This window comes from Bufo bufo, chromosome 6 (assembly GCF_905171765.1).
Source record: "Bufo bufo chromosome 6, aBufBuf1.1, whole genome shotgun sequence".
Classification (NCBI taxonomy): domain Eukaryota; kingdom Metazoa; phylum Chordata; class Amphibia; order Anura; family Bufonidae; genus Bufo; species Bufo bufo.
In genome coordinates, this window is record NC_053394.1 from 428,891,277 (window position 1) to 428,960,524 (window position 69,248).

The 69,248-nt window shown below is 43.4% G+C and overlaps 1 protein-coding gene across 1 annotated transcript; it reads right to left on the minus strand.

Annotated features, from left to right (window-relative positions):
- Positions 1-14,160: 14,160 nt before the first annotated feature.
- On the minus strand, positions 14,161-56,532 carry PIRT (phosphoinositide interacting regulator of transient receptor potential channels). The gene is made up of 2 exons (XM_040435877.1): positions 56,253-56,532; positions 14,161-16,401 (listed from the first exon to the last, which is right to left on the minus strand). Exons 1-2 carry the CDS (start codon positions 56,406-56,408, stop codon positions 15,949-15,951), a joined length of 609 nt encoding a protein of 202 aa, XP_040291811.1. The 5' UTR covers positions 56,409-56,532; the 3' UTR covers positions 14,161-15,948.
- Positions 56,533-69,248: the final 12,716 nt, after the last annotated feature.

Below are 69,248 nucleotides of genomic sequence, written 5' to 3' on the forward strand. Positions count from 1 at the left end.
TAATACTGCTCCTATGTACAAGAATATAACTAGTATAATACTGCCTCCTATGTACAAGAATATAACTAGTATAATACTGCTCCTATCTACAAGAATATAACTACTATAATACTGCTCCTATGTACAGGAATATAACTACTATAATACTGCTCCTATGTACAAGAATATAACTACTATAATACTACTATAAAACTGCTCCTATGTCCAAGAATATAACTACTATAATACTGCCTCCTATGTACAAGAATATAACTACTATAATACTGCTCCTATGTACAAGAATATAACTACTATGATACTGCTCCTATGTACAAGAATATAACTACTATAATACTGCCTCCTATGTACAAGAATATAACTACTATAATACTGCTCCTATGTACAAGAATATAACTACTATAATACTGCTCCTTTGTACAAGAATATAACTACTATAATACTGCGCCTATGTACAAGAATATAACTACTATAATACTGCTCCTATGTACAAGAATATAACTACTATAATACTGCTCCTATGTACAAGAATATAACTACTATAATATTGCTCCTATGTACAAGAATATAACTACTATAATACTGCCTCCTATGTACAAGAATATAACTACTATAATACTGCCTCCTATGTACAAGAATATAACTACTATAATACTGCTCCTATGTACAAGACTATAACTACTATAATACTGCTCCTATGTACAAGAATATAACTACTATAATACTGCCTCCTATGTACAAGACTATAACTACTATAATACTGCTCCTATGTACAAGAATATAACTACTATAATACTGCTCCTATGTACAAGAATATAACTACTATAATACTGCTCCTATGTACAAGAATATAACTACTATAATACTGCCTCCTATGTACAAGAATATAACTACTATAATACTGCCCCCTATGTACAAGAATGTAACTACTATAACACTGCTCCTATGTACAAGAATATAACTACTATAATACTGCTCCTTTGTACAAGAATATAACTACTATAATACTGCGCCTATGTACAAGAATATAACTACTATAATACTGCTCCTATGTACAAGAATATAACTACTATAATACTGCTCCTATGTACAAGAATATAACTACTATAATACTGCCTCCTATGTACAAGAATATAACTACTATAATACTGCTCCTATGTACAAGAATATAACTACTATACAACTGCTCCTATACAAGAATATAACTAGTATAATACTGCCTCCTATGTACAAGAATATAACTAGTATAATACTGCTCCTATCTACAAGAATATAACTACTATAATACTGCTCCTATGTACAGGAATATAACTACTATAATACTGCTCCTATGTACAAGAATATAACTACTATAATACTACTATAAAACTGCTCCTATGTCCAAGAATATAACTACTATAATACTGCCTCCTATGTACAAGAATATAACTACTATAATACTGCTCCTTTGTACAAGAATATAACTACTATGATACTGCTCCTATGTACAAGAATATAACTACTATAATACTGTCCCTATGTACAAGAATATAACTACTATAATACTGCTCCTATGTACAAGAATATAACTACTATAATACTGCCTCCTATGTACAAGAATATAACTACTATAATACTGCTCCTATGTACAAGAATATAACTACTATAATACTGCTCCTATGTACAAGAATATAACTACTATAATACTGCTCCTATGTACAAGAATATAACTACTATAATACTGCTCCTATGTAGAAGAATATAACTACTATAATACTGCCTCCTATGTACAAGAATATAACTACTATAATACTGCTCCTATGTACAAGAATATAACTACTATAATACTGCTCCTATGTACAAGAATATAACTACTATAATACTGCTCCTATGTACAAGAATATAACTACTATAATACTGCTCCTATGTACAGGAATATAACTACTATAATACTGCTCCTATGTACAAGAATATAACTACCATAATACTGCCTCCTATGTACAAGAATATAACTACTATAATACTGCCTCTATGTACAGGAATATAACTACTATAATACTGCTCCTATGTACAAGAATATAACTGCTATAATACTGCTCCTATGTACAACAATATAACTACTATAATACTGCTCCTATATACACGAATATAACTACTATAATACTGCTCCTATGTACAAGAATATAACTACTATAATACTGCTCCTATGTAAAAGAATATAGTTACTATAATACTGCTCCTATGTACAAGAATATAGTTACTATAATACTGCCTTCTATATACAAGAATTTAACTACTATAATATTGCCTCCTATGTACAACAATATAACTACTATAATACTGCTCCTATATACACGAATATAACTACTATAATACTGCTCCTATGTACAAGAATATAACTACTATAATACTGCTCCTATGTAAAAGAATATAGTTACTATAATACTGCTCCTATGTACAAGAATATAGTTACTATAATACTGCCTTCTATATACAAGAATTTAACTACTATAATACTGCCTCCTATGTACAAGAATTTAACTACTATAATATTGCCTTCTATGTACAAGAATATAGTTACTATAATACTGCCTTCTATATACAAGAATATAACTACTATAATATTGCCTCCTATGTAAAGATTATAACTATTATAATACTGCCTCCTATGTACAAGAATATAACTACTATAATACTGCCTCCTATGTACAAGAATATAACTACTGTAATACTGCCTCCTATGTACAAAAATATAACTACTATAATACTGCCACCTATGTACAAGAATATAACTACTATAATACTGCCCCTATGTACAAGAATATAACTACTATAATACTGCCTCCAGTGTACAAGAATATAACTACTATAATACTGCCCTCTATGTACAAGAATATAACTACTATAATACTGATCCTATGTACAAGAATATAACTACTATAATACTGCTCCTATGTACAAGAATATAACTACTATAACACTGCCTCCTATGTACAAGAATATAACTACTATAATACTGCTCCTATGTACAAGAATATAACTACTATAATACTGCTCCTATGTATAAGAATATAACTACTATAATACTGCTCCTATGTACAAGAATATAACTACTATAATACTGCTCCTATGTACAGGAATATGACTACTATAATACTGCTCCTATGTACAAGAATATAACTACTATAATACTGCCTCCTATGTACAAGAATATAACTACTATAATACTGCCCCCTATGTACAAGAATATAACTACTATAATACTGCCTCCTATGTACAAGAATATAACTACTATAATACTGCCTCCTATGTACAAGAATATAACTACTATAATACTGCCCCTATGTACAAGAATATAACTACTATAATACTGCTCCAATGTACAAGAATATAACTACTATAATACTGCCCCCTATGTACAAGAATATAACTACTATAATACTGCTCCTATGTACAAGAATATAACTACTATAATACTGCTCCTATGTACAAGAATGTAACTACTATAATACTGCTCCTATGTACAAGAATATAACTACTATAATACTGCTCCTATGTACAAGAATATAACTACTATAATACTGCTCCTATGTACAAGAATATAACTACTATAATACTGCCCTCTATATACAAGAATATAACTACTATAATACTGCTCCTATGTACAAGAATATAACTGCTATAATACTGCTCCTATGTACAAGAATATAACTACTATAATACTGCCTCCTATGTACAAGAATATAACTACTATAATACTGCTCCTATGTACAAGAATATAACTACTATAATACTGCCTCCTATGTACAAGAATATAACTACTATAATACTGCTCCTATGTACAAGAATATAACTACTATAATACTACCTCCTATGTACAGGAATATAACTACTATAATACTGCTCCTATGTACAGGAATATAACTACTATAATACTGCCTCCTATGTACAAGAATATAACTACTATAATACTGCTCCTATGTACAGGAATATAACTGCTATAATACTGCTCCTATGTACAAGAATATAACTAGTATAATACTGCCTCCTATGTACAAGAATATAACTAGTATAATACTGCTCCTATCTACAAGAATATAACTACTATAATACTGCTCCTATGTACAGGAATATAACTACTATAATACTGCTCCTATGTACAAGAATATAACTACTATAATACTACTATAAAACTGCTCCTATGTCCAAGAATATAACTACTATAATACTGCCTCCTATGTACAAGAATATAACTACTATAATACTGCTCCTTTGTACAAGAATATAACTACTATGATACTGCTCCTATGTACAAGAATATAACTACTATAATACTGCCTCCTATGTACAAGAATATAACTACTATAATACTGCTCCTATGTACAAGAATATAACTACTATAATACTGCTCCTTTGTACAAGAATATAACTACTATAATACTGCGCCTATGTACAAGAATATAACTACTATAATACTGCTCCTATGTACAAGAATATAACTACTATAATACTGCTCCTATGTACAAGAATATAACTACTATAATATTGCTCCTATGTACAAGAATATAACTACTATAATACTGCCTCCTATGTACAAGAATATAACTACTATAATACTGCCTCCTATGTACAAGAATATAACTACTATAATACTGCTCCTATGTACAAGACTATAACTACTATAATACTGCTCCTATGTACAAGAATATAACTACTATAATACTGCCTCCTATGTACAAGACTATAACTACTATAATACTGCTCCTATGTACAAGAATATAACTACTATAATACTGCTCCTATGTACAAGAATATAACTACTATAATACTGCTCCTATGTACAAGAATATAACTACTATAATACTGCCTCCTATGTACAAGAATATAACTACTATAATACTGCCCCCTATGTACAAGAATGTAACTACTATAACACTGCTCCTATGTACAAGAATATAACTACTATAATACTGCTCCTTTGTACAAGAATATAACTACTATAATACTGCGCCTATGTACAAGAATATAACTACTATAATACTGCTCCTATGTACAAGAATATAACTACTATAATACTGCTCCTATGTACAAGAATATAACTACTATAATACTGCCTCCTATGTACAAGAATATAACTACTATAATACTGCTCCTATGTACAAGAATATAACTACTATACAACTGCTCCTATACAAGAATATAACTAGTATAATACTGCCTCCTATGTACAAGAATATAACTAGTATAATACTGCTCCTATCTACAAGAATATAACTACTATAATACTGCTCCTATGTACAGGAATATAACTACTATAATACTGCTCCTATGTACAAGAATATAACTACTATAATACTACTATAAAACTGCTCCTATGTCCAAGAATATAACTACTATAATACTGCCTCCTATGTACAAGAATATAACTACTATAATACTGCTCCTTTGTACAAGAATATAACTACTATGATACTGCTCCTATGTACAAGAATATAACTACTATAATACTGCCTCCTATGTACAAGAATATAACTACTATAATACTGCTCCTATGTACAAGAATATAACTACTATAATACTGCTCCTTTGTACAAGAATATAACTACTATAATACTGCGCCTATGTACAAGAATATAACTACTATAATACTGCTCCTATGTACAAGAATATAACTACTATAATACTGCTCCTATGTACAAGAATATAACTACTATAATACTGCTCCTATGTACAAGAATATAACTACTATAATACTGCCTCCTATGTACAAGAATATAACTACTATAATACTGCCTCCTATGTACAAGAATATAACTACTATAATACTGCTCCTATGTACAAGACTATAACTACTATAATACTGCTCCTATGTACAAGAATATAACTACTATAATACTGCCTCCTATGTACAAGACTATAACTACTATAATACTGCTCCTATGTACAAGAATATAACTACTATAATACTGCTCCTATGTACAAGAATATAACTACTATAATACTGCTCCTATGTACAAGAATATAACTACTATAATACTGCCTCCTATGTACAAGAATATAACTACTATAATACTGCCCCCTATGTACAAGAATGTAACTACTATAACACTGCTCCTATGTACAAGAATATAACTACTATAATACTGCTCCTTTGTACAAGAATATAACTACTATAATACTGCGCCTATGTACAAGAATATAACTACTATAATACTGCTCCTATGTACAAGAATATAACTACTATAATACTGCTCCTATGTACAAGAATATAACTACTATAATACTGCCTCCTATGTACAAGAATATAACTACTATAATACTGCTCCTATGTACAAGAATATAACTACTATACAACTGCTCCTATACAAGAATATAACTACTATAATACTGCTCCTATGTACAAGAATATAATACTATAATACTGCTCCTATGTACAAGAATATAACTACTATAATACTGCTCCTATGTACAAGACTATAACTACTATAATACTGCTCCTATGTACAAGAATATAACTACTATAATACTGCCTCCTATGTACAAGACTATAACTACTATAATACTGCCTCCTATGTACAAGAATATAACTACTATAATACTGCTCCTATGTACAAGACTATAACTACTATAATACTGCTCCTATGTACAAGAATATAACTACTATAATACTGCCTCCTATGTACAAGACTATAACTACTATAATACTGCTCCTATGTACAAGAATATAACTACTATAATACTGCTCCTATGTACAAGAATATAACTACTATAATACTGCTCCTATGTACAAGAATATAACTACTATAATACTGCCTCCTATGTACAAGAATATAACTACTATAATACTGCCCCCTATGTACAAGAATGTAACTACTATAACACTGCTCCTATGTACAAGAATATAACTACTATAATACTGCTCCTTTGTACAAGAATATAACTACTATAATACTGCGCCTATGTACAAGAATATAACTACTATAATACTGCTCCTATGTACAAGAATATAACTACTATAATACTGCTCCTATGTACAAGAATATAACTACTATAATACTGCCTCCTATGTACAAGAATATAACTACTATAATACTGCTCCTATGTACAAGAATATAACTACTATACAACTGCTCCTATACAAGAATATAACTAGTATAATACTGCCTCCTATGTACAAGAATATAACTAGTATAATACTGCTCCTATCTACAAGAATATAACTACTATAATACTGCTCCTATGTACAGGAATATAACTACTATAATACTGCTCCTATGTACAAGAATATAACTACTATAATACTACTATAAAACTGCTCCTATGTCCAAGAATATAACTACTATAATACTGCCTCCTATGTACAAGAATATAACTACTATAATACTGCTCCTTTGTACAAGAATATAACTACTATGATACTGCTCCTATGTACAAGAATATAACTACTATAATACTGCCTCCTATGTACAAGAATATAACTACTATAATACTGCTCCTATGTACAAGAATATAACTACTATAATACTGCTCCTTTGTACAAGAATATAACTACTATAATACTGCGCCTATGTACAAGAATATAACTACTATAATACTGCTCCTATGTACAAGAATATAACTACTATAATACTGCTCCTATGTACAAGAATATAACTACTATAATACTGCTCCTATGTACAAGAATATAACTACTATAATACTGCCTCCTATGTACAAGAATATAACTACTATAATACTGCCTCCTATGTACAAGAATATAACTACTATAATACTGCTCCTATGTACAAGACTATAACTACTATAATACTGCTCCTATGTACAAGAATATAACTACTATAATACTGCCTCCTATGTACAAGACTATAACTACTATAATACTGCTCCTATGTACAAGAATATAACTACTATAATACTGCTCCTATGTACAAGAATATAACTACTATAATACTGCTCCTATGTACAAGAATATAACTACTATAATACTGCCTCCTATGTACAAGAATATAACTACTATAATACTGCCCCCTATGTACAAGAATGTAACTACTATAACACTGCTCCTATGTACAAGAATATAACTACTATAATACTGCTCCTTTGTACAAGAATATAACTACTATAATACTGCGCCTATGTACAAGAATATAACTACTATAATACTGCTCCTATGTACAAGAATATAACTACTATAATACTGCTCCTATGTACAAGAATATAACTACTATAATACTGCCTCCTATGTACAAGAATATAACTACTATAATACTGCTCCTATGTACAAGAATATAACTACTATACAACTGCTCCTATACAAGAATATAACTACTATAATACTGCTCCTATGTACAAGAATATAATACTATAATACTGCTCCTATGTACAAGAATATAACTACTATAATACTGCTCCTATGTACAAGACTATAACTACTATAATACTGCTCCTATGTACAAGAATATAACTACTATAATACTGCCTCCTATGTACAAGACTATAACTACTATAATACTGCCTCCTATGTACAAGAATATAACTACTATAATACTGCTCCTATGTACAAGAATATAACTACTATAATACTGCTCCTATGTACAAGAATATAACTACTATAATACTGCCTCCTATGTACAAGAATATAACTACTATAATACTGCTCCTATATACAAGAATATAACTACTATAATACTGCTCCTATGTACAAGAATATAACTACTATAATACTGCTCCTATGTACAAGAATATAACTACTATAATACTGCTCCTATGTACAAGAATATAACTACTATAATACTGCCCCTATGTACAAGAATATAACTACTATAATACTGCTCCTATGTACAGGAATATAACTACTATAATACTGCTCCTATGTACAAGAATACAACTACTATAATACTGCTCCTATATACAAGAATATAACTACTATAATACTGCCTCCTATGTACAAGAATATAACTACTATAATACTGCTCCTATGTACAAGAATATAACTACTATAATACTGCCTCCTATGTACAAGAATATAACTACTATAATACTGCTCCTATGTACAAGAATATAACTACTATAATACTGCCTCCTATGTACAAGACTATAACTACTATAATACTGCTCCTATGTACAAGAATATAACTACTATAATACTGCTCCTATGTACAAGAATATAACTACTATAATACTGCCTCCTATGTACAAGAATATAACTACTATAATACTGCTCCTATGTACAAGAATATAACTACTATAATACTACTTCTATGTACAAGAATATAACTACTATAATACTGCCTCCTATGTACAAGACTATAACTACTATAATACTGCCTCCTATGTACAAGAATATAACTACTATAATACTGCTCCTATGTGCAAGAATATAACTACTATAATACTGCTCCTATGTACAAGAATATAACTACTATAATACTGCCTCCTATGTACAAGAATATAACTACTATAATACTGCCCCTATGTACAAGAATATAACTACTATAATACTGCCTCCTATGTACAAGAATATAACTACTATAATACTGCTCCTATGTACAAGAATATAACTACTATAATACTGCTCCTATGTACAAGAATATAACTACTATAATACTGCTCCTATGTACAAGAATATAACTACTATAATACTGCTCCTATGTACAAGAATATAACTACTATAATACTGCTCCTATGTACAAGAATATAACTACTATAATACTGTCTCCTATGTACAGGAATATAACTACTATAATACTGCTCCTATGTACAAGAATATAACTACTATAATACTGCCTCCTATGTACAAGAATATAACTACTATAATACTGCTCCTATGTACAAGGATATAACTACTATAATACTGCCTCCTATGTACAAGAATATAACTACTATAATACTGCTCCTATGTACAAGAATATAACTACTATAATACTGCCTCCTATGTACAGGAATATAACTACTATAATACTGCTCCTATGTACAAGAATATAACTACTATAATACTGCTCCTATGTACAAGAATATAACTACTATAATACTGCTCCTATGTACAAGAATATAACTACTATAATACTGCTCCTATGTACAAGAATATAACTACTATAATACTGCTCCTATGTACAAGAATATAACTACTATAATACTGCTCCTATGTACAAGAATATAACTACTATAATACTGCTCCTATGTACAAGATTTTGGTTACTATATTACTGCCTGCTATATACAAGAATATAACTACTATAATACTGCTCCTATATACAAGAATATAACTACTATATTACTGCCTGCTATATACAAGAATATAACTACTATAAGGCTACTTTCACACTTGGGGCAGAGTGATCCGGCAAGCAGTTCCGTCGATAAAACGTATGCCAACTGATGGCATTTGTAAGACTGATCAGTCTTAAAAATGCATCGAAATGCCGGATCCGTCTTTCCGGTGTCATCTGGCAAAATGGATCCGGCATTTATTTCCTTCACCTTTTTTTCGGTCTGCGCATACGCAGGACGGATCTGACATTCCGATATTTTGAATCCCGGATCCGGCACTAATACATTCCTATGAAAAAAAAATGCGGATCCGGCATTCAGGCAAGTCTTCTGTTTCTCTTGCCGGAGATAAAACCGTAGCATGCTGCGGTTTTTTCTTTTGCCTGATCAGTCAAAAAGACTGAACTGATGACGTCCTGATGCATCCTGAACGGATTTCTCTCCATTCAGAATGCAGGGATATGCCTGATCAGTTATTTTCCGGTATTGAGCACTTTTGACGGAACTCAGTGCCGGAAAAGAAAAACGCTAGTGTGAAAGTACCCTAATACTGCTCGTATATACAAGAATGTTACTTCTGTTAGAAGCTGTGGCAGTTACAGGAAAGGGCTTTAGCAGAAAGGACACGCCCCACTGAGCTGCCAGCCTGAAATCAATGATTGAGGAGATCTCTGGATCCATGTGAGGTACAGGGCTGGTTCTAGCTTCGTTGGAAAGAGATTCTCATGTACAGTACTATATGATGTCTGATCTTTCGAATTAATGACGCTCTTTTTTATAATGTTCTGTCTCTTTTTTCCAGGATGTCTGAGCCTTTAATCCTCCTGAGCTCACACTTCTGTATTATAGGCGAATGGTGGTCTTTCTCCTATGGAGTCCTACGGATACTTCTACGTGATGTCACGACGACTAGCCTCCGGAGGTTTCATTGCTGAGGTCTACGGGCCCCCTCCATGAGCTGCAGTCTGATCAGGTCCTGTAATATCTGGATGATAATGTATCAAGTATATATCACAATCTAAGTACTTAAAGGGGAGTTCCAGTCAGGAAGACTTTGAATTCTTTAGAAGAACATGTCTTTTGCGTAATAAACACACCGCCACGTGGAGTTCGGCATGTTTTTCTAATTACTTCTAACCTCATTAGGAAACCCTAGGGGCAAACCTAATGCAATGTGTTACGTGTAGTGCAGGGTAGGACGGGGCGGTGCACGACACAGCGGAGGTTCAGTGTGACATGCGTCACCTCCTTTTGCCTGAACTCTTCCTTTAAGATCATGATTTTGCCGAGTGCCGAGAATTCACATATGCAAAACTTTATGAATCCGCCCCAAATGTCATAAGTCACAGTAGGTTCAGCAGGTTGGTTCACGTCACTCACAGCAGAGCAATCCTTAAAGTATGCGGAAATGGTAAGGTGAAGAAATCAGTGCGGGAAGATGATTGGATCTAAAGGGCGTTTCCTGAGAGACAGGATCCTTAAAGTAAATCTGCCGCTTAAAGGAATTTTCTATTGTTAAATTAAGTTATGCAATAAAAAAATTCTGCCACGTTGCCTCTTTCCCTTTACTGACTGCAAGCAGAGATATTAAGAATGCTGAGACACTGAAACACCATGGCCCAGTGACCAAAGGCGGACTGAAAACTCATGGCCCCCCGGGCAATAGGAAATTATGGGGCCCCTGTGTCCCCGCCCACCCTTAAGCCCCACCCACGCAGAGCCCCACCCACATATCGCACCGCCCACATCACCTACACTTGCAGTAAATTCCAGCAGGCTGTTCTCTTCTCCATTCAGACCAGACCACCATGATGATTTCTTTCAGCCATCTCTCATCTCTGCAGAGTTTGACAGACATCTTAGTTTCCTACTTTTCCTCCCACCTTCTCAACATCCCATCATGCACCCCCAATCCTGAGACTCTGTGCCCCCCAAAACTATACTGTAGAAACAGATAAACCCCCTGAAAATACTAGTTACACACAGATAGCGCCCCCTTCAATAATCATTGGAACACAATGCTCTAAAAAATAACTGCACCCAGTGTATACCATAATGTCCCCCAAAAATAACCGTGCTGAGCTAATACTGTGCCAGGGTGCCCCCACAGTAATAATGCTCCCCAAAATCCCAGCAATAGTAATAATTCTGTGCCAGAGTGCACTTAGTAGTAATAGTGCTCCTACAGTGCCCCCAACAGTAATTGTGTCCCAGAAGTAATAATGCTCCCATAGTCCCCCAGTTGTAATAAAGCCCCCTTATAATATTTGCTAGTATATAGGGCCCCCAGTAGATGCCACCATTGTGATCCTTCCCCCTCTTCTCCATAATGCCCCCCCCATAATGTGCCAGTATATAGAACCACCAGTAGATGCCCCGATAGTGCTCCTCCCCCTTCTCCATAGTGCCCCCCCATAATGTGCCAGTATATAGGGCCCTCATTAGATGCCCCCATAGTGCTCCTTCCCCCTCTTCTCCATAGTGCACCCCCATAATGTGCCAGTATATAGGGGCCCCCAATAGATGCTCCCATAGTGCTCTTCCCCCCCTTCTCCATAGTGCACCCCCATAATGTGCCAGTATATTGGGGCCCCAATAGATGCCCCCATAGTGCCCCCCCATAATGTGCCAGTATATAGGGGCCCCTAATAGATGCCCCATAGTGCTTCTTCCCTCCCCCTTCTCCATAGGGCCCCCATAATGTCCCAGTATATAGGGGCCCCCAATAGATGCCCCCATAGTGCTCCTTCCCTTCCCCTTCTCCATAGGGCCCCCATAATGTGTCAGTATATAGGTGCCCCCAATAGATGCCCCCATAGTGCTCCTTCCCCCCTTCTCCATAGTGCCCCCCCATAATGTGCCAGTATATAGGGGCCACCATAGTGCTCCTCCCCCCATAGGGCCCCCACCCCCCTTCTTGTCATACTATACTAAAAATAACTAAAACAATAAACACATACTTACCTCCATGACACTCTCAGTGATGCGATGCAGGCCTCTTCCGCCCTGTGCCCCACTCTGTATGGCTCAGGTGGCGCGATGATAGGCTATCAGAGGAACGGGCAAGGGAGACGCCTCTCCCCTGCCCCCAACCGTTTATCTGTATTGCCGTCCGGAGGATGGCGATACAGATGAATATAGACATGAGCGCTTCCACAATGGAAGCGCTCATCTCTCCCTGCCACCGCCGCTGGGCTCCCTAGTGGCCGCGAGCCCTCGGTCCATGACCGAATGCCCAAATGGTCAGTCCGCCCCTGCCAATGACTCAAACTGGTGCAACTCTACAATTTTTCCTAACTTGGAAAAAAGAGAGCAGGGCTTAATGGGAAGGGGTGGGGTTTTGACGGGAACAACCAAAATAATTCTGTAGAAGACCACTGGTACTGACCTCTATAAGCTTCAGGGATGGAAGCAATCGTTTTCAAGATTGACTATATTGCATTCTGAAAATCCACAGTGTGATAAAGTAGCAGAAATTTCTAAAATTTCCACATCGGAATCTGCACATAAGTTGACTTTTTGAATTGAAATCCTACACTAAGAATGCCACAGCCATTTGTAGCAGAATTCCGGCAGATACACCGCCATGGAAAATACACAGTGTATACGTCCCATATAGAAGAACCTAAAAACATTTTTAATATAGTTTTATCTCCTTGTTCAGAGGCCAAAATAAAGGTTTACAAAATTGATGAGACTCCTTCCAATTCATAAACCTTATTCTTTGCCTAACTTCTTAGTTTCCCAGTATATTTTTGATTGAACAGCATTGAGAGTTCTTAGAAGAAATTGTCTGTAAGGAACCAACAACACCCCAAAGTGAAGGAACCGACTTTGCATCCTGGTCCCTCAATTCTAGGACTTCCTAATTCTTACCAATTGACTTATAAAAGCATAAACCTAAAGGGAAATTGTCAGACTTTATTTCTCCATTAAAGCCAAGTGTAAGTAAATATATTTTTCATTCCAAAGCTCATATTTGTAAAAACAAATAAAAAAAACAACAACTTGCGATGTACATGTAGATCCTTTCTTGGAAGGTTGAGATATTTCATCCATTCACAGAAAGTCAAGCTCAAAATTGACCTTACATGAAATTGTCATGCAAATTTGTCTCGTGCAGTGGCATTCTCATTTTGTTAATATGGACTAAAGGCACAAGGTCATGCCACCACAGTTATACATATGGGTAAAAGATAGGCAACACTTTTCTTAGAAGTCGTAGTTTGAAATGGAAACCTTTTTAACTCTTATTTAATTGGCAATTTGGCTAAAATTCTTTATGGCCAAAAACTCAAAGTCCTTTGCTGAACATGAAGACTTCCCATTTTCTTCATAACGTTCTACTTGACATAGACCAATGCAGAACATCTTTACAGACCAACAGCTTTTCAAAAATATTCTACCTCTTTTAGAGACCTCATGGACCATACATTACTGTCATATGGAATCCAGACAATGTTCATTATGAATGTGGAAACCATCCCGTTTCTATGTCTAGTTATGAAGAGCTTGACGTAGACCATTGATGAACATTTTTTGAAGACCAAAAGCTTTCAAAAATATGAAACCTTATTTATAAATTCCATTTCCTTTGAAGATTAAGCAGATGATGTTAATGTTTGGATTCCATTTCGCTGTCACATGGGATCTTGATAATGTCAGTGTGCAGACCATCCAAGTTCTACATTTTTTTCCGAAGAATATAATGTAGATTATTATAGAACTTCTTTGTAGACCAACAGTTTTTCAAAAATATTCCACCTCCTCTGGAGACCATTTAGACAATATCAGTAGTAGTAAGTCAGAAGAACAGGACTTGTATTTTCTCTTGAAGATGGTTTGCTAGAAAGCCAGCTGGATGATTAGCGAAACTTCTTCAAGGGAAAATACAAATCCAGTTACTCTGACTTATTGCTACTAATATACCATGTTCTGGATGAATGAAAACCTTTACAGACATCTTGTGGACCATATTTTGCTGTCATATGGCATCCTGACAACTAGGTTCATTGTGAATGTGAAAACCATCCAGCTTCTATGTCTCATTCTGAAGAGCTTGACTTAGGCCGTTGAAGAACATTTTTGTAGACCAAATGCTTTGAAAATATTTCTATAAATTCCATTTCTTTTGAAGACTAATCAGATAATGTTATGTGTGGATCCAAATTTGATATTATATGGAATATTGATAATGTCAGTGTCTATACCATCTAGGTTCTAGATTTCATTTTTAAAGAACATGACGTAGACCAGGGAAGAACATCTTTGTGGACCAATAGCTTCTTGACAATATTCCACTTTCTTTGGAGACTTTGTAGATCATATTTTGCTGTCATGTGGGATCCTTTAATGTCCTTGTGAAGACCATCCAGTTTCTATGTCGTGTCCTAAAGAGCTTGATGTAGACTATTGAAGAACATCTTTGCAAACCAAAAATCTTTCAAAAACGTTAAATCTTTTTAGAAATTCCACTTCCTTTGATGACGTGATGTTAATCACACTATGTATTCACGTGGGATTGCGATACTGTTGAATGTTAATGTGTAGACCATGTGGTTTTTACTTGTCACCCTAAAGAGCTTGGCGTAGACCACTGAAGAATATCTTTGCAGACCAACTTTTTATAAAACATAATTATTTTTTTTACACCAAACAGTATAGTATACCAAGCTACATATCAATCTTGTCTGGTCTCCCAAATTTTCAGAAATGAATGAAAAACTGACGTTGGTGATGGTTGAAGAGCCGAGAGGCTGACCTTTGTTTCCTTTTCTTTTTGATGATTGGGACCCAAACTAAACCAATTATCAAGACCATTAGTCCAATCGAGAGGGCAACAGGTCCCATGTTTTTTGAGATTGGTGCAGACGATGTACACAGAAAGTACATAGTGGTCAGTATAATCCCTAATAGGAAGACTGATCCTCCAATAGACATGATAATTATGGGCTTTTGATATGTGTCCCAGGCACTTCTCTGAGCAGTGTTCCAAAGAGACTCGCTTCTTGAGCTACCATACAATGTGCTTTCAGTCCTACTGGTGACCAGGTCCTTGGATTCGGCAGATGAAGACCTTTCCACACTGCTGTATTCACTAAGAGCAATGTGCTCAGGTGACCTGTCCATCTTTGTATTCGCCAAGTCAGCAACAAATATCTGAAATACATAATCAACATCAGGTTATTCATATTTGACTCTAAAAAAAGTTTTCAACACAAAGTTAAAGGTATTTTTTTTTATAATTAATCATTGGCAGCTTATCATTAAGATTGGTCATTAGGATTGGCCATCTGTCGGAGTTGGTTGGGATTCTGATTCCTCGAACCCCACTGATCAGCACAATAAAGAGGCCACCGTGGTCCACGGCACTTGCTGTAATTCTTTGGCCCCTCTACGTTGCTTCAGATACATCGGCTCATGCAGAGATCGCGCTACATTTTTTCTGGAAGAGTAAAAATACTCCTCTTACCATTTTTGAGGAGTATTTTCAGCCAATGAGAAGTACGAAAGTTACAGTAATTCAAATAGTTAATACGAAGGCCTACATAGCATTAAGGGGTGGCTATTTATGCAGGGAAACCATTACTAGTACTCTAGAACTGTCTTCCATGCATAAATAGCAATTTTAAATTTAGCTGAGGTCATGCTCTGAGGGGCTCGGCACCACTGAAGACACTGTTGCTCTGAGGGGGTCGGCACCACTGAGGTCACTGTTGCACTGAGGCGTCGGCACCACTGAGGTCACTGTTGCACTGAGGCGTCGGCACCACTGAGATCACTGTTGCACTGAGGCGTCGGCACCACTGAGATCACTGTTGCTCTGAGGGGTCGGCACCACTGAGGTCACTGTTGCTCTGAGGGAGTCGGCACCACTGAGGTCACTTTTGCTCTGAGGGAGTCGGCACCACTGAGGTCACTTTTGCTCTGAGGGGTCGGCACCACTGAGGTCACTGTTGCTCTGAGGGGTCGGCACCACTGAGGTCACTGTTGCTCTGAGGGGTCGGCACCACTGAGGTCACTGTTGCTCTGAGGGGTCGGTACCACTGAGGTCACTTTTGCTCTGAGGGGGTCGGCACCACTGAAGACACTGTTGCACTGAGGCGTCGGTACCACTGAGGTTACTGTTGCTCTCAGGGGGTCGGCACCACTGAGGTCACTTTTGCTCTGAGGGAGTCGGCACCACTGAGGTCACTTTTGCTCTGAGGGGGTCGGCACCACTGAGGTCACTGTTGCACTGAGGCGTCGGTACCACTGAGGTTACTGTTGCACTGAGGCGTCGGTACCACTGAGGTCACTGTTGCACTGAGGCGTCGGTACCACTGAGGTTACTGTTGCTCTCAGGGGGTCGGCACCACTGAGGTCACTGTTGCTCTGAGGGGTCGGCACCACTGAGGTCACTGTTGCACTGAGGCGTCGGTACCACTGAGGTCACTGTTGCTCTGAGGGGGTCGGTACCACTGAGGTGACTGTTGCTCTGAGAGGGGGTCGGCACCACTGAGGTCACTGTTGCTCTGAGGGGGTCGGTACCACTTAGGTGACTGTTGCTCTGAGAGGGGGTCGGCACCACTGAGGTCACTGTTGCTCTGAGGGGGTCGGCACCACTGATGTCACTGTTGCACTGAGGCGTCGGTACCACTGAGGTCACTGTTGCTCTGAGGGGGTTGGCACCACTGAGGTCACTTTTGCTCTGAGGGGGTCGGCACCACTGAAGACACTGTTGAAGTGATTTTATGAGGTTTAAAGGGTTTGTCCTAAGATCGATATTTATCACCTGTCGTTAAAGAGGACCCCTCACCTCTCCGCATTTCTCTGTTTTGGAAACTACTTGCACTCCCCATGTATTAACAATCCTGGAGCATCTATTCTTATGACCTTATGTTGACCATAACCATTCCTCTTATTTCTGCTATTAGTTATGAAAGACTTGTTAGCAGTTTGCAGTGAAGGTCCAGATGGGGGTGTCACTGCACAGCCTGATATTATTCAATCAATGCTGTCAACTGGTAACCCCCCGCTGGACCTTTATTGCAGACTACTAGCAATTTGTTCATAAGTTCTAGTAGGAATAATAGGGGAATGGTACAATATAGAGTCACAAGAATTGATTCCCCAGAATTGTTATTGGGGAAGTCCATGATCGCTGGGGGCCCCACCTTGGTTACCATGTTCTAGTGTTCTCTGGGTTAAGTATGGAGAGGTAAACAGTGTTGATCTTGGGACAATCCCTCAAATATTTGCTGCTGTTTGTGCCGCTGGTCACTGGGGTTTGCCATCCATCACGTGGCCATTGCTGCCCACCAAAGTTACGTCCTTGAAGATGAGCTCTCAGGTGGGTAAGTCGGTGCCACCGGGGCTGTTGGTAGACTCTGAAGAGACCTGAGGCACTGGCAGAGCAGGACCAGGCACAATGGATGGTGGTGCATGCTTGCAAGCGAAAGACCCGGGCACATACCTCTGGTGCCAGGTGCTCGCACCGCCACAGTCACATGTTGTGGATCTGGATGATGACATCACGCAGTGATAACCACCATAGATGTAGATCTAGGGTGCAGCAACCTTCGGCACTCCAGCTGCTGTGAAACTACAACACCCAGCATGCACACTTGCTCAGCTGTTCTTGTAACTCCTAAAGAAGTGAAAAGAGGATACTGGGAGTTGTAGTTTCAGAACAGCTGGAGTGGCGGAGGTTGCTGATCCCTGATCTAGAGGCTGTCATTTTGTGTTGTGCTTGATCTTGCTATAACCCATGACCCATTGCCCTTTCTCATGCCACCAGACAATGCCACAAAATTGTCACCACCGCTGTGGTTACTGTATGTCCTGGAGGCTGTAAATGGCCACATGCAGTCCTTGTAGCACCATGTGCCGCCATGCGGCGCCACATTACAGGAGAAATCCTTATAGCGCACAATATGTCTAGTTCAGCGTCTGCTGGAACCTGCTGCAATGAATTATCCTTGATGGATTCATAGGAAAGCTGACAGGTGACAGAGGCCATCAATGAAAATTCATGGATTTTTTTTTTTAAAGGAATCTTACTGGCAGTCCTCAAATCCCTCTAAAATAGATACTGAAAATGATAATCTAGTATGCCCATGAACACATGTACCTCTGGAGTTACCTTATCTCCCTTAAGAAATTCAACATAGCCAACCCTTCATCCCCCCCAAACATTTGATGTTGAGGGATATTTGGGACACCCTAAACTCATTAGATGGTTGATGAGTCATACCGAAATCAGATTCAGCTAATGTTTGTCTATGTATATGGGCACCCTAAGGCAGGATATGTTTTCGAAAAAACCTCAATCTGTGACAAGGGCAGCCTTGTACCAGTAAAGGATTACTTAAAATAAGGGGTACTCTTTACCTATAGTGCATGTTACATCTTTTTCCTAGTTCACAAGAACATGGGTATTATGGTTATTATGTGTGCATAAATGAGAATGTTGTATAGATGCCTTCATCCTAGTTACACATTTTTTCCATTTAAGGTCTTCAGGACCAGACACAGCTTTGTCGTTTTTTGCATCTTTATAAATAAATTGGATTTATTTATTTTTTCATTTCAGTTTTTTTCTTTTTTTTTTATAAATTATTCGGGTTTCTTTTTATCAAATTTTTATATCCCCCTTTTTTTTTTCTTTGACTTATAGGGGGTCATTTACTTTCAGATATACACTCACCTAAAGAATTATTAGTGCCCCCATACTAATACGGTGTTGGACCCCCTTTTGCCTTCAGAACGGCCTTAATTCTACGTGGCATTGATTCCACAAGGTGCTGATAGCATTCTTTAGAAATGTTGGCCCATATTGATTGGATAGCATCTTGCAGTTGATGGAGATTTGAGGGATGCACATTCAGGGCACGAAGCTCCCGTTCCACCACATCCCAAAGATGCTCTATTGGGTTGAGATCTGGTGACTGTGGGGCCATTTTAGTGCAGTGAACTCATTGTCATGTTCAAGAAACCAATGTGAAATGATTCGAGCTTTGTGACATGGTGCATTATCCTGCTGGAAGTAGCCATCAGAGGATGGATACATGTTCTCACTCTGTTTACCCCAAATTCGGACTCTACCATTTGAATGTCTCAACAGAAATCGAGACTCATCAGACCAGGCAACATTTTTCCAGTCTTCAACAGTCCAATTTTGGTGAGCTTGTGCAAATTGTAGCCTCTTTTTCCTATTTGTAGTGGAGATGAGTGGTACCCGTTGGGGTCTTCTGCTGTTGTAGCCCATCCGCCTCAAGGTTGTGCGTGTTGTGGCTTCACAAATGCTTTGCTGCAGACCTCAGTTGTAACGAGTGGTTATTTCAGTCAACGTTGCTCTTCTATCAGCTTGAATCAGTCGGCCCATTCTCCTCTGACCTCTAGCATCCACAAGGCATTTTCGCCCACAGGACTGCCGCATACTGGATGTTTTTCCCTTTTCACACCATTCTTTGTAAACCCTAGAAATGGTTGTGCGTGAAAATCCCAGTAACTGAGCAGATTGTGAAATACTCAGACCGGCCCGTCTGGCACCAACAACCATGCCACGCTCAAAATTGCTTAAATCACCTTTCTTTCCCATTCTGACATTCAGTTTGGAGTTCAGGAGATTGTCTTGACCAGGACCACCCCCCTAAATGCATTGAAGCAACTGCCATGTGATTGGCTGACTAGATAATTGCATTAATGAGAAATAGAACAGGTGTTCCTAATAATTCTTTAGGTAAGTGTATGTGAGTTTTCTGGCGTATAACTGGCGCAGATTCTGCGACTTTTCCCCACTCACACCAGGTCTAAAAAAGGGGTCTTGACGTGGGCGGGGAAGCGTATGGGCAGGCAGGCCCATCTCATTTATAATGTTTGATGCCTATTTTTGGTGTAGAAAATGGTCAACATTTTCACACTATACTTTCCCTCTGTAACTTTGGCTACACAGCTGTTGTCATGGTCACTGTTATGTCTGTGTAGTGGCTAGACACTGCTGCAGGACCCTGTGGACCACCACAACAGAGGCCACTCTGTGTATAGAAGAATAGAGATGTAACAATCTCTGCTCCAGAAGCCTAGCAAAGAGGTTGCAGAGGGAGTAGCCTGACAAGCTCACCTGCTCTTGAGCAGAGAAGCAGGCTGGATCCCACCACACCTGCAGGTACTACCTCAAGGTTAAGGTTCTAAAGAGAGTTCACTCTTATCGGGGCAGCTATTCTGCTGTAGGCAGGGTCACTGAAGGCCAAGTTTGCCTGTTCTTGCTGAACCGGGTAGCTAGTGCCAAGTCTGACAGTGAGTATGCAATTTGATGGACAAGCTACTTGTACCTCTTTAGTTCTGTTACAAGACAGGACAAAAGAGGTGAAAACCGCTTCTATCTTCTATGTTACACCTAGTAACCTTACAGGCGAGAAGTTTGGGTGAAGATATATCTAATAGAAAAATGTGGATGAGCTGTATCACTTGAATAGATTTGACTTGGGTTATTCCTAAGAGCATTATCTAAATGGCCCACCTGGTCTTCACCCTTTAACCCCTATACAGAGATAAGGACTTTGCTGCAGGGGAATCACCAGGCTGCAACCTTCTGGAGTAGTCTCTATTTGTTTTACAGTTGTCACGCTGTAGTGTGGGAGGGAAACGCCACACCGAACATAGGAGGGAAAGGGAAATGAGGCCTGAAAACTAGGGAAGGAAGATGGACACCTCCTAGTGAAAACCCTAATCAAAGCCCCGACTGACGACCAGTATGAACAGACCCCAGAGGTAGGTGAGTTCATACACAGGAATACCTAAAGTCCTATCTAACCCTAAAGGACCCTGCTACTAATGACAGGAAAGAGACATCCTGTTCTTCCAAAAGGAAGGATGAACGGGAGTCTCACTAAGGCCTAATACAAAACAACAAAGAAATGCAACACACAGAAAAGCCAAACTACAAAGGGAAAGGTAACACTTAACTTCCAAGAAGCTATGGCAGCACCAGGAACTCAGCCGAGATCCAAAAACCAGCTATCCACAGGTCCAAACGGAGCTGTAAACAACTATAAATAGGGAAAGTTAAATGACAATAATAGCAACACCTGGAGGTTAAAGGTGTGGCCAGTACCAGAAACAACACAGACACCTATTGATCCACAAGGTAAACATGTCAAATCAAACCACGTGTTGCCAGTCTCAAAGATCTCCTGCCACTCACTGTCACGGGGATGTCCGTATGTCTCGGTACGTCCGTGACAGTACCCCCCCCTTCTACGAGTGACCTCCAGGCACCCAGGACTGACCTTATCGGGTGAGACCTGCGAAAAGCTTTCACCAAACGACTGGCATTCACGTCAGATGCCGGTACCCACATCCTCTCCTCAGGTCCATAACCCTTCCAGTGAACAAGATACTGAAGAGATCTACGGAGAGCTCGAGAGTCAATTGTTTTGCAGGTCTGGAATTCCAAACTACTGTCTACCATGACAGGAGCTGGTGGCAAGGAAGGCGGCTTCAAAGGTTCAACATATCTCTTCAACAAAGATTTATGAAACACATTATGAATTTTCAGGGCCTGAGGAAGTTCAAGACGAAAGGCTACAGGATTAATAATGTCAGTGATCTTATATGGACCAATAAACCTTGCACCCAACTTCCAAGAAAGTATCTTGAACTTAATGTTTCTTGTGGACAGTCACACCAAATCACCCACTCTTAGGTCCGGACCCTTCATACGTTTCCTGTCAGCCACACATTTATACTTGTTGTCCATATTCATCAAGTTATTTTGAATTTTCTGCCATATGGATGATAATGATGATGAAAAACGTTCCTCCTCAGGAATACCAGAAGTAACCAGAAAAAGTGCCAAACTGCGGGTGAAACCCATATGCCCTAAAAAAAACGGCAACTTACTAGTGGACTACTGTCTATGATTTTTTATGGCAAACTCTGCCAAAGACAAAAACAAGGACCACTTCTCCTGGTTCTCAGAGACAAAACATCTTAAGTAAGTCTCTAGGCTCTGATTAGTGCGCTCCGTCTGTCTGTTCGATTGAGGATGAAAAGCCGAAGAAAAAGACAGTTGTACTGCCGAGTACAGAACGCCTTCCAGAATCTGGACACAAACTGAGTTCCACGATCCGAAAGCACGTCAGAGGGAATGCAATGGAGTTTCACAATGTTATCCACAAACACTTGAGCAAGTTTTTTAGCATTAGGTAGACCAGACAACGATATAAAGTGTACCATTTTACTAAAATGATCAACTACCACCAGAATAACTGTCTTTCCTGAAGAATTAGACAGATCAGTGATAAAATCCATAGATGGATAGGCAACGAAAGTAGGGATCCGGAAGGCCGAGTATGTGTCACCTTAGCGCATGCACAGACACTACAAGCCGACACATAGTCCTCAACACACTTACGCAACCCCGGTCACTAGTATCTACAAGAGATGAGGTCGGCAGTAGATCTGATCCCAGGGTGTCCTGTAAGAACCATACAGTGATGTTCCTCAAACACCTTGTAACGCAATTTCGATGGCACAAACAATTTCCCAGAGGGGCAAGAATCCGGTGCGTCTCCCTGGGCCTCTAACACCTTTACCTCTAGGTCAGGATATAGGGCGGATATCACCACCCCTTCCGATAGAATAGGGCTCGGATTTTCAAAGTCACCACCTCCAGGAAAACTATGTGGCAAGGCATCTGCCTTGACATTCTTAACCCCAGGAAGATAAGTGATAGTGAAATTAAATCCAGTGAAAAACAAAGACCATCTGGCCTGCCCCGGATTCAGTCGTTTAGCCGACTCCAAATAAGCCCTGCGATAAGACTGTGATACACCAATATAGGGGCAGAAGAGAAGCACTCCTTAACTGCAGAAAAGGCTCGCAACGCCGAATCAGACCACACTGAAACATCTGTCCTTTTCTTCGTCATGCCAGTTAAGGGTTTCCCCTCCGTCGAATAGTTCTGAATATATTTTTGGTAATAATTGGTGAACCCCAAAAACTGCATAAGAGCCTTAAGATTTTCGGGTCGATCCCAGTCCAATACAGCATGGACTTTCTTCGGATCCATTCGAAAACCCAAAGACGACAACAGGTATCCCAAAAATTGCACCTCGTGTACAGCAAAAACATACTTCTCTAATTTTGCATACTATTTATTATCCCTTAGGATCTGAAATACCTGTCTAACATGATCCTGATGTATCTCCATGTCTGGAGAATAAATTAGAATGTCATGCAAATTCACAACTACAAACCTCCCCACCAGGTGATTTTACTCACTAAATGCTGGAAAACCGCAGGAGCATTGTCAACCCAAAAGGCATGACCAGGTTCTCAAAGTGACCCTCAGGAGTACTGAAAGCCATCTTCCATTCATCCCCTTCCTTGATCATGACCAGATTATATGCCCCCTTAAGTCCAACTTAGAGAACACCTTGGCACCAACAATCTGGTTAAACAAATGAGGAATCAAAGGAAGGGGGTAAGGATCACGGACATTAATCCGATTGAGTTCACGGAAATCTAGACATGGCTGAAGACCTCCGTCTTTTTTTAACAAAAAAAAACCCTGCTGCCACTGGAGATTTAGAAGGTCTTATGTGTCCTTTAGCCAAACTCTCGGTAATATATTCTCTCACGGCCAATCTTTCAGGTCCAGAAAGGCTATACAACCTAGATTTGGGCAACTTAGCTCCGGGAATAAGGTTGATAGGACAATCATATTCCTAATGTGGAGATAAATCCTGGCATCCACTCTCAGAAAATAAGTCGGCAAAATCAGATATAAATGAAGGCAATGTCTTAGTAGTTAAAACAGAAAAAGATGTATTCAGACAATTGTCAATCCAATAATCACCCTAATCCAGAATCTGTCTAACTTGCCAATTGATGGTTGGATTGTGCTTGTTCAACCACGGCAAACCAAGAACCACCGGAGCAGGGAGACCCTCCAACACAAAACACAAGATAAATTCCTGATGAAAGTCACCCACTCTTAATCTGATATCATGCACCATCTGAGATAAACACTTCTGAGCTAGAGGTGCAGAATCAATAGCAAAAATGGAAATGTTTTTTTCGAATGTACTCGGTGACAACCCATGCATACGGACGAACTGAGCATCAATCAGATTCACCCGTGCACCGCTGTCGATAAAAACCTCAATCCCCACAGTTTTTTACTTTAGTGCTACCTCACCAGTCAGGAGAAATCCGGTGCTAACAGTCAAAGACAAATGCACATTTTCTGACTCTCCTCTCACCCCTCCAAGAGTCAGATTGGAATTAAAAGTTTTTTTTTTTTACGCTGAATGTATGGACATACTCCGATAAAATGTCCATCCTGTCCGCAGAAAAAACACACTCCCTTCTTACGACCAGTATGCTTAAAAGTGGATCCAGGAGTTGCTCCCCCTAACTGCATGGGTTCGTCCCCAGACCTAAACCCAGGAGTATCTTAACTCAAAGTGTCAGAGGAGGATGCACCATGTGATAGTACGTCCTGAGAGTGGGGGCCCCTAGATCTCTCTCTCAGGCATCTATTCATGCGTATAGCCAGAGACATAGCAGCCTCCAAAGACACTGGGGTTTCATTAAAGGCCAAAGCGTCCCTTAGCCTCTCTGATAATCCCTGACAAAACTGACTACGGATAGCTGGATTGTTCCACTCGGTATCGGTAGCCCACCTCCTAAACTCAGAGCAATAAATCTCAGCAGAATGATCTCCCTGACGAAGGCAACGCAACTTGGTTTTGGCCAGGGATGTCCGATATGGCTCGTCATAGATAAGACCCAAAGCTTCGAAAAATTCATCCACCAACCGGAGAGACTGCAATCCGCTCGGCAGAGAAAAAGCCAATAACTGTGCATCCCCCTTAAGCAATGAAATAACCACACCGACTCGCTGTTCCTCATCCCCAGTGGAGTGTGGACGTATTCTAAAATACAGTTTGCACGCCTCCCTAAACCAAATGAAATTATCACGTCCCCCAGAGAATCTGTCCGGGAGGGCAACTTTAGGCTCCAGATAAGCCTAGTCTCCACCACTACCACCAGGACCAACAGCCTGTGGTCTCTGAATCTGCGAGACGGTCGCGCGAAGATCGGCTACTTCCAAAGACAGCCCTTGCAACTAACCTGCCAATGCAGCCATTGGATCCATGGCTGCACTCGAACAAACCCAAAAAAAAAATGATGGTTTGGTGGTTTATAGTGTCATGCTCTAGTGTGGGAGGTAAACCCCACACCGAACATAGGAGGGAAAGGGAAAAGGAAATAAGGCCTGGAAACTAGGGAAGGAAGATGGACTCCTCCTAGAGAAAACCCTAATGAAAGCCCTGACTGACTACCAGTATGAACAGACCCCAGAGGTAGGTGAGTTCATACACAGGAATACCTAAAGTCCTATCTAACCCTAAAGGACCCTGGTAATAATGACAGGAAAGAGACATCCTGTTCCTCCAAAAGGAAGGATGAACGGGAGTCTCATTAAGGCCTAATACAAAACAACAAGGAAATGCAACACACAGAAAAGCCAAACTACAAAGGGAAAGGTAACACTTAACTTCCAAGAAGATATGGCAGCACTGCCGATTCAAGCATGCTCCGGATGTGGGGGCACGCACAGTTTGTCCAGTGGTTTCAAGCGTGGTAGGGGAAGGGGATTTGAGGCTTTGCAGAAGAGAAATGACACCGATGTTGCCATTCCTAAAGAGGTATCCAAATAGGGAGGGGGCTGAATTGTTGTATTCGGGTTTTACGGAAGGGTTTCGGATTCCGTGTGGTTCCAAGGCGGTAGTGAGGAATTTGGTTTCAGCATTGACCAGGCCAGAGGTGGTGAAGGACAAGATAGAGAAGGAATTGAGAGCGGGTCGCATAGCGGGGCCATTTCCAGTGCCTCCTTTGTTCCGGCTCATTCACCACCTCTCGTATCCTGCTGGGAGTTCGGTTAATGATGGGATTGAGCGAGAGTTATGTTCGGTTTCATACACGTCATTTGATGTGGTGGTAAGTTGGGTTTGGCATTTTGGGCGGGGGGCACGTTTAGCAAAAACAGATATTGAAACAGCGTTCCGTTTGTTGCCGATTCATCCAAGTAGTTTTCATCTGTTGGGTTTTCATTGGGAGGGTAAATTTTATGTTGACTGTTGTTTGCCTATGGAATACGCAATCTCTTGTTCATTGTTTGAGACAGTCAGTTCATTTTTGGAGTGGGTAGTGAAACAGGAGGTATTTACGATTGTATTAGCGACTGAGTTGTGGGGGAACTTGTTACGTAACAAATGTGTGCGGTTCTGTTGTGACAAGGGGTGGTGCAAGCTATAAATACGCAAACAGCTAGTTCGCTGCCGGTGTTGCAATTGTTGCGCCTCCTGGTTCTTCGGGGGTTGGAGTTGAGTTCATCTTTTGTAGCGGTGCATGTGCCTGGGGTTGATAATTCAGTGGTGGATTCTCTTTCTCATTTCCAGTGGGATTGTTTTTGGCGATTGGTGCCGGGAGCGAATGAGAAAGGTCTGCCTTGCCCCCAGTGGCTCTGGAGCATGGCCTTGGGGTGTCAGTATCCTTGATTTGGCGATCTGTCAGTAGCGGTACGTGGTCAGCTTATGCATCAATTTGGTCTCAGTGGGAAAAGCTGATAGATCAGGTGGGGGTCTGCATCTCAGTAGACGATTTTCAGACGTTATTGGTTTATTTAGTAGGGTTATCCTTCGAGAGCGGTGCGTCGTTTTCAATGGTGTCCAAGAAGGTTGCGGCTGTTGCTTTTTCGTTGCGTTTACGGGGGTTAGTGGATGTATCAAAGGGATTTTTGGTGCACCAGGCATTGAGGGGCTACAGGCGGGGTGTGCCTGCTAGGAATACTCGGCGGCCTGTCTCTTTTTCGGTGTTATAGACAGTGTGTAAAATGTTGGAGGCAGTTTGCAGGTCAGAGTACGAGGCTTGTTTGTTTCGGGCGGCTTTTTCTTTGGTGTTGTAAACGGGTAGGGGGCTTACTACGAGGGAATGGGTGTGTTGGGTTGGATGGTTTGCAGTGTTTGTGTAGAAGGTCAAAGACTGACCCAGTTGGAAAGGTTGTGCGAATTAATTTACACCTGTTGTTAGGCTGTGCGGTGTGTCCAGTTCGGTGTGTGGAGGAATTGCTGCATTATCGTTCAGAGGGGACAGAGCCTTTATTAGTTCATCAGGATGGTTCCGCTCTCTAAGGTTTTCAGTTTATAGCTGTTTTTCGGAAGTCGCGGGTTTGCCGGCCGGGGAGTTTGCTTCCTATTCTTTTAGAATTGGGGCAGCTACAGAGGCAGCCAGGTGGGGTTTGGGTGATTAAGCGGATTGGCCTTTGGGAGTCAGGATGTTTTCGCTCTTACGTTCGCCCTCATTTGCTTTAGGAGGTGCTGGTGGAGATGGGTTGTGGTTTTCTGGGTGACACGGGGTGGGGGGTTCTGGAGTAGCTTTATGTGTGATGTTTTCCTTCTTTGTTTTGTTGCAAGGTCCTCCTCGTGTTTGGCCTGGATATTTGGGCATTCTTATGTGTATTGGGGAGCCTTGCGGGCTGAGGAACGGAAGACAGTTGGTTTTTCTGAACAAGGTGGTACAGGTTCGTTGGATAGGTTTACAGGGCTTTTTGGGGGTAGGGTTCTTCTGGAGTTTTGTTTCTATGCTTCTTTAGATAGACTTGTAGACATTTTGGTGCTTCATGTTGGTGGGAACAATTTGGGGGTGCGTCACTCTAGGGATGTCATAAGGGATATTAAATTGGATACGTTGTGGCTATGAGCCTGTTGATAGTTTGCTTCGAGGTGGTAGCCCGTCGAACATGGAGGTTGGCTAGATCAGTGGATCGTATCAACAAAGCTAGGGCAAAGTTGAACAAGGAGGTAGGGCGATTTGTACGGTGGCAAGGGGGGGTTTGTGGTGCACCTTAGGGAATTGAAGAGGCGTCTACACAATTTTTATGGGCAGATGGTGTCCATCTGAACGAGGTGGGGATAGACCTGTGGGCATTGGGGTTGCAAAAAGGGTTGGAGACAGCAGTTCGTGTGTGGCATGACGAACATAGGTGTGTCACCAATGTTCGTTTGTGGCAGGTAAAAAGGGGATTCTGGGAGGCAAAACTATTTGGAATAGTTGCATGACTCTTTGGGGCGTGCATCTTTGGAGGTTCGGTGAGTTGAAGGCTGGGGGCTCCTGTTTAGGCTAGAAGGCCTGCAGGGGCATGATGTTTATGTTTGGTGCCCTTGGGTCAGTGAGTGTGGCCAAGAGTAAGGTGAAACTACAACTGGAGGATCAAAATGATGGGGTTGCCTTCCAGGATCCCTCATTATCAGGGGGTTATTAGGTTGTAATGTTTTGGCATTATTCAGATATATGCAAGTTATGCAATGAAAATGTTATTATGGTTAATCTGCTAATAAACGGGCCGCTACGGCCTTTACACCAAAATTAGGTCTCCGTGTGTTTGTTAATAGGGAAGATACGAGGGGGTGGAAAATGGCCAAACTAATCTTCCATTCTATCAAGTCACACCTTATCATGAAACTAGCGGACTAGGACCTATTGGAGGACCTATAGCTCAGGTGCCTTCCCACAGGGTAACCACCCATTAGCTGGGGAAGATTGTTGTGCACATTGGTCCTTTAAGAGCTGGACAGAGTATGTGCGTACCCTACAGGCAGAGAGAGGCATTGCTGGCAAGAAGCAGGCCTCAACCTGTGAGGATAGAGCTTCGTTACTTCGGAGGACCACCAGGCAAGAAGAGGGGGATGGTGGTGGGATTGGACGGCCAGAGTCCCGATGTTATGTCACAGGTGAACAAGGTGGCTGCCCACCAGCTGGAAAGGAGTCTCAGTGGACATAGACAGTCACTAATACCAAATCATGTTCTAGCACACTCTGCAGAGATTCAGTATAGTAGTGAATGCTAGGGTTGAGAGGGTTGGTGAGAACCCAATGAGTGTAAATAGAAATGCACCACATTTAGTCACATTTAGTCACCTCCCACTGGGGGGGTATATTCTGTGTGAACACTCACAATAAATTTGAGATTTTGCTTTGACCCCAGCGTGTGTCTTTGCGTAATTCCTCTGTGCACGTAAAGACAATATCTGCTAATTTGGAGCAGTACATCAACCTACCTGGTATCTTGACCAGATCCAAAACAGTTGGCGCCCAACGTGGGATTCGAGTATAGGATCCCCTGATCCAGCATCCCCGATGACCAGATGAGGGGGACCTCACTGACGGACATCGGGATTGCAGGCCCATGATAAGTGGTAAGAAAACTGTCTTATCTTACCTCCATGTGTCCTTTGGTGTAGTCCATCCGTGCCTGTCTGAGGGAGCGGTGCCGTGTCAGCTTGGGGCGTCCTTGAAGGCATGAAAGTAAGAACCCCATGTGTTTTAAAGTCTTGATGTACTGTGTTAAAAACTGTGAAGACTATGTTGACAAATATCACTGACTGAGACAGAGAGTTCTCCTATTTGCCTGTATCGGAGTGCAGCCCGGTTGTCTGACTCGATCACAGAAGGGGGAGAGCGGTCCGCAGCAGCCCAGAAGTGTGCTTGTCTGGGATTCAAAGCTTCATCAGGTCCAGTGATTACTCTATACAGAGGTCTCTAGAAGGCTCCAGTAGGTGCGAGAGACGATGGGACATAACGCAAATGTCCCAAAGGGTTACTGCTCACCTGAGCAGTACGTGGCGGACAAGATAGGACAACGATTTGTGAAAAGTCTGAGCAAGTTAGAGAAGATATATATATATATATATATATATATATAAGTAAAAGTGGTACTTGAGTTGTACAACATGGCAAACTTTGCTGACAGAAAAGAAAGGTAGAAGATGAGAAGTTAGTGGATACAGTCCGAGTGTGGCTGGACTGTAGCAGGGAATTTGAACAGACGGGAGGAGAGCAAAATCTTGATGAAGCTAGTGGGAGATATTATTGTAAACCTGGTAATCTTGTTGGGCTGGGCCAGCCACTGCCCTATAATGGCGCTGAGAAGAAAGGAAGTGGGTGGGATTGTAATGTATGTTGTCAGCAAAATCCCACCTCCCGAGAGACGTGTTTTGCCTATGGTGCTCCACGCCCACATAGTCACACCCCTGTAAGCCCCAAGCATGTCCTCCCAGTCCCTACTACAGCGCCATCTTATTCCCAGCCGACGCCCAGGGCTGGACCATTAATCTCCTTCAGCCCCGATCCTCCCGTCACCCCTGTAGTCTCACCAGTGGGACTCCGTTATATCCCATGATAAATCCAGACGTCACGTTTATGGCCCCTAGTAATCCACCTCCTGCCTCAATCATGATAGGGGCAGTCAGAAGTATCTGAACAAGAGAATCCGGACAGTGTTGTTGGTCCTGTAGACTCAGACAGAGAGAACCCTAAGCGACCACCCCCAATAGACTATAGTGGCTCCGACACACAACCCTTGAGCCTGCCCAGACCAATTCTGCTCCAGGAACAGATTAATGAATTACAAAGGAATATGCAAGCTTTAGAAAGGGGCAATTTCGAAGTTGTAAAGGAAGCCGTAGCTCTTACCCGACCACAAGGACCTCCAAAATATGTGTCCTTTACCCCACAGCAGTTATTCACCATAGTGAACCTGCTGCCAGATCCTGAAACCCATCCCATGCCCTTTTTCAGGAAACTGTCACAGGTACATCAAAAGTATGGATGTACATGGTCAGACCTACAGAGTATTGTGGAAAACAAGACAGGGGAATATTCTTCACTAATAATGGACCATATCCTAAGGGGTCTGACCTTCAACTCTCGAGTTGGCAGGGAAGGAACTCTCATTCCTTGTAGACACTGGTGCAGCCCTCAGTGTTTTATGTGAGACTGCCGAAGCCCCTTCCTGGCTCACTGACATTCAATTACCCTGTTCTGGACTAGAAGGGGTCGTGCAGCATAACCCCGTTACCAAGCCACTCTCAGTCACTTCCCCTGGATTCTCCCGGACCAAAACTCCTCGACTACACCTTACAGCAGGAGTCATGTCGCAATTTGTTGTCAGCCAAACATGTCCCTTCAATCTGTTAGGCTTCTTCAGAAAATCCAAGCTAACATACAGTTCAGAGAGGATGGGACGGTCACCCTCGGTACAGCCCTATACCCGGAAGAAACTTGCCTCCTCATGGCATTAACAGCTCTTCAGGTCACGGATTCATATAGGAGATAGGGGATTCGCTGCAAAACATTTTGCACCTCATCCCCGATACCCTCTGGGCCAAAGGACCCCAGGATATCGGACGCCTCAATGTCCCATCAGTCACTGTGACCCTGAAGGACCCCAAGGGTCTTGAATGGGTCTGTCCTCCGTTTTCCACTGACAAGAATAGGACAGGTTATATTTTTTTGACGGACTGGAATCACGGATCACAGACGCGGAGAAAAAACGGAGGACTATCAGTTTTTTTTCACAGTTCATAGAAATGAATGGGACCTCCGCTAAACTGTAAAAAATAACGGAACGGACGTGGATGCACACAACGATCGTGTGCATGAGGCCTAAGGTGAAGGTCCAGCACCACAAAACATAAACCAAACCAAAATAAACACTTGCCCGTCTGGGCCCTGGCTAATACAGTGAAGATCCTAGCTCACCTATTGAACACAGGTCACACAGAGAATTCGGCTTCTCTCTCCAGCAGGGCAGCCATCTTCCCAGACTTTCTCCAGGCATTACTCTCCTCAGACTGACTGCCTGGACTGTGCTTTATTTCCCCTTGACGATCCAAACTGGCTTCATCTGGGGATCCCTCAGGCTAGGGGAAAACCTGTCCCGGAATGGGGTGGACTGGGGAGGTCCCTCTACCAATCCTACCTTCTCCCAGTCCAATAAAATCCAGCCCATAAACTTAACAAAACTGTCTCAGCAACCTACACATTGCTGAGACCATTTTAACCTTCTGGATTTTATTTGCCTCTCCCAGTTTGGCAGGGTGGGGTATACACCGCTTCCTGGACTTTACTATACACTTTTCTGTTCACCTTACCACCGGAGGTCTGGATATTTTTAGCCAACAGTGGACAAAGCATCTGCGTTCCCCTGTAATTTCCCCGGCCTATGTTCAACCTTGAGATTAAAATTTTGCAGGGAGAGAAACCACCTGGTCACTGATCTGTTACCAACAGAAATTTCCTACCCAGCAGGTAATATTTAAGCGACTCCAGAGCCCATTTAATGGCTAGACACTCTTGTTCCACTATGGCATAATTTTTCTCTGCCGGGGTCAACTTCCTGCTTAGGTACATCACTGGGTGCTCCTCCCCATTTATCACTTGTCACAGGACCGCTCCCAAGCCTGTCTCAGACGCATCAGTCTGGACCAGAAACTCTTTTCCGAAATCTGGGGAAATGAACACCGGCTGTTGACAGAGAGCGGACTTTAGGCTTTGAAAGGCTTTTTCTGCCTCTGAGGTCCACTTCACCATTACTGACTTAGGGCCTTTCGTTAAGTCAGTCAATAGTGCTGCCATCAAGGCAAAATTCGGTACGAACCGGCGGTAGTACCCTGTTATGCCAAGGAAGTCCCTGACTTGTTTTTTTGTTAAGGGCCTAGGCCAGTCTTCTATCGCCTCTACTTTATTGATCTGGGGTTTAACGAGCCCTTTACCAATAATGTAGCCCAAATATTTTGCTTCCTCTAGACCCACTGCACACTTCTCAGGTTTATGGTTAGGCCAGCATCACTAATGGAGTCTATAATTGCCTGTACCTTCCAGAGGTGACCTCCAATCAGATGAAAAAATGACCACATCATCAAGGTAAGCGGCAGCATAGTCACGATGTGGCTTCAAGATTAGGTCCATCAACCTCTGAAATGTAGCAGGGGCTCCATGTAACCCGAACGGCATCACTGTGTACTGGAACAGCCCCTCTGGAGTGGAGAATGCTGTATTTTCTTTTGCATCCTCTGATAATGGTATCTGCCAATACCCTTTTGTAAGGTCCAGGGTCGTGATGTACCTTGCTTTCCCAAGACTCTCAATTAGTTTATCTACTCTGGGCATGGGGTACGCATCAAATTTTGACATCTCATTTAGTTTCTGGAAATCATTACAAAATCTCCAAGTCCCATTGGGCTTCGGGATTAAGACAATAGGGCTTGACCACTCCTCAGAGGTTACCACTTTTCTGCGTGCTTCTGGTATCCTGTAGGGCTTTAGATTCACCTTACTGTGGGGCTCAGTTCTCACGGAATGTTTTATCAGGTGGGTACGACCTGGTAGGTCAGAAAACCTTCCTCTATTTTTCTGTAGAAACTTCTTTACTTCTTGTTTCTGGGGTACACACAGTGCCTCACAAATTTTTACCGGAGAAATTGGTGGTGACACCTCCCTAATCATGGTCTGTGCGGCCACCAATGACTCCCAATCTTTCCACGGATTGATCAGATTTACGTGGTAAATCTGGTAGGGTCTTCTTCTTCCTGGTTGGTGCATCTTATAGTTCACCTCACCCACTTTTTCCACAACCTCGTAGGGACCCTGCCACTTTGCCAGAAACTTACTTTCTACAGTGGGAACTAGAATCAGGACCCTGTTCCCAGGATTAAAGTCCCTTACCTTGGCAGACCTGTTAAAGATTCTGCTTTGAGCCTCCTGAGCTCTTTGCAGATGTTCTTTAACAATGGGCATCACGGTCGCTATCCTGTCTTGTATATCAGCCACATGTTCGATGATGCTCTTATAGGGAGTAGCCTCAGCCTCCCAGGTCTCTTTACCTACATCGAGTAAACCGCTCGGGTGACGGCCATATAGTAACTCAAATGGTGAGGACCCTGTAGAGGCCTGAGGCACCTCCCTAATAGAGAACATAAGGTATGGTAGGAGGCAGTCCCAGTCCCGACCATCCTTTTCTACCACTTTATTAACATCTGTTTCAGGGTCTTGTTAAACCTCTCGACCAACCCATCTGTCTGTGGGTGGTACACCGAGGTACGTATCTGGGTGATTTTGAACAACTTGCACAACTCTTTCATGACCTCCGACATAAAGGGGGTACCCTGGTCCGTGAGAATTTCTTTAGGGATCCCCATGCGGGAGAGCATGAAAAATAATTCCCGGGCAATATTTTGGGACGCCATGTTTCGTAAGGGTACCGCTTCCGGGTATCGTGTGGCATAGTCCAACACAACCAAGATATACTGGTGCCCCCTAGCTGACTTAACAATGGGATCCACCAAGTCCATGGCAATTCTTTCAAAAGGTACCTCAATGATGGGAAGAGGCACCAAGGGACTCTGGAAATGTGAGGTCGGGGCACTTATCTGGCAGGTTGGGCAGGACTCGCAGTATATTTCCACTTCCTTGTATACTCCAGGCCAGAAAAATCTTTGTAGTACCCCCTCTCCTGTGTTTTGCTAACACCCAAATGACCCCCAAGTACGTGGTTATGTGCGAGATCTAGTACCATACGTCTATAGGGTTTTGGCACCAGAAGCTGCTCCACAATTTCATTGTTGCATTTATTAACTCGATGCAGCAGGTTTCTATTTATGGCAAAATGCAGAAATTTCTGGTCAGCTTCTGGTACCTGTGGTACACCATCTATCACGGTAAGATTTCCGTGAGCACTCATGAGAGTGGGGTCTCTCAATTGCTCTGTACCAAAGTTACCCCAAGACACCCCTAAATCCAACACATTTTCCCCAGTTGGGGAAGCTTCATCTTCGCCAGCTAACACCTGCAATGGAAAAGTGTCATTATCAGGTACGTCACATAACCCCACATTTCTATCAGACATGTCAGTTAACATGACATCTTCATTTTGCACCTTATCGGCACCATTGTTTTCAATGGTCTCTTCCTTTAAACCATTGAATTCAATGGGCCCCTCATAGCAATAATTATTTAAAGAAGAAGGCACAGATTATGCAGGAATGTTTCTCTTCTCCCACAACTTCCAAAACAAGGGGAAGTCCCGGCCCAATATCATATCATGCATAAGTCTTTTGACGACCCTGACTTCATGGATACAGTCCCAGCCGGAGTCTCCAGCTTAACGCAAGCCACCGGGTATGATTTTGAATCCCCATGGATGCACAGCACATTTACTCTTTTGTCCGGCACATAATTCCAAGCCACGAAGCTGGCATGCACTAAGGTGACCAGACTACATGCACTAAGTCCAACAGAGCCCTGACGGAGCAGTCATTTATCATCAGGGTACACATCTGCGGCTCAGTCTCTAGTCCTGGGGAGGCCGCACACACTGGCACCGCATACAGCGACTGTCTCCGGCTCCCGGCACACTCCATGGGCTCTGATGTCAGAGGGCAATAGGCAGCAATGTGTCCCCACTCACGGCATCTCCAGCACTGGGTCGCCCCAGGTCTTCTAGGTGAGAAAACCTCTCCGGGTCCGGACTGCCCGGGAGACTCAGCCTTATGCCTACGCCCAACCTCTAGAGCCTTATTCCCTCTTGCACCCTTCCACACACCCCCAACACTCAGAACTCTCTTACCCACAGATGACACGGGTCGGGCACTCCGGGGAGGTGTTGGTGTGGTAGGGACATCACGGAGGTAGTCCTCAGTCGACAGGAACCTTTCCACCAGGTTCACGAGCTGATCCGCAGTTTTGGGGTCTCCATGTCCGACCCACCGATGCAGCTCCGCCGGGAGGGCTCTGAAGTAGTGATCCACCATTACTTTCTCCACGATCTGGTCTGGTGTAGAAGTCTCAGGTTCCAGACACTTTCGTACAAGATGGAGGAGGTCAAACATCTGAGATCGGGCAGGCTTGTCCATGGTGTAGCTCCACATGTGGACCCTCCGGGCACGAACCGCCGATGTAACGCCCAAACGAGCCAGAATCTCCATTTTTAATTTGACATAGTCCCGGACATCTTGCTCCCTGAGGTCATAGTAGGCCGTTTGTGGTTCGCCGGACAAAAAGGGCGCAAGGACCTCTACCCACTCTGCTACCGGCAGCCTTTCTCTTTCCGCCACCCTCTCAAATACGGTCAGGTAGGCCTCGATATCATCATCAAGTGTCAGTTTTTGTAAGGCCTGCTGCACAACCCTCCTCACACTATCAGTGCCTGTGGGGCTCCCCTCCGCTCGTTGGGGTTGAGTCATAGCAGTCTCTCTAAGGCCTCTTCCACATGAGCGTGTCCGGATAAGGTCCGGATGCGTTGCGACAAACCCGCGCAAGTAAGTACCCAATTGCAATTGCGTTCCGTTGTTCAGTTTTTATCGCGCAGGTACAATGCGTTTTGCACGCGCGTGATAAAAACTGACTGTGGTACCCAGACCCGAACTTCTTCATAGAAGTTCAGGTTTGGGTTCAAGGTTGTTTAGATTGTATTATTTTCCCTTGTAACATGGTTATAAGGGAAAATAATAGCATTCTGAATACAGAATGCATAGTACAATAGGGCTGGAGGGGTTAAAAAATAATAATTTTACTCACCTTAATCCACTTGTTCGCGCAGCCCGGCATCTCTTCTGTCTTCAGGACCTGGGTAAAGGACCTGTGGTGACGTCACTGCGCTCATCACATGGTCCATCACATGATCCATCGCCATGGTGATGGATCATGTGATGGACCATGTGATGAGCGTAGTGACGTCATCAAAGGTCCTTTTCCTCACAGATGAAGACAGAAGAGATGCCGGCTGCGCGAACAAGTGGATTAAGGGGAGTTAAATTTAATTTTATTTTTTTTAACCCCTCCAGCCCTTTTTTACTTAGCATTCTGTATTCAGAATGCTATTATTTTCCCTTATAACCATGTTATAAGGGAAAATAATAATGATCGGGTCCCCATCCCGATCGTCTCCTAGTAACTGTGTGTGAAAATCGCACCGCATCCGCACTTGCTTGCGGATGCTTGCGATTTTCACGCAGCCCCATTCCCTTCTATGGGGCCTGCGTTGCGTGAAAAACGCAGAATATAGAGCATGCTGCGATTTTCACGCAACGCACAAGTGATGCGTGAAAATCACCGCTCATGTGAACAGCCCCATAGAAATGAATGGGTCGGTATTCAGTGCGGGTGCAATGCATTCAACTCACGCATTGCACCCGTGCGGAATACTCGCCCGTGTGAAAGGGGCCTAAGTGGAACAATCTGCTCTATCAACAAACGATTAGTTTCCTGCTGCTGTGCCATGGCCTGTTCTTGCTGCGCATTAGCCTGTTGTTAGACACGTAAGGCTTCTTCGTGTCTCTTTTTATCCTCTGCTGTTGCTCCATGGCCTGTTGTTGCCTTAGGTTAGCCTGCACCAGCTGCTTCATCATTTCCATAATGGCATCTGATAAACTTTGTAATGCTGCAGCAGCTTTCACCCAGGACATTAAATCATCAACTGTCACGCCTTTGCCCTTAGCAACCTGCTATTGCCTTTTTTCAGCAGGGACGCGTGCCCGCATCCTCCACCAATTGTAAGGGGGTACACTCTCAGGCTGGGCGGCGATGACAGATTCTCTTGCAGACCACAGGGTTAAAGTCCAAACGTTGCTTTATTTATAACACTCTGGAAATACAGGCACCCCAGTTATAATTCACTGGGGAAGGCGAAGGCGAAGGTCCAGCACATAAACCATAAACCAAACGAAAATAAACACCTGCCCGTCTGGGCTCTGGCTAATACAGTGAAGATCCTAGCTCACCTATTGAACACAGGTCACACAGAGAATTCGGCTTCTCTAGCCAGCAGGGCAGCCATCTTCCCAGACTTTCTCCAGGCATTCCTCTCCCAGGACTGACTGCCTGGACTGTGCTTTATTTCCCCTTTGATGATCCCAGCTGGCTTCATCTGGGGATCCCTCAGGCTAGGGGAAAACCTGCCCCGGAAAGGGGTGGGCTGGGGAGGTCCCTCTACCAATCCTACCTTCTCCCAGTCCAATAAAATCCAGCCCATAAACTTAACAAAACTATCTCAGCGACCTACACATTGCTGAGACCATTTTAACCTTCTGGGTTTTATTTACCTCACCCAGTTGAGGAAGCTGAGTGGGATATACACCCCTTCCAGGACTTTACCATACACTTTTCTGTTCACCTTCAAAAAAAGGGGGTTAGTCAGCACCTCCCAGTGCGCAGGTGCACGCTGCCATGGCAAAGATCTAGAGGAAAAAAAGAGACAATGCAGCAGCACTCTGCAAATCAGACAAAGTACAACAATGCTTACAAAAATTATGGTGCTAATACTACGCTTATTTATAAAAGCGAGATGCTTGGACAATGCATTTTGTACAAAACCATCTAAGCCCGTCTGCCGAACGTCAAGGCGATCTCTGTTAGACGGGTCCTAACACTAAATACTACCTGTTATGTGCCATAATGACCGCCATAAAATTCAGGGAGTGTTGGACCCACATGCATGTTGGATCCACTCTGCCTTTTTCCATTTTTTTGTGCCAAAATGGCCTCCATTACAAGGGATGCAGGAACCAACATGCATGCTGAGCCCACTCTATACCCGTCCTGGTGCCAGACAGCTTCCAATGAATGTAGTGAGAGCAGGCTACAGCTTTATACTGAAAGTAATTAAAATCAGCCTATGGGGCAGAAAGGCTAATCAGGAGTGCACGACTCGCTGGAGTGCCACATCTCCAGCATTGTAAATCTGCAAAAAAAGGGGGCTAGTCAGCACCTCCCAGTGCGCAGGTGCACGCTGCCATGGCAAAGACCTAGAGGATTTACAATGCTGGAGATGTGGCACTCCAGCGAGTCGTGCACTCCTGATTAGCCTGTCTGCCCCCATAGACTGATTTTTTTCCTGGGCCTCATCTCCTACTGCAGACCTTGGATCCCTGATGCTTCAGTTCTAATGCAACCCCTATACGACTGCATACCCCACAATGCCACTACACCTTTCCAGATGACAATGGAGGCCGAAGAAGCCTTTCAGTCATTGAAGGCCATCATTGCATCTGCCTCTGCTCTTGGCATCCCCAACTACAACCTTCCTTTCCGACTGTATATCATGGAACGTCAGGGCCACGTGACTGCAGTCCTTACTCAAACTCATGGTGGGCGAAATAGACCCCTAGGTTACTATTCTAAGCGCCTTGACCCCGTAGCTATAGACGCTCCTTCCTGTGTCAGAGCTGTCCATGCTGCCAGCTCTCTTCTGGACATCACATCTGACGTTGTGCTTGGTCACTCCTCACTATTCTGGCTCCCCATGACATTTCTGCCATCCTCCAGCAGACTCACTCAACCTAAACACCTCACTGCACAGCGCCACCTCCGGCTGCAGTGTAGTCTGCTCCTGCCAGAAAATGTCACCATTCAGAAATGTCACATCCTCAACCCTGCTGCACTCTTTCCTCTTCCAAGGGGGGAGTATACTGGAAATGGAGAATCGGAAAATTTTATTGATCTACATGTTGAAGAGGATCTTCAGAAAGATGAACTATGGGCCTCAACCGACTACAAGGAACAAGATCATGATTGCATCACAATGATGGAAGCTGAAGTAGTGACACCACCATCAGTCCAAGACACTCCTCTGACAGACCCACATTGGACTCTCTTTGTGGACGGCTCAAGGTAGGCCGATGACAAAGGGAAGTTCCATACAGGCATGGTGGTCACTAGTGAGCATGAAGTTCTGTGTGCAAGACAATTGCGCCCAGACCAGTCAGCACAGGAGGTTGAACTGATTGCCCTCACTGAAGCCTGCCTCATGGCAAAAGACTCTAGATATGCCTTTGAAATGGTTCATGACTTTGGAATAATATGGAAAGCCTGGAATTACATCACAGCCGCAGGAACCCCAATCAAGAATGCTTCAGCAGTAGCGGCCCTAATGGCAGCAGTACTCCTGCCCACCCAAGTGGCAGTGATGAAGGTAAAGGCCCATACTTGAGCTGACACCTCTGAGGCCAGAGGAAATGCCCTAGCAGCCAAGAAAGCAGCAGTGGAAGAGGAAAGAGTCCAGTCAGACCAGATTATGGTAGCACAGGAAGACCTGGAACAAAAAGAAGTCACATGGGACCTACTGAAACAAATGCAGAAACAGGCCACTCCCATGGAAAAGGAAACCTGGGTGAGAGAGTCAGCCCTCGAAGAAGAATCTGGACTCTGGACACAAGGAAAGAGAGTGTGCCTACCCAGAGCCCTCTATCCCTTAATAGCCTCAGTGGCCCACCCACCAATCCAAAACCATCATGAAATAACTAATTGACAAAATATGGGTGGCCCCAGGAATAACCCCGGTCCTGGTAAGACATACCCAGTCTTGCCTCATTTGTGCCGAGTGCAACCCAGGCAGGACTGAACCCACGCCCACCAAGTGCCTTTTCATAGTTCTGTACCCATTCCAAAGGATCCAAATCGACCACATCCAGATGCTAATGTGCCAAGTGTTTAAATATGTGCTGGTAGTGATAAACTTGTTCTCTGGGTGGCCAGAAGCCTACCCCGTCCGAAACCAGACAGCAACCACCACTACTAAGAAACAAATGCAGGAAACTGTTTGTAGGTTCGGGGTACCTGAGGTCATTGAGAGTGATCAGGGCGCAGCATTCACTGTTAGTCTAACCCAAGAGGTCTGGAAGATGGTAGGGTCACACCTAGCGTTTCACACCCCTTACCGACCCCATACGAGATCCTATTTGGGACAGGGCCAAGAATGGGACAGTATTTTCCGCATCAGCTACAAATGCATTATGAATCTGCTGCAAAATATGTGATAGCATTGAGCAAACAATTGTCTAACATATATGCACAAGTTCTCTCTTCCATTCCAGATCGTGATTTCCATAAGGAAGCCACACTCTGAAACCAGTGGGTGGTAGTCAAGAAACACGTCAGAAGCACCCTCCAACCATGATACGAGGGATCCTACCAAGTGCTGTTGACTACCCCAACTTCCGTGAAACTCGAAGAGAGATCCACGCCTTACATTGTAAAAGAGTAAAGGCAGTCCTGATGACCCCGGAACAATAAGCCATGAGGGTCCAGCTATTTATTATGACTTTGACCCATATACCAAGTTAAATCCAGTAAAGACAAGGACAGGGAGGGCAGATGCCCCATGGCTCATGATAAACAGATCAGGACCCTTGATAGATCATAGCTCTACCCCCTGGCAAGAGGGACACTGGGATAACGTCACATGTTTTCCTAGCTGGACACACTGTTATTGTCTCAAAGTACAAACCAAAGGCATAACATTTAGTCCACACATACACTCAGGTTGCAATGACTCAGAAACAGACAGCCACGTGCAGTGTATTGGTGTAGATGCCGTTAACGGAAAAGACCTACCCTGTATACTACGTACTGTACAGGACCTCATCACAGGTATATTAGCTAACACCACCGAAGGTCAGTTAAAAGGATATGAGCTGGCAAAAGGAGCAATTAGCCAAATTAATTACCCAATTGTTCAATAGCATAGCAATGGCAGTTCCAGAGGACATACACTTAGCTTCTAGACACAAAGCGTACAAATTGTTATCTGAAAATGTCAGAGGACTGTGCACCATCGCCAGGCTTACTCCTGACACCTTTATAGTACCACACTCTGAAATTGACATGAATGCTATTCCTAAACACACCTTGTACCGCAGGGCCAAAGATAACACACCCAGACCAAACGGCAAGCCACATGTTGTAGAAATGAGCATTCCCAATAACATTCTTAGTAGCCTTTTCATATATCCCATGATAGTGCAGATGTGGGATCACTTTGTGGTAGCAAATGATTATCTAGATGATCAAATATGGGAAGTGATGAGACTCATGAATACCTCGAACATCAAGCAGAACCAGTTGATCGTTGTCACCAACCAACACACATTAGTTCTAGACTATGTTACAGCTAAAGATGGGAGTATGTGCCAGGTTGTGTGACCCGCTCGTTGCCATTACATAGACCCGCAGGGTAATTTGAATTGAAAGTTAAGGTGGGTCTAGAGAAAGTGGCGGATCTAAGGGATAAATGGCTGGACGCACATAAAGCCGATAAAGATACATGGTGGTCTGATACCTTCTCCTTCCTTAACCCCGCCAACTGGTTTAAAGGTATTGGAGGTTGGCTCTTGGGAATTGTCCAAGTAATATTACAGGTAGCCCTAATACTATTGGTGATATATATATATAGTAATTAAGCTTGTTCTTACTTGTGTGACCCACCTTTCAAAAAGAATGAAGAAAGCGGATGAGCAACCCAACATGCTTCTCTACGATGAGGAAGAACAAACGGAAACGCCATTCAACACGGTTCCCCCTCCCAGCTATGATGCCGTGCAGAGATAGGGTAAGATGTATCCTGGGGTACTACCATAAGCCCTGAAACCAGGAGCTTATCTATTAGAGGTAAGTTGTCGCCACTGCAGGTGAAGAGGATAAGAAGGGTATGCCCAGTGGATTCGTTAGGTAGGGATAGCCTACAATCAACTTTCCAAGGGGGGACTGTTATGGACTACTGAAACAGTATGGATACTTGCTTGTTCTATATAGACTTGCGCCACACTGCTCAGACACCGACCTGCTTCCTGGATGTACCAGGCGCACACAGCTTATCCACTATCTTGAAGATGGGAGGGGGGAAGGAGCGCATTCCAAGGTCCTAGGTACAGTGAGGGGGTTGCGGAGCTGCGCTATGAAGCTGATATCTTAAGTCAGTCTGATGGAAAAGAAGTGTAAGATTAACCCAATAAATGCTTGCTATTATTTCCCAGAAACCAATAGAAATGCACCACATTTAGTCACCCCCCACCAGGGGGGTATATTCTGTGTGAACACTCACAATAAACTAGAGATTTCGCTTTGACCCCAGCGTGTGTGTCTTTGCTTAATTCTTCCGTGCACGTAAAGACAATATCTGCTAATTTGGAGCAGTACATCAACCTACCTGGTATCTTGACCATATCCAAAACAAGTGGCAAAGACATTAGACCTCCAAGAGCCAATATGGCTGACAACAGCAGCTGACAGAAGCTACTTCCTGTCCTCAGAAATTCCGAAGCAAAAAATGATAAACTTACAAAGCCAAATAAGACTAAGGTTATTCATGGTCATTTTTGTGAACATTTCTAGAAGTAAGCTGACCCCACTGTAAAGGGTCATCTCACTGGTTAACCCCTTTAAATAACTCAGTCCAATCTCCTATCATATTGGTTTTATTCCAGCATGGATCTGCTCACGGTGTCCTCCACTTAACAAATTACAGGTAGGACATTTCGGAAGAGATGAAAGGAGATATGGAAGGCAGGGTGTCTTAATTAGTCCTGACCTCTGAATCACTGGATGACTCACGGACTAATCGCGGATACGGGACATCCGCAGGCTCTTTGTGCCAATCCGCCTTGTGCTCCAGTCCTGAATTCTGTCATTTCCACAGACCTGGAAACTCAAGAAAGAAAAAGTTCTAAGTGCACGTTCCAGAAATGTGTACACTCGTGGTGTACGTGTGCTGTGACTTGCAAGCTCACGAGGAACCTCAGGGATCAAAAACCGCCTGGTGGTCCAACAAGAAGACATTGTATTCAGTCTGTATGTGATGTACACACCAGATCTGTAAACTCTTAAAGTGGTTTTCCGGTTTCCAAGATCTCTGTTAGATGTTAGTGAATGGGAACCTTCTGGACATTCAGCTTTGTTTAACACTGGCTATCGTTCGGTGATCGTACGTTGGATCATTCATATGTCAGACTGGACCAGAAGATCAGTGAGGGGTTTTGCAAAAAGTTTAAAAGTTGGCCGTCTGTGCCCTGTCTTCAGTCAATCGCACCAGAACATAAGGGAGACTTTATCAAGCCCCCTGAGCTACGAAAGGTGCAACAAGAAGTTTGAAGTTTTTGCCCTTTTGACCAAAAATATGCAACTTTTTGCCCATTTATGCTGCAGGGAAGGAGTCGGGGTTGATAGATTTAACATTCCTTGCCAAAAAACTGGCACAACTCGCACCTAAAATCTACAGATGTCAGTTCCCAGTGAATGGATCTTTTCAAAGATGCGACAAAGTTATTAAAGGGTCACTAGGTTTATGATATATCAGAAAGACTTATGAAAAGTTTTGATGGGTGGAAGTCTGAGTGACGAGACCCCCATGATCACTAGAAGGAGGAGAGAGTAGCGCTCACATACCGTGGTCTCTCTCCTCGCTGCAGGAGATGGAATTGAGACCAAGGGCCCTTAAACTTCTAATTCAGCCCGAGAAGAGAGAACGTAATATGTGAGCACTTCTCTCTCCTCATTCTAGTGATCTGTGGAGGTCTCAGCCCTCGAACCGCCATCAATCAAAACTTTTGATGTGTCTCTATGAATATCAAAAGGATTACCAAAACTCAGTGACCCTTTAACCCTTTCACTAACAGCACCGTGGTGCTGGAGCGATGTGTAAACAAGGCGCCCGCTTGCACGTTTCAAACAGCAGAGACCCGCGGTTAATGACCGCGACTGGCATTAATGCCGATCACGGTCAATAAAGCCTTTAGACGTCGGGATCGGCATCTAAACAGAGAAAAACCCGAAAGCGCTGTATGGAGTGTGGTAATATTAAATAAAAATATAAAAAAATTGTGAATGTTGTAGCCTCCTACACTGGCTACAAAAACATTTTAAAAAAATGTCAAAAAATATATAAAATGTTTTAAAAAATATAAAAATTTTAATCACCCCCCTTTCCTTAGAATAAAAAAAGAAATACATAAATAATAAAAAATATAAACGTCACAGGCATCACCGTATCCAAAAACACCCGTACCTATTAAAATATAAAAATATTTTTCCAATACGGCGAATGGTGCAACGGAAAAAAAAATCTAAATGCCCAATTTATGGCTCCAGGAAAATAGGGAAGAAAACGCAAGAATGAGAAAACCTCCAGTATCCAAAGGGTTAAGAGGCATGCACCCTCTAAATAATGTTCGGCATATCTCATGCCAGCGCACACTAGATCCCGTTTTGATAAATCCCCCTTCCCCCAATTTCCAATAAAGGGAAACGCTGCAGAAAAATCCACAGTGGAATCTTTCCCGCGCATTTTAAAATCCGCATTATATCAGTTTATGGCGTGGATCTCCCCTCGAATTTCACCTTTTTCAATGCATAGGACGGAATCCGTAGCAAATTTGCAGTAAAACCCCTGACAGCTGCATGACAGATCTGCATGTCACGGATGTCCGATGATTCTTCCGCTGTGTGGACATCCCGTGACTGTTGCACCAGAGCGACATGTGTTGTGCGACCGTAATTCTCAGAAAAGTCAACCAGCCGTTTGTGTGACTTGTCTACAGTCATGTCACAGTCACACACGGCTTCCATTGTGGTCCAGGATGGCCAGGCCACCTGCAGCGTTGGATTTTTTGCAACGGTTGCGTCACAGCAGGTGGCATTTCTTAATGTTGCGCTACATGACGTCCCAGCTGTAAAGGACCTCTGACATCACTACCAGTAGGTGAAGCGCTCGGCTGCTGTAGATCGGTGCTTGTCTGTAGAGTCTGATCATATCTCTGATATCTCTAATCTGTAGAAAAAAGGCTTTTTATAATATGCAATTTACCACTTGGTGCAATGAGGGCGGTGCCATTGCACCTTGTTGCACCCAGAGGCTCTGCTTCCTGTCTGCTGTGCCGCACCCCCAACACTGTGACAGACAGGCCCGGCAGTGAAATCATATTCACACCTGGTCCTGAAGTGTTTTGGCACATGGGCAGTAAAGGGATGGAGATCGCCCATCTGCTTGCGGTCTCCATCCCTTTACTACTCATGTGCCGAAGACTTCTGGGCCATGCATGAATAGGTTTTCACTGCCTGGTCTGTCTGTCACAGCGGTGGGGGGCATAGAAGATAGGGAGTAGAGCCTCTGGGTGCAACAGCACCGCCCTTGTTGCACCTAGGGGGGAATTTGCATATAATAAAAAGCCTCTCTTCTACAGATTGCCGGCACATATGGCGATACCAGAGATATCACCAGACTCTGCAGACAAGCACCAATCTACATCGGCCGACCGTTTCATCTACCGGTCATGGCCTTTAACCTCTTCGGTAGACATCGGACAGTTTTCAGTTTGCCAAAACTATTGGAAAATAAGTACTGGCTGACCCGACGGGCTTTGGCCCTATTGACTGATTTTGATCAAGTGTTTACGGCAGCTCTACTTACATCCAGGGGCCTAAACCTGGACAGAGGCGCCTCGCTGAGGGTTTGCTACAATTGTATCCAGTTCTAGACAATCCTCTGTGAGCTGAACAAGCCGGAATCAAGGCTGATACATTGTAGCGGAAATGATACATGGTAACAAACTATGACGACAGAAGAGATCTGTGCTGATGATGTGTCTACCTCTCAGAGGGGTACATTGTAACAAACCCTCTGCTGTGGGAAGCTTTTGCTCTTTTTGGGTCCTCTGCATATGGATGCAGACTGGATTGGAGTGGAAGCAAGCAGAGATCTTGAAAAAATGGTTAAGTAGTGACACATAAAGTATATTAGTAAGTTGCGGAAGATTTAAAGAGGCGCTTAAAGGGGCGCCATGAAATCAGATGTCCATAACACGGGGCTCCCTGCGGATGAGCGCAAATTACAGAAAATGTGTAGGTTTGGTTTTAACCACTGTACATCTCGTGAATAATTTACTGAGGAGCGAACCATTAGCCACTTAACCCGCTCCTCTCATCACCACAGGGGAGACATCACCATCACAGAGTAAGTGCAGGAATTTCCAGTCAAAGGAATCGGACAGAACGCCAGAACCTCACTGAAAACAGTCACAACTTCCTGTTTGTAAGATTTCTGCTTGCTGTCGGTGAACGGAACCTTCTTTGTTTTACATCAAAAGCCTAAAAAACAGCACAGGCATAATACTTTTCACAGCTGAGGGTTTGCTACAGTTGTAATCCAACCAGTCTTGAGCTAAACTGCTTGGACTGATACATTGTAACAAACAATCAGGAGAGATGCTTGTGCTGTTGTGCTCAGGTAAGATTCCCAAGCCTGGATACAACTGTAACAAACCCTCACCTGTGAGAAGTGTTAGGTCGCGTGGCAGCTCTGCTATGCTTAACCTGCTTGACACGACAATTATCCTGTTTGTGAAGGAAAATTAAAGTTACTCCACTTTGAATACCAATTGACACCCCGAGCAGAAAGTGCAGAGCAATCTGCATGATGTTTATAGAGAGAGGAGAAGCGTTATGTGCTTAGGAAAAGTAAGGGGTACTCTGTAGAGGACAAGTGCTTCCTAGATGCTGTATGCAAGGATTGAAAGCAGTCACTAATGACATCATGAACCACGACCTTCATGGTTCCTGGTGTATTAATAGGCTGTATTCTCATGAATATAAAGTGTGTTGGTGATGTCACTGGTTCCTGGTGAATTAATAGGCTGTATTCTCAGTATTTCATTGATGTCACTAGTTCCTGGTATATTAATAGGCTGTAATCTCATGAATATGAAGTGTGTTGGCGATGTTGCTGGTTCCTGGTGTGTTAATAGGCTGTAGTCTCATGAATATGAAGTGTGTTGGAGATGTTGCTGGTTCCTGGTGTGTTAATAGGCTGTAGTCTCATGAATATGAAGTGTGTTCGAGATGTTGTTGGTTCCTGGTGTGTTAATAGGCTGTAGTCTCATGAACATGAAGTGTCTTGGTGATGTTACTGGTTCCTAGTGTGTTAATAGGCTGTAGTCTCATGAACATGAAGTGTCTTGGTGATGTTACTGGTTCCTAGTGTGTTAATAGGCTGTAGTCTCATGAATATAAAGTGTGTTGGTAGTGTCACTGGTTCCTGGTGTGTTAATAGGCTGTAGTCTCATGAACATGAAGTGTCTTGGTGATGTTACTGGTTCCTAGTGTCTTAATAGGCTGTATTTTCATGAATATGAAGTGTCTTGGTGATGTTACTGGTTCCTGGTGAGTTAATAGGCTGTAGTCTCATGAATATGAAGTGTGTTGGCGATGTTACTGGTTTCTGGTGTGTTTATAAGCTGTAGTCTCATGAATATGAATTGTGTTGGCGATATTGCTGGTTCCTGGTGTGGTAATAGGCTGTATTCCCATGAATAGGAAGTGTCTTGGTGATGTTCCTGGTTCCTGGTGTGTTAATAGGCTGTAGTCTCACGAATATGAAGTGTGTTGGCAATGTTACTGGTTCCTGGTGTGTTACTAGGCTGTAGTCTCATAAATATGAAGTGTCTTGGTGATGTCACTGGTTCCTGGTGTGTTACTAGGCTGTAGTCTTATAAATATGAAGTGTGTTGGCGATGTTGCTGGTTCCTGGTGTGTTAATAGGCTGTAGTCTCATGAATATGAAGTGTGTTGGAGATGTTGCTGGTTCCTGGTGTGTTAATAGGCTGTAGTCTCATGAACATGAAGTGTCTTGGTGATGTTACTGGTTCCTAGTGTGTTAATAGGCGGTAGTCTCATGAATATGAAGTGTGTTGGTAGTGTCACTGGTTCCTGGTGTGTTAATAAGCTGTAGTCTCATGAACATGAAGTGTCTTGGTGATGTTACTGGTTCCTGGTGAGTTAATAGGCTGTAGTCTCATGAATATAAAGTGTGTTGGCAATGTTACTGGTTACTAATGTGTTAATAGGCTGTAGTCTCATGAATATGAATTGTGTTGGCGATTTTGCTGGTTCCTGGTGTGGTAATAGGCTGTATTCCCATGATTAGGAAGTGTCTTGGTGATGTTCCTGGTGTGTTAATAGGCTGTAGTCTCATGAATATGAAGTGTCTTGGTGATGTTACTGGTTCCTGGTGAGTTAATAGGCTGTAGTCTCATGAATATGAAGTGTGTTGGCAATGTTACTGGTTCCTCGTGTGTTACTAGGCTGTAGTCTCATGAATATGAAGTGTGTTGGCGATTTTGCTGGTTCCTGGTGTGTTAATAGGCTGCATTCTCATTAATATGAAGTGTCTTGGTGATGTCACTGGTTCCTGGTGTGTTAATAGGCTGTAGTCTCATAAATATGAAGTGTCTTGGTGATGTCACTGGTTCCTGGTGTGTTAATAGGCTGTATTCTCATAATTATAAAGTGTCTTGGTGATGTTACTGGTTCCTGGTATGTTACTAGGCTGTAGTCTCATAAATATGAAGTGTGTTGGCGATGTTGCTGGTTCCTGGTGTGTTAATAGTCTGTATACTCATAATTATAAAGTGTCTTGGTGATGTCACTGGTTCCTGGTGAATTAATAGGCTGTATTCTCAGTATTTCAGTGATGTCACTAGTTCCTGGTATATTAATAGGCTGTAATCTCATGAATATGAAGTGTGTTGGCGATGTTGCTGGTTCCTGGTGTGTTAATAGGCTGTATTCTCATGAATATGAAGTGTCTTGGTAATGTTACTGGTTCCTGGTGAGTTAATAGGCTGTAGTCTCATAAATATGAAGTTTGTTGGCAATGTTCCTGGTTCCTGGTGTGTTAATAGGCTGTAGTCTCATGAATATGAAGTGTGTTGGTGGTGTCACTGGTTCCTAGTGTGTTAATAGGCTGTATTCTCATGAATATGAAGTGTCTTGGTGATTTTGCTGGTTCCTGGTGTGTTAATAGGCTGTAGTCTCATGAATATGAAGTGTCTTGGTGATGTTACTGGTTCCTGGTGTGTTAATAGACTGTAGTCAGGGCCCTTTCTACAGCCGGGCGAGGGGTGCGACCGCACGGGGCGCATCACTCAGGACAGAAGAGGGGGCGCCGTCAGCAGGGCCCAGCGCCGGAGGGGGGCCCTTTCTGTCCGGAGGCAGCAAGAGTGGAGATGAACACTTCCATTGTGGAAGCGCTCATCTCCATATTCATCTGTATCACCGTCCTCAGGACAGCGATACAGATGAATGGTGCGGAGGAGCAGGGGAAAGGCGTCTCTCTTGCCCGTTCTTCTAATAGGCTACAGGCCTAGTGCCTGCAGCCTATCCGCCTGAGCCGTACAGCGCGGGACACAGGTCGGAAGAGGCCTGCATCGCATCGCTGACAGCATCATAAGGTAAGTATATGTGTTTATTGTTTTATTATTTATAGTATACTGTGGCAAGAAGGGGGGTGGGGGCCCTAATTACTGGCACAATATGGAGCGGTACTATGGAGAAGAGGGGAAGCACTATGTGGGCCACTATGGAGAAAAGGGGAAGCACCATGGGGGCCCTATATACTGCCGCAATATGGGGGGCACTATAGAGAAGAGGGGAAGCACTATAGGAGCCCTATATACTGCCACAATATGGGGGGCACTATAGAGAAGAGGGGAAGCACTATAGGGGTCCTATATACTGCCAAAATATGGGGGGGCACTATGGAGAAGAGGGGGAAGCACTATAGGGGCCACTATGGAGAAGAGGGGAAGCTCTATGGGGCCCTATATACTGCCACAATATGGGGGGGGGGGGCACTATGGAGAAGAGGGGAAGCACTATGTGGGCCTTATATACTCCATAGTGTCCCCCCATATTTTGGCAGTATATAGGGCCCCCATAGTGCTTCCCCTCTTCTCCATAGTGTCCCCCCATATTTTAGCAGAAGAGGGGAAGCACTATGGGGGCCCTATATACTGCCAAAATATGGTGGGCACTATGGAGAAGAGGGGGAAGCACTATGGGGGCCATTATGGAGAAGTGGGGAAGAACTATAGGGGCCCTATATACTGGCACAATATGGGGGGCACTATAGAGAAAAGAGTAAGCACTATGGGGGCCCTATATACTGCCAAAATATTGGGGGCACTATGGAGAAGAGGGGGGAAGCACTATGGGGGCCCTATATACAGGCACATTATAGGGGGCACATTATACTGGCACATTATGGGGGGCACTATGGAGAAGAGGGGAAGGAGCACTATGGGGGCATCTACTGGGGGCACTATGTACTGGCACGCGTTATTGGGGGGCTCTATGGAGAAGTGGGGGGGAGCACTATGGGGGCCCTATATACTGGCACTCATTATGGTGGGCTCTATGGAGAAGTCAGGGGTAAAGAAGCACTATGGGGGCATTTACTGGGGGCCCTATTTACTGGCACGCATTATGGGGAGCACTATGGAGAAGTGGGGGAGAAGAGCACTATGGGGGCATTATATAGGGGCATTTAATACTAGCACCCATTTTGGTGCCACTATGGGGAAGGGGGAAGAGTAGGATTTTGGGGGCATCTATGTGGGGCAGTCTATAGGGGCATTTTATACTGGCACATTATGGAGGACACTATGGGGACGGGGAGGAGCACTATGGAGCCTCTTCTGGGGGCACTATATAGGAGTATTTTATACTGGCACAAATTATAGGGGCACTATGGACACCTAAGCTCAACTGGGGGCACTAAGTACGGGTCATTGAAACACATGAGGACATTCTGGGGACATTGGCTCTACTGGGGGCACTAAGAGATTTTAATTAATTTTTTACTGACACACAACGGGGCATTTTTTGTACTGGCAGACATTATAAGGGGGTGTTTTTCTACTGTCACACATTATAAAGAGAATTATTACTACCAGGGGCATTATGCTGGGCTTTATTACAACTGGGGGACTATGGGAGCATTATTAACGTACTTCTGGGACACAATTACTGTTGGGGGCACTGTAGGAGCACTATTACTACTAAGTGCACTCTGGCACAGAATTATTACTATTTCTGGGATTTTGGGGAGCACTATTACTGTGGGGGCACCCTGCTACAGTATTAGCTCAGCACAGTTATTTTTGGGGGGCATTATAGTTACACTATTAGTGTCAGGGACACTATTTGCTGGGTGCAGTTATTTTTTAGAGCATTGTGTTCCAATAATTATTGAAGGGGGAGCTATCTGTGTGTAACTAGTATTTTCAGGGGGTTTATCTGTTTCTACAGTATAGTTTTGGGGGTGCATGATAGGATGTTGAGATGGCGGGAGGATGATGAAAAAGTAGGAAACTAAGATGTCTGTCAAACTCTTCAGAGATGAGAGATGGCTGAAAGAAATCATCATGGCGGTCTGGTCTGAATGGAGAAGATAAAGAAAGAGAACGTCTACATCAAAGAAGACGTCACTGGATGTAAGAGGGATGTGGACCTGTATCAGGCTGCCTTCACAACTGCGTTAGTGATTCTGGCAGGCTGTTCCAGTAGAAAACAGCCTGCTGGAATTCACTGGATTCGCTTTTTTGATGTTCGCCCTGTTGGTAAATTTCCCTAGAAACTGCCCTAGCTGTAGTCTCATGAATATGAAGTGTGTTGGTGACGTCACTGGTTCCTGGTGTGTTAATAGGCTGTAGTCTCATAAATATGAAGTGTGTTGGTGACGTCAAGGGTTCCTGGTGTGTTAATAGGCTGTAGTCTCATGAATATGAAGTGTGTTGGTGACGTCACTGGTTCCTGGTGTGTTAATAGGCTGTAGTCTCATGAATATGAAGTGTGTTGGTGATGTCACTGGTTCCTGGTGTGTTAATAGGCTGTAGTCTTATGAATATGAAGTGTGTTGGTGATGTCACTGGTTCCTGGTGTGTTAATAGGCTGTAGTCTCATGAATATGAAGTGTCTTGGTGATATCACTGGTTCCTGGTGTGTTCATAGGCTGTAGTCTCATGAATATGAAGTGTCTTAGTGATTTCACTGGTTCCTGGTGTGTTAATAGGCTGTAGTCTCATGAATATGAAGTGTCTTAGTGATGTCACTGGTTCCTGGTTTGTCAATAGGCTGTTTTCTCATACATATGAAAGTGGTCTTCCGACACTTTTTAATGGATGACCTATTCTCTGGTCACTGGTTTCTAATGAATTATTAGGCAGCGGTTTTATGAATATGACATATCACTGGTTTCTAGTGTATTGCCAGTCTATATGAAGTGTCTAGAGATGTCACTGGTTCCTGGTGTATTAATAGGCTGTATTCTCATATATATGAAGTGTCTAGTGATGTCACTGGTTCCTGGTGTATTAATAGGCTGTATTCTCATATATATGAAGTGTCTAGTGATGTCACTGGTTCCTGGTGTGTTAATAGGCTGTATTCTCATATATATGAAGTGTCTAGTGATGTCACTGGTTCCTGGGGTAGTGATAGACTGTGTTTTTATGAATATGAGGTACTTGGGTGATGTCACTGATTCCTGGTGTATTTACAGGCTGTATTCTCATCTATCTGAAGTGTCTCATGATGTCACTGGTTCCTGGTGTATTTATAGGCTGTATTTTCATCTATCTGGAGTGTCTTGGAGATGTTACTGGTGCCTGGAGATTTGGTAGCTTGCATACTGAATATGAGAACCTTTCTCCCTGGAATCGGCTGCTATAATTTGATTAGATTTTGATATTTTCTGCGGGCCCTTCCTCCATTAGGGTAATTAATGTTGGATAAATGCATTTCTTTGTTGCCTCCTTTGGGTTATTCAGAGACTTCATATCTCTGTAGCCGCCTCTGCCGTCTTAATGCTGGCGCGAACTGTTTTGGGAGTTGCCCAGCTGGCACGGACAGAGAACTTGAGGCTGTGTCGATGGCTTTTAAGCTTATCAGGCTCATTTCCTCATATAAAAGAATCCAATTAGCGGATGCGAGAATTGCGGATGATGTATTCCAAGAGACAGTGATCTGAGGTGGAGGCTGTGCGGTCTGAGACCAGCACAGGGCAACCTCCAATGATACCAGCTCCATCACAACAAGCTAATTGCCCATTGCCCTGCCATGTGCCATCTCTTTATCCGAGGTCATTCTGTGAAAGTGAGGGCTGAATGCTGCATTTATTGTAGTCCTGGTGTCTACTCTAGTCACAACGCGAGCTGCATTCACACTGTCATTTATATTACCTCTCAGGCCTCGGGAACTCACACCTCCCTGCTCAGCGCATGCACAGCATATGGTTTGTTGTGGTGCACTGTGGGAGCTGTAGTGGGGTCACCCCGCCTTATACAGGGGTCTGTTCCACAATGTAACGTGGGAAAAGTACTACAGCTAAAGCATCAATTCATCATGGAGAATACTAACTAGAGGAAGTGATGTTGTCCTGCAGAAATGTGGGGTGGAACTGCGGGGACCACCACTGATCATGAGAATGGGGGTCCTGTGTACGGAGTGGCAGATCGAATATGCATTCCATAGACATTGAATGGAGCGGCACATGCTCGAACATTGCTCCATTCAGATCTGGGGCACGGGACCCCCGTTCTCGAGATCGATATGGGGTTCCACCAGTCAGACTCCCATCAATCTAATCCCCATTTTTAACCCGGCCAATAACAGCACCATGTGTGATATCATCTCATCAATAATCCCTACACAGCGTACACTATGGCACAGGGATCGTCTACGTCGTATCCAAAGGCAGACCCCCCCCCTGAAGTAAGCATTAGCCTATGCTGTAGCAGGGGTGCATCACCAACGAGGCCAGGTGAGGCGATCGCTTAAGGCAGCACTAGGAAGGGGCAAGAGGGGGGCAGCGGAAGGGCTTTCATTGTGGCAAAGGGGTTAGGTTAAGAGACTGGCATTGGGAGGGGGGCGCCGTTTCAGTTTTTGCCTCAGGATCAGTTACTACCATGCATGATAATATTCACATCCTGTAACCACTGATTTGGTCTGCTGGGTGCTCGAAGGAGATTCCCCTGTGTCACCCCATCCTCCCCGCCCTGTACGTAAAGCATTAACCATCATCATCTTCACAATTGACTATCATGCAGCATCAAACAAAATTGTCAAATTTTTTGCAAGGTCCAGTAATTCCGAGATCCTGACGTCGCCCCTGAGGCTTTACCCTGGATCGCCACCGCAGCGCCCTAAACTGCAGTAATAATCCCAAGCATGTCGGGATTCTCGTGATTGTCACTTCTCGCGGGGAAGTCGTTATAAAACATCGAAAGTCACCAAAACCACTATTAACTAACTTAAAAAAAAGAGTATTACCTGGAACCCCAAGAACAGGGTATCCCCAAAGCCATAGATGGCACATGGGACAACCCTGCTTCTGATTGCTCCCAATGTAGAAGAAAACCTCCAATAACTAAAACAAAAAAATGAAGCCAAAAATGAAAAAATCTAAATAAAAAAATCAATCGGTTTTACTATCTGCAGAGCTGCACTCGGAGTCCCTCCATTTAACCATTTCTGAGCTGTCCCTAGACCCTGGCTGTCTGGAGAGCGGTACTCACATCGTCTATGGGGCAGCTTCTGTCGTAGGTGAAGAGCAGTAGTTTACCAAGCTTTGACCAGTGGAGTCCGCATCGTGCCGAGTCCCCGGCGTACAGCCCACTGACATGATCGCAGCTGCTCCCTCCGTCCTCTTCTGCTGCGGATATTCCCAGCATAGTGTTTTTTTGCTAATGGGTTAACCCGTTCCTGGCCTCGCTCCCAGCTTGGCTAGGGTTTAGGAAAAGAAAAAAAAAAAAAAAAGAAAAGAAAAAAGTTTACGACATTGACATCTTAACTTCCAAGCTGTCCCAGCAGGGGATAGCATCCCTGATGGCTGCAGTCACTAGGCAGGGCGCGGACTGCTGGGTGGGTCGAATCACCAAGTTCGGGGTTGTCTCCAGAACTCATCAGAACGAGGGGACGTCTGGACTACACTGCAGAGGGAGGAGATCCTCATAGTCCCTCGGGGAAGATGGGTAGATTTGTTTTTTGGCACCAGGTGGACAAATATGGGTGGGGGTGGCGAGGACATTGCATCTCCCTGTTTATTGCTTTCCAAGATATTATTTGCTCACCTGCCGCCATAAGTGATGCCTGGATTCACCTATGTAGCTGCCGGGAAGGAAACCATCTGCCATCGATGGAACTACAGGGTCCAACATTTTCTTCACCTCTCCCGTTTTTTATATATTCTTTTTTTTGTAATAATTCTGGGCACCAAATTTTTTTATTTCTTTTTTTAGCTGCCCCTATTATTCCAAGAGGTGTGTCCCTGCACTGTTGCCTTTGATTAGACAGCATCAGACCGGTAAGGTAACGTCCGGTTCACATTGGTGTTAGCGATTTCTGCACCGTTACAGGCGCAGAACAACAAAACGCAACTTTCGGGACGCCACTTTTTTTACTGGACTTTTTTGGGCCACTCTTTTTGAAATATGCTGCAACAGGGCCTCTGACGCAAACGTGAACAAGCTCAGCCACTAGACTGTTTATAATATCATCAATTTCTAGGAGGAATAATAGGACACAACACAGAGCTCTGAGGGAATGTAAAATGAGAAATACTGAAAAATAAAATTTAAATAATAAAATAAAAACAAAAAATTATAAAGGAAATGAAGTACAAAGATATTTATAAAAATCAAACTATTTTCGGAAATAAAATGTAAATGATAAAATAATAGAATACTGTAATAAAAAAAATACTAAAATAATGCTAATAATAAAATAACAGGTAAAATAATAAAAAAGACAAATAATAGATAAATATTATATTTATAAATAGATATAGAAGATAAAAAATTATAAAAAATATAAAGAAAAACAATACAAATAATAAATTTATATATAATAAAATGATAATAAATGAATAGATAAAATAATAACAATAAAAACTAATAATAAAATAATAGCTAGATTAATAAAAACAATAATACAAATAATAGATAAATATTATATTTATAAATAGATATAGTAGATGAAAATAATAGAAGTGTAAGGAAAAATAATACAAATAATAAATTAATAAATAATAAAAATAAAAGGATAATAATACTACGACTAATAATAATAAATTAATATATAGTAAAAACTAAATTAATAAATAGTAAAAACTAATAATAATTTTTTTTTTAATAATAATGGATAAAACCATAAAATGAGAAATAAAACACATGAATTTTAATGCGTATGTAGTATAACCTTATTCACGGTGCAGGTCTGGCGGTGATGACTACATTTGAGCCTTCCGCTTTTGCGCACATGTTCTGGTGTATACATCAAATGCCTCCATAGGGCACGTGACTCTCGCCCCATGTTGCTGTATAGGGAGGTGACCTTAAGACCATATGCCTCTCACTCCTTCCGAGAAATTAAATGGTTGGATAAGTGGCTGCCAGGCATTTCTGGCGCCGCTTATCTCGCAGGGGTCCATATGGACAGAGATGGTGATCCGCCATCACAATGCAGACATGGACGCCGCCTGCACAGGGGGGTGACAGGTGCGGGGTGAGAAGTCATTTACAAGGATTTACTGGCTTTAGGAATCTAATTTTAGAGAATTTATTGCCCATTGGGTCAAAGGTCGCCTGGGATATTTCAAAAAAAGAAAAAAAAAAAGAGTCCTGCATTCCCCAGTGAAGGAATAGGTAATAAATATGATTAGACTGAAATATCCATCCGTATTTCATGCGCCTAACGGTGTGCGGCATTTCGTAAATTAATTTAAAAAAGGCTTTGAAGCAAGCGGACGCTCCAGGATTCGTACAGACCCATTGTGTCTGAGAAAACGGATCCGTCCCCATTGACTTACATTGTGGGTCATGATGGATCCGTCTTGCTCCGCATCCATTGATGGAAAGCTGCGGTTTGCTCTCCGGTATGAGAACGCAACCAAACGGAACGGAATGCATTGTGAAGCGTTCCTTTCAGTTACGTTTTGTCCCCATTGACAATGAATGGGGACAAAACGGAAGCGTTTTTCTCCGGTATTGAGATCCTATGACGGATCTCAATACCGGAAAAGAGAAACACTAGTGTGACAGTAGTGTTAGACAGACGCAGGCCGCAGAAACGGTAAAGCAGGACCTCTGTTCAATCCATTTCGTAACCTAGTAGCGCACTCTAGTGTTAGGAAGTGTTAATGCAGGACAGAAAACCTTCCACAACGTTTTAAAGGGGGCCGAGACCAGGGGTGGGTGAGTACCGGCGGCCTCCTCGCTACCGATCTGGGGATTGTATTCATTAGAAGGAGGATTTTAGGGTCTCTGTATAAATTTGGGAACGTGGGGTTGACCAGGGGATATATATGAATTTGGAGGCTGATCTGGGTCTGTATAAATTTGGGGACTGATAGGGGGTCTTTGGTTCTGGCGTCTGGTCTAGGGGTCTGTATTAACTGAGGCAAGACCAGGGGTGTAGCTGGGAGGGGGTAGGGCTGTGTCTCAGGGTCAGGGTTAGTAGGACAGTGGAGGGGCGCAGAGGAACAGGGCTTATATTTGCTTCATACCCCCCTGTATAGGGATACGTAGGGTGAACACATACCGTCTCCACCGATTTCAGTTGTTCACTTTCCTTGTCTTCTCCATCTGGCCCAGACCACAATGTGCAGACATCTTTATTCAGGGGTGTGTCGCCCCTCTGCTATGTAAGAAGACACCAGGATTAATAATCGGCACATGGAAGATGGACCTGGTCCAGAGCTCACATTGGGGTCCAGGAGATTAGGTTACACCTCCGACTCATTGCTTCTGCACTCCATCCCTACCCTCTATATACGGTATATAACTATACAGCTGCCCCTTTAACATCGCCATCCCGTAGCTTCCATCAATACTCTGCCCCTTGTGCCCATATTACTGTACCAACAGTGCTGCCCAATGTCCTCCAATTACTGTACTGCCAAAATAAGAGCCAAAGGACACGGCTACAGAACTAGAAAATGATGGAGCCCAAAGAAGAATTTAGGCATCAAACCCCAGACCAGACCCCAAAATTAATACAGACCTCCTGAAAGACCCTATAGTTATTACAGACCCCCTGACAGACCCTAAAATGTATGCAGAGATACAGTAGGTATAAAGAAACCAGGTGTTGATAAAGGCACATTGCCAAAACGCGTCCTGGTTATAGAACCATTCCTAAAAGTTATACAGACCTCCTGACAGACCCTAAAATTAATATACAGGGTGGGCCATTTATATGGATACACCTTAATAAAATGGGAATGGTTGGTGATATTAACTTCCTGTTTGTGGCACATTAGTATATGTGAGGGGGGAAACTTTTCAAGATGGGTGGTGACCATGGTGGCCATTTTGAAGTCGGCCATTTTGAATCCAACTTTTGTTTTTTCAATAGGAAGAGGGTCATGTGACACATCAAACTTATTGGGAATTTCACACGAAAAACAATGGTGTGCTTGGTTTTAACGTAACTTTATTCTTTTATGAGTTATTTACAAGTTTCTCTTTGTTTACAGCCATTGACATGTCGCCGAGGTTAACACGTGAGGAGCGGATAGAAATTGTGTTGATGTCTGGTGAACGCAGTAACCGGGTCATTGCAGCAGATTTCAATGCAAGACACCCTACGAGACCACCCATCTCCCATGCTACAGTTAGCAAACTGCTTGCTAAGTTTCGTGAAACTGGTTGAGTGTTGGATTTGCCAAAATGTGGAGGCATGAAATCTGTCTCTAATGAAGAAACATCAGTGGCTGTCCTAGCTTCATTCAGCAAGAGCCCACAGCGTAGCACTCGCCGCATGTCCCTGGAGAGTGGCATTAGTCGGACATCCCTTCGGCGGATATTAGCTACTCACAAATGGCACCCTTACAAACTCCAGCTACTGCAGCATCTCAACGAGGATGACCCAGATCGGCGCACTGAATTTGCAGAATGGGCAAAACAAAAATTGGAACAGGACCCTCAGTTTACGCAGAAGATTTTGTTCAGTGATGAGGCAAACTTTTATGTGAATGGTGAAGTTAACAAACAAAACCACCGCTATTGGTCTGACACTAACCCACATTGGATAGATCCCTCCAAGACTGTTTGATGGTATGGTGTGGTATATGGGGTACAAAGATAGTGGGGCCATTCTTCATCAATGGAAACCTCAAGGCCACTGGATATGCGAAATTGCTACATGATGATGTGTTTCCCTCTTTATGCACTGAAGCTGGCACGTTCCCTGAGTTTTTCCAGCAAGATGGTGCACCACCACATTATGGGTGTCAGGTCCGAGCATTCCTAGATGAACACTTTCCTGGAAAGTGGATTGGTCGTCGTGGGCCAGTTGAATGGCCCCCAAGGTCTCCCGATCTGACCCCCTTAGACTTTTATCTTTGGGGTCATCTGAAGGCAATTGTCTATGCTGTGAAGATACGAGATGTGCAGCACCTGAAACTACGGATACTGGAAGCCTGTGCTAGCATTTCTCCTGCGGTGTTGCTATCAGTGTGTGAAGAGTGGGAGAAGAGGGTTGCATTGACAATCCAACACAATGGGCAGCACATTGAACACATTTTATAAGTGGTCAGAAACTTGTAAATAACTCATGAAAGAATAAAGTTACGGTAAAACCAAGCACACCATTGTTTTTCTTGTGAAATTCCCAATAAGTTTGATGCGTCACATGACCCTCTTCCTAATGAAAAAACAAAAGTTGGATTCAAAATGGCCGCAATGGTCACCACCCATCTTGAAAAGTTTCACCCCTCACATATACTAATGTGCCACAAACAGGAAGACCAGACCTCTTGACAGACCCTAAAATTATTACAGACCTCCTGACAGACCCTAAAATTTATACATACCTCCTGAAAGACCCTAAAATGTATACAGACCTTCTGACAAACCCTAAAATTTATACAGACCCCCTGACAGACCCTAAAATTAGTACAGACCCCCTGACAGACCCTAAAATTAGTACAGACCCCCTGACAGACCCTAAAATTAATACAGACCTCCTGACAGACCCTAAAATTATTAAGGAGACCAGATTAGCCCTGTAACGGACCGTTTCAGCAGAAAAGGGGTTAAAATCCGTTTAGGCGATGTGCCCCTTTCTGAGAGACAGGCCCAGCTACTGCAGAACACCAATGTCCCGAACTGGATACAAAGTAGCACTCCAAACTGGAACCTCACGAATAGCTGCTAGCAGACGAACAGGGATCAGCTTACACTCCTGGCAATCGGTCCCTAACAGCATACAGCGAATCCCCCAATAACGAGACAGGGCTCCGTGTTGAGGGTCAAGCAGTGGTCTGACTGTACTTCACGTACAGCCTCTTTTATTCATAAACCACAAACATAGTACTGCCCACAGGGGTTTGAAATACAACCAATCAGTAATTTACAACACATACAATGTAACTACAGCAACCAATCGTTCACGCCCCCAGAGGACCAGAATGAAGACTGTGACATAGGACAACATATCCCCACAATGCATCATGGTCTCCTCCCCTCTGTCTGGAGACAACCTGAGGAGCAATCCAATTATCTCTGAGGACAAAGGGAGATCGCCAATACACATGTGAGGACAACAGGACAGACATCACCATTTAAACACACAATGGGACAATGGCACAATAGAAACACACCCGCATATTCCTCCCAAGCTGACAAGTTACACTTATTATAAATTGTTACAACTTTGTGAGTTTACATTGGCCATACATATATCTAACATTAATTTAAACAGTATAACTTTGGGACAAACCTATCCAAAATTCACTTGAATTGGTTCAGGGGTTTAAAAGTTAGTATATGGCCCATAATCCAGGGGCAAGAGGCCAGCAGCCAGTCCTCTCCAAAACCCAGTGGCGAGGTTGGTTTCGCCACAAGCCCCAAATTCATACAAACCCCAGATTAGATCCCAGATTTTTACAGACCACAAATTCATACAGACCCCAGGATCAGACCCCAAATTCATGGGGCTCCTTATAATCCCCACCCCACCATCCCTGAAATCATACCTCAGATCAGACAGCAAATGCAGCGACCGGGCAGCAGGGGCAACACGTGACGTACGGCGGGCCGATAGGGGTAGAAGTTGTTTTTACTATGGTTAGCAGAGCCTCCCTGGGCCGGCGTGCAGAGAGGGGAAGGACAGCACCAGTTCCTTCGGGTCACTCTCTGTTTGTCCAGGGATTCCCGCCAGATGGTGGTTGAGGTGCCCTTGGTGGAATGGGTTTTTAGGTGCCTTGGAGGCATGCTCCCTGGTGTTCGTGACGCCAGCACCGTTAGGTGCAAATGAAGGTGGTGGAAAGGATGAGGAGTCAATTGTTGTAAACAACAGAACTTTTACTTGATGAATTGTTTCAGGGTAGTCAGCACAGTTCATGTAGATAGCATAAGTAATAATCCAAATATTAGTTCAGCTGTAATCCTTGCAACAGGCTTGGCAATTGTAATTTGAGGAGTTCTCCTTCTTTATATATCTGTCTATACTTTGTCCACACTCTAGCACTCAGGTACTGGATATAACTTCTTACTTGTAATCAGCAATCCCCAGGGCGGTAACGGCAGGCAAAATCCTCGGCTCCATTCTTTGTACAGAATGCTTTCTGAAACTCAGGTCCACAATGTCCATAGAGGTATGTGGTAATAGACAACTTTGTGCCTAGTCGCCCGGCTGTGTCCAGGTGCTTTTAGACTTCTCCCGGTCACTGGTGCTGTGGAGTCCATAAGCTAATGCTGCTTCTATCTCCACTAGACTTGTCTAGATCCAGACATTGACTCACTGGTCTGTGTTAGGTAGCTGTAAGGATTTGGTCCATACTCCCTCAGCTTGATCAGGGCCGAGGGGCTAAAGTGACAGCTACATATGGGACTGTTCCTGTTCACCTCCTCCATTAACTTCCTTCCTTCTGTTCTCCTGTTTTCCTTTCTCTTCACACACTTGTATTAGACTACTTTCACACTAGCGCCACGGACCTTCGGCGGGCTGTTCCGTCAGATGAACAGCCTTTTGGATCCGTCCTGCCGCCAGTGGCTTCTCTAGCTTTCAAATTTTGGGGGGGGGGGGGGGCATAGTGGGGGCCAGGACAAAAGTAGGGGGGGGGGGGGGCAGCTATAACAACAATACATTTACACAAGTATGCTTAGAAATGCTGCGATACTTTACCAAATACCTAAAACCGCAACAGGTAAGAAAAGTCCTGCTGTCTGTCGTTTAAAAAAAAAAAAACAATCACTCAGATTTCATCATGTCCTAGTTGCCTGTGGATGACACTGTTATAGGCAGGGGGATCTGTGGATGACACTGTTATAGGGAGGGGGATCTGTGCATGACACTGTTATGGAGGGGGATCTGTAGATGACACTGTTATAGAGAGGGGGATCTGTGGATGACACTGTTATAGGGTGGGGGATCTGTGGATGACACTGTTATGGAGGGGGATCTGTGGATGACACTGTTATGGAGGAGGATCTGTGGATGACACTGTTATGGAGGGGGATCTGTGGACGACACATACCATATATAGCATCTTATGCTATATGTGTCATCCACAGATCCTCCTCCATAACAGTGTCCTCCACAGATCCCCCTCCATAACAGTGTCATCCACAGATCCCCCTCTCTATAACAGTGTCATCCACAGATCCCCCTCCATAACAGTGTCATCCACAGATCCCCCTCCCTATAACAGTGTCATCCACAGATCCCCCTCCCTATAACAGTGTCATCCACAGATCCCCCTCCATAACAGTGTCATCCACAGATCCCCCTCCCTATAACAGTGTCATCCACAGATCTCCCTCCATAACAGTGTCATCCACAGATCTACCTCCCTATAACAGTGTCATCCACAGACCCCCCCTCCCCACCACTCACAGGAGTGTACATTTGACATTTCTAAACTGTAATCTATATCCTGCAGTAACTTTAAGGATTAAGCGGCCGCTCATCTCTACTAGTACCTTAACTTTGGCTTACACCACTTGGCTAGCTTCGGTAACAGGGCCAGGCTACAGCCTACAGGTACTGCTTGTTAGTTGTTACCGAGCGAGTGCTGATTTCTGCAGGTCAGAGGATACGGATTACAGTTTAGAAGAAATGTACACTCCTGTAAGCGGTCCAGTGGCGGATCCAGAGCCTGGTCTCGGGAGCAGCACTTCCAGATTATTTTCTGTTTCCCGCCACAAAACAATGGTGCTTATAGAAGAGACTACACAGTGTAGATCTATACTGTATATTGTGGGGCACAGTGTAGAGGTATACTGTATATTGTGTGGCACAGTGTAGAGGTATACTGTATATTGTGTGGCACAGTGTAGAGGTATACTGTATATTGTGTGGCACAGTGTAGAGGTATACTGTATATTGTGGGGCACAGTGTAGAGGTATACTGTATATTGTGTGGCACAGTGTAGAGGTATACTGTATATTGTGGGGCACAGTGTAGAGGTATACTGTATATTGTGTGGCACAGTGAAGAGGTATACTGTATATTGTGGGGCACAGTGTAGCAGTATACTGTATATTGTGTGGCACAGTGTAGAGGTATACTGTACATTGTGGGGCACAGTGTAGAGGTATACTGTATATTGTGTGGCACAGTGTAGAGGTATACTGTATATTGTGTGGCACAGTGTAGAGGTATACTGTATATTGTGTGGCACAGTGTAGAGGTATACTGTATATTGTGGGGCACAGTGTAGGGGTATACTGTATATTGTGTGGCACAGTGTAGAGGTATACTGTACATTGTGTGGCACAGTGTAGAGGTATACTGTATATTGTGTGGCACAGTGTAGAGGTATACTGTATATTGTGTGGCACAGTGTAGAGGTATACTGTATATTGTGTGGCACAGTGTAGAGGTATACTGTATATTGTGTGGCACAGTGTAGAGGTATACTGTATATTGTGGGGCACAGTGTAGAGGTATACTGTATATTGTGTGGCACAGTGTAGAGGTATACTGTATATTGTGGGGCACAGTATAGAGGTATACTGTATATTGTGTGGCACAGTGTAGAGGTATACTGTATATTGTGTGGCACAGTGTAGAGGTATACTGTATATTGTGTGGCACAGTGTAGAGGTATACTGTATATTGTGGGGCACAGTGTAGAGGTATACTGTATATTGTGTGGCACAGTGTAGAGGTATACTGTATATTGTGGGGCACAGTGTAGAGGTATACTGTATATTGTGTGGCACAGTGAAGAGGTATACTGTATATTGTGGGGCACAGTGTAGCAGTATACTGTATATTGTGTGGCACAGTGTAGAGGTATACTGTATATTGTGGGGCACAGTGTAGAGGTATACTGTATATTGTGTGGCACAGTGTAGAGGTATACTGTATATTGTGTGGCACAGTGTAGAGGTATACTGTATATTGTGTGGCACAGTGTAGAGGTATACTGTATATTGTGGGGCACAGTGTAGGGGTATACTGTATATTGTGTGGCACAGTGTAGAGGTATACTGTACATTGTGTGGCACAGTGTAGAGGTATACTGTATATTGTGTGGCACAGTGTAGAGGTATACTGTATATTGTGGGGCACAGTATAGAGGTATACTGTATATTGTGTGGCACAGTGTAGAGGTATACTGTATATTGTGTGGCACAGTGTAGAGGTATACTGTATATTGTGGGGCACAGTATAGAGGTATACTGTATATTGTGTGGCACAGTGTAGAGGTATACTGTATATTGTGTGGCACAGTGTAGAGGTATAATGTATATTGTGTGGCACAGTGTAGAGGTATACTGTATATTGTGTGGCACAGTGTAGAGGTATGCTGTACATTGTGTGGCACAGTGTAGAGGTATACTGTATATTGTGTGGCACAGTGTAGAGGTATACTGTATATTGTGTGGCACAGTGTAGAGGTATACTGTATATTGTGGGGCACAGTGTAGAGGTATACTGTATATTGTGGGGCACAGTGGATGCTATATGTGTATAACATAAACATATTTCACATGAAAACAGTTACTTGGCTTGGCCCTTGGGGATCTAGGACGCCACTTCCACTAGCGGCAGGACGGATCCGACAGGTCAGTGCCGAAAGTAGTGTGAAAGTAGCCTTAGCACACCCTCAACTATATATATGTGGTGCCAGCACCACCTAGGGGCGAATAGATGTAAGCACACTCTTTTCTACATAATAGGAAAGGAATTTACAGTTTACACAGCAATACATTAATATGACATCTCAAAAGTTTAAAGTGCCCACATGTAGCATATAGTGGGACACTGCACAAATTCCTGTGGTCCTCAAAACCCCCTTTCCCCAGATCCCTGTAGACCTCAGATCAGACCCAAAGATTCATATGACCCCCTAAATCTACTTCCCAACTTACCTCTCCTGCGCTCCTCCTGCAGCGCTGCACTGTGACCTGAGGCCATAGCGCGCGACTCTGTGCACTACGTCCTGATGCTATACACCAAGCATGTCAAACTCAAAGGCTAACATGGGCCAAAAAAAAATAAATTTAAGTTTATGTGGGCCGCATCAAAAAAAAAAATTTTTTTACAATATAATGCAGACGGATCCGTTCTGAACGGATCCACCGTCTGCATTATATGAGCGGATCCGCTCTGAACGCAAGTGTGAAAGTAGCCTTAGGGGCGAGAACCTGGGATCTTTCATCCCTTGTCCTATTCAGCTCTATTAGGGTGAATAGGACTTCACACTGTCCCTGCTGCTCTGTGCCTTGTGCACACAGCATCAGGGATGTTACCATGGCAACCAGGGCTTCTGTAGCGTCCTGGCTGCCATGGTAACTGATCGGAGCCCCAGGCTTACACAGCTGGGGCTCCGATCAGAAGCTGCCACTGCACCACCAATGAGGGGGAGGGGAGAGGTCCCTGTGGCCACTGCCACCAATGATTTTAATACTGGGGGGGGGTTGAGAGGGGCTGGCGCACTGTGCCACCATTGATTTTAATGGGATGGGGGGTTGAGGGGGGCACACTGCACCACCAATGATAAATTTCCCCTTTATACAGGAGGCTGGTACTGGCAGATCAGCAGTTAACCCCTCAGGTGCGGCACCTAAGGGGTTAACTGCCTCTGATCGCAGCTCCCTGTCAGCGGCAGGGTGCCAGCAATGCGATTCTGCTGCCGGCACCCGCCTCCTGTATTGTGTTAAAGACTGACTCTTACTATCAGGCCACACAGAGCGGCGCCCAGCGATGTCTCAGCACTCACCATTAGTCCTGGGCGCCGCTCCGTTCGCCTGCAGTGCTCCATTACTGTCTCCTCTCCTGCTCCACATGCTGCTGATTACTATCGGAGCGATGGGAGGAGACATCAGCTTCACTAGTGGGCGTTCCTTCTCCCTGGCTGTAGCGCTGTCCAATCGCAGCGCAGGGAGAAGGAACGCCCACTAGTGAAGCTGATGTCTCCTCCCATCGCTCCGATAGTAATCAGCAGCATGTGGAGCAGGAGAGGAGACAGTAATGGGGCACTGCAGGCGAACGGAGCAGCGCCCAGGACTAATGGTGAGTGCTGAGACATCGCTGGGCGCCGCTCTGTGTGGGAAATGGGAATAGTCCTATCATTGGTGGCTCAGTGCGCCCGCCCCTCCTCCGCCCCTCTCTCCTCATTGGTGGCGCAGTGCGCCCGCCCCTCCTCCCCCCCTCTCTTCTCATTGGTGGCAGCGGCAGCAGCACAGGGGGAGGGAGGACAGCTTCCTTCTCCCCGTGCTGCTGAGAGAACATGAGCGCGCCGATAGCAGCGCTCATGTTCAGAGATACTAGACTGCCGGGCCGCAAAGATATTCATTTTTTTCATGTTTGACACCCATGCTATACACTGTCAGGACTCAACACAAAAAATGCCAGGCCGCTTATAATGAATTAATGCTTTATTACAAAATCACATACATTTTACAAACATGATTAAAAGGAAATATGGTGCAGGAGATAAAAGAGAAAGACGACCTCGCTGGAGGAAACCTACAGCGGATACATGTCCATACATCAGTCCATTAATGCAATACATGGGAAGGTAAAGTGCAAATGAAACAAATCATCTGTAATCAGAAGGACATCGGACAATTACCCATACTGCGTCTCCTCCAGGATGGCGCCAACCCCAACGCGCGTTTCGGCGTACCTTCAGCTGGGGGTAGCGTCATCACTGGGGGACACAGGTTAAATACAACAGTCAGCCAATCACCACATAAATGCCAATGATCTTACTTCTACGTCGTCTCCGCGACTCAGGAAGTGAGGTAAAAGGTTGCAGCCGGCGCCAAGGGGAAGCATGTGATCGGTATTATATCACGTGTTCGCGCCGCGATCACGTGATGAAGATGTTAACACGTATTCGCGTCACAAGTGTCGCGAGTCCGTGTCTCCACCTTCATAGAAACATTGCGCATGTCAGATTTTACCAAATGACGTCATGGAACGCTCAATGATCTGGATATTATATATATAAAAACACAACACACAGAAGAAAGGTAAGGAGGAGAGGAGGGGCGCAGGAGGAAGAGGAGGGACGCAGGAGGAAGAGGAGGGACGCAGGAGGAAGAGGAGG

What these genes read in the sequence shown, in the direction of transcription:
- PIRT (XM_040435877.1), bottom strand. Translation starts at nt 56,408, where the DNA reads ATGCTGGGAATATCCGCAGCAGAAGAGGACGGAGGGAGCAGCTGCGAT. An exon ending in GAAGCTGCCCCATAGACGAT is followed by an intron (nt 16,402 to 56,252) that starts GTGAGTACCGCT and finishes TATGTATTTCAG; the next exon opens with ATATTTGTTGCTGACTTGGC.